General features: G+C 55.4%; 4 protein-coding genes across 4 annotated transcripts; all 4 read right to left on the minus strand.

Annotated features, from left to right (window-relative positions):
• Nucleotides 1-14580: 14580 nt before the first annotated feature.
• Nucleotides 14581-22094, minus strand: C1QTNF6 (C1q and TNF related 6). The gene is made up of 3 exons (XM_036864603.1): nt 21952-22094; nt 19387-19645; nt 14581-16907 (listed from the first exon to the last, which is right to left on the minus strand). The coding sequence occupies exons 2-3, from the start codon at nt 19637-19639 to the stop codon at nt 16360-16362; spliced, it is 801 nt and encodes a 266-aa protein (XP_036720498.1). The 5' UTR covers nt 19640-19645; nt 21952-22094; the 3' UTR covers nt 14581-16359.
• A 4787-nt stretch (nt 22095-26881) lies between these two features.
• Nucleotides 26882-27211, minus strand: LOC118902815 (ras-related protein Rab-6B-like). Its single transcript, XM_036867476.1, has one exon. The coding sequence runs from the start codon at nt 27209-27211 to the stop codon at nt 26882-26884; it is 330 nt and encodes a 109-aa protein (XP_036723371.1).
• A 2418-nt stretch (nt 27212-29629) lies between these two features.
• Nucleotides 29630-39365, minus strand: SSTR3 (somatostatin receptor 3). Its single transcript, XM_036864697.1, has 2 exons — nt 38793-39365; nt 29630-34171 (listed from the first exon to the last, which is right to left on the minus strand). Exon 2 carries the CDS (start codon nt 34134-34136, stop codon nt 32859-32861), a length of 1278 nt encoding a protein of 425 aa, XP_036720592.1. The 5' UTR covers nt 34137-34171; nt 38793-39365; the 3' UTR covers nt 29630-32858.
• Nucleotides 39366-51459: 12094 nt separating this feature from the next.
• On the minus strand, nt 51460-66815 carry RAC2 (Rac family small GTPase 2). The gene is made up of 7 exons (XM_036866060.1): nt 66641-66815; nt 64484-64555; nt 57518-57635; nt 56741-56803; nt 56246-56405; nt 52833-52965; nt 51460-52224 (listed from the first exon to the last, which is right to left on the minus strand). The coding sequence occupies exons 1-6, from the start codon at nt 66673-66675 to the stop codon at nt 52835-52837; spliced, it is 579 nt and encodes a 192-aa protein (XP_036721955.1). The 5' UTR covers nt 66676-66815; the 3' UTR covers nt 51460-52224; nt 52833-52834.
• Between the last annotated feature and the right edge of the window lie 2287 nt (nt 66816-69102).

A 69102-nucleotide genomic window follows, 5' to 3' on the forward strand; every position in this document is an offset into this window, starting at 1 on the left:
GGGCTCCATCTATATGGGAGATGGCAGATGGGAACGTTGGCTCAATACTGCCAGAAAATTCTCAATTTTCAAAAAAAGCAGAAAATTGTGATTTTTTTTTAAATATGAAATTCTCTCACTTAAAATAGTGGTCATTAATTCTAACTTCAACCCACAGCAAAACACCACCACCAGGCCTGCCGCAGACAACACACTGCTGACCACGAAGTATGAGGAAGGGGACTTCCAGAGGGAGGGGTGAGGCTGAGGGCTGACAAGGACCCTCTGTCGGGGAGGTTTCTTCTCAGGTGCTGGCCGGATATTTATTTTTCATCGTGGTCACACTGCAGCTTTGCAAACCTTTCCTGTATTTGTGGTGTTTACCTCTTTAGGAGCCCTGGGTCCCAAGCAACAAGTCCAAGCTTTACTTTCCCAGCCTCCCTTGCAGCGGGGCAGTGAGCACGTCACTGGGCTCGCCCAATCAGGAGTCTCCGCTGCAGACCTCGGGATGGGAGCCAGGGATACCGGCGAGGAGGCAGAGAACTCCAGGAAGCTGGTGAGGGTGACATCAGAGCATCCCATCTCGGATGCTGCACCCCCGCCAAGCCTGGTTTGTAGAGATCCCTGAGCTGCAGAAGGTCCTGAATCGAATGCTTTTCTAATGAAAGTGGCCAGCTTGGGCTCTACGGTTTGCAACTGAGATTCCCAACTGACACAGGTGCTTTAGCCAGGCAGGGAGGAACAGTCACTTAGCAAGCAGGTTAAGACTCGACATCGTCTTTAATTACCAGCCCCCCACCCCTCCCCACCTCACCCTTCAGCTAGGGCTGACCAGCCTGGATGATGGCGAGGTGGGAACAGAGCAAGAGGGCACAAGAGAGTGTGTCTGCCCGGGGTTTTCTCTCTGCTGGGGCCCTTGGAATAGGGTCTTCATTGTAACACAGGCCCGATGGCCAGGCGTGCGCACTGGGTCTCGGGAGCAACACAGGAGGGTCTAAAACAAAAACCTGCCTCGTGTTCTCAAGTGGTAGGCGATTCTAAAGGGGCGGTCGCAGCTGGATGTCTTCCCGGCCGGCTCGGTGATTGGACGCCTGACTCCCAAGGCCTGGGAGGCCCATGCGCACCCCAGCTGGCTGGCTGACTTTGAATCCCTCTCGCTGACTGGTTTCCACTTCGGGTGCCAGTTAATAAAGAGACAGCCTGCCGGAGCTTTCAGAACTAGCAGAGGCCCCTGTGTTTGGTGGGTGTCTGGTTTCACTTTCGGGGTGAGTTAGACGTGGCCCGTTGTGAGTCCTTCCCCTGCAGCGAGGCACAAACCCGCTCTGGCTTACCCGAACCAGGTCAGCGTTTGCTCTGCTTACCAGATCCTCCTTCCCTGGGGGGCCTGCGCCCCTCATCCCCACCCGGAGCAGAGTTTCTACCACGTGCCAGGGGCGCTGGGCGGGGACCAGGGCACGTGTGAGGGCGGCAGGGAGCCTCAAGCGCCAGCTGACCCCTTCCCGCCTCCACGCGCCTCCTCACATCCTGCCCGGCAGTCAAACCACAAACCCCCGCGCCCAACACCACCGGGCCAGAGCTGAGAACACACATATCTTCTCTTCGATTCCACTTCATTTCAGTCCTGCCGCTTCTCCCAGGCCAGGGGCTCCTCCCAGGGGACATGAACACTGGCTAGGAGTCTAGAGACCTGGGTCCCAGCAGCGCCCCCAGCTCCCGAGTCGCATGTCCTTCCCTGCGGTAATCGCTATTCTGGGGCTACAGCCCACAGGAACAGGCTGGGGCTAACTTGGGTGAAACAGAAATAGAAGGATCTGGAGGGAGTGGTTCACAGGTTCTGGAGGCAGCTGAAGACCCAGACCTCGGGGGAGCAGATTCCAGATCAGCTGCGGAGGCCTGGCAGCAAAGATGCCTCCAAGGCACCAACATCCAGCTGTTTCCTGGCCTCATTCCACTAGAATTCAAAGAGTATCATTGGGTGTGATGAGGTCAAATGCCCACCCCTTGTCTGGAGAGGCTGGATGGGGTACTTTGATTGACAGCTTGACCAAGGCCTTACCTAATGCAGGAGGGTAATCTCCAATGGGTGCTGCTACTAGAAACAGGGGCCCAGACAATGCTGAACAAGCAAGAACCAAAGGCGCCAGGCCTCCCCTCTTTGGACCCAGCTTCCTAGCCTCCCAGCCCTACAAGAATGGGATCAGGTCAGATGACCCTGAAAGTTCTTCCAGGAAAGGCATCCTCTGATTGGAGGAATCTGAACTGGGCATCTTCCTTCCCTGGCAGGGGCAGGGAGGGTGGGGGGAGGCGGGGGGTGGGAGAGACTCTTCTCAGCCCTCAGGAGGGGCTCCTGGCATGAGGATGCTTTGCACACCCACCCTGAAGCCCCCCATTTAGGAGAGAACTAGGCAGGGTCAGGGCTGCTGCCTGAGTGGAAAGGAGGGAAGTTTACCTCCTCCCCTACATGTGGCTTAAACCAGTGACCTTGATCTCATGGGCCCCAGGGAGCTCATGAGCCAACCTGAAAGCAGCAGAGGCTGAAGGCCCCCAGGCTGCGTCACCCTCTCTCGGGGCAAGGCTGGAGGAACGCTGTGACTAGCTCATTCCTCGGGGCCTGGAGCTGCTCTCCGGGAAATGACCTAAACTGGAACTCGGGCAGCAACCAACTGTACCCGCCAGGAAGCCCTCGCCCACTCCTGACTGATGAAGGTGACTTGTGCACCCACTTTTCATGGGTCACCACATGGGACCCCTGGAAACAACCCTGGGAGGTAGAAAACAAAGACTGGGGGATGAGGGTGCTCAGGGAGGGGCAGCTCTTAAAGGCAGAACCGAGTCAGACGCTCGGCCATCCAGGCCCCCAACACAGGATTCTCTCTCTACACCACCTGCCCCTGGCCTCTTCACTCCCCCATCTCCCAACCTCCACCTCTTCAGAAGCACCTAGGAACCCCAGCCTTACCCCTGCCTGAGCCAGGGCTCGAGGACCAACCAGGCCTGGCCAGTGCACCAGGGCCCGGAGGCAGGGGAGCAGGGCTAGGAAGGGGCCAGGGGACACTTCCTTCAGGAGGAAGTGGCTGAGGGCTTCAGGCTTGTGGTTCCAGCCCAGAAGTCCTGCTGGCCCCTGGCTGAAGCCACCTGTGCCCTTCCCGCAGGAAGCAGGGGGCGGCAGGAGCAGAGGGGGCAGGGGAAGCTGCAAGGTATGTGGTTTAGGCTGTGAAGTTCACACCAGGGTGAGCCCGGACACTCGAGTGAGTGGGCCTGCTGAGCCGCCCCTGCCGCCAGGCCCTCTTCCTGTCTCCTTCTCAGCTCTCTCCTGAAACCGCCCTTTGCCTGCCCTCCAACACCTGTCCCTTCTCAGTGCCCAGAGCACAGACCACCAAGAAGTTTCAGAACAGCCCACCTCAGACAGCAGGGGCTCCAGCATCACCAAGACTCCAGAAAGCAGAGCACCAAGAAGGTGAGCTGAAAGAGGGCAGAAAGTTCTAGAAGCCTTCCCTGAGAGGTACCAGGTAACAGTGCTGACAACACTTCCCCAGTCCTTACTATGCTCCAGGCCCTGTTCTTAGTTTACAGGTATTAATTCCCGAATATGCCAAGTGCGGTTTGAGGTCCAACAGCAACTGCATCCCCAGGTGCTTGGCAGAAATGCAGTATCTCAGGTCCCACCCCAGACTGAGTCCGAATCTGCATTTTACCCAGGTCCCCAGGTGATTTCTGTACACATGGAAGTTTGAGAAGCATCATATTAACTCATTTAATCCTGACAACAGCACTTTCAAGTAGGTACTCATATGATCCTGTTTTACAGATGAGGAAACTAAGGCACAGAGAGGTTAAATATTTTGCCCATGGCCACATAGATGGTAAGTGCCAGGGCTGGGACTTGAACCCAGGCCATCTGGCTCCAGAGGACACTCTCCTAACTGCTGGGCTGCCACTGCCTTTGGAATGGGAATTCCAGGCACTGCTGGCCATTCAGTGCCTGTCTTGTTTGTGCTGCTCTGGCCTTCCAGAACCCACTCCAGCCTTCCCACCATTTTACCTTGCCTCTCCAGGGAGAGTCTGAATCACGTCTGAGACTCATGTCTGAGTCTCCCAGGCACAGGAGGTAAGAACACCTAACAATCTGCATGGAGCATTCATCAAGCATCTGTATCGTCCCAGCTCTGGGCTGGGAGTTATGGCAGCTACAAAAGATGCTCGAGATTCAAGTCGGCCTCAGGGGGTCCAGGGCCTAGTTGAGACGGGAGACAGGAAATGGTCACATGGGTGAGTATAACTTTAACTGGAGGTGTTCAGACACTCCCTATGCAGCTGCCTCTTCAGGGCAGGCCTCGTGGTGGAGGCAGCTTTGAGCCAGACCTTGAAGGCTGAAATGTCTAACACAGGGCAAGGGTCAGAGACCAGCCTGAGCAAAGGGGCAGAGGGGGCAGTAGACACAGGTGTAAAGCGGCCCTTGTGGCTGAAGCAGATGCCTGGAGCTTTTTTTTTTTAATAAATATTTCTTTTTTTTGTTTTTGTTTTTGTTTGTTTGTTTGTTTGTTTGGGCCGCACCGCACGGCATGTGGGATCTTAGTTCCGCAACTAGGGATCGAACCTGCGCCCCATGGAGTGGAAGCTTGGAGTCCTAACCACTGGACCGCCAAGGAATTCCCTGCCCGGAGCTTTAAGCATCCTCCAGTCCAACCCTCATCTGATGCCAAACTCCCCTCCCTGCATCTCACCCAGAGTGCCCAAACTCCCCTGAATTCCCCCTGTGTTGAGGAGATCGTTCTTTCCCATAGGGGAAAAGCCAGGCCATCTCTGGTGTGCACACAGATGTATTTATTCAAGCCAGTACACCTGTGTACAGGTGGGTCTCCTTGAAGCACGCCTGAGCCATGCAGATCCAGCAGGCCCTGCCGCAACCTGGGGAGTGAGAGATGCCTCATACGCCCAAGGCATCAGCTGTACCAGACGGGTCCCCGCACCTTTAGGCCCTTGAAGTCCTGGCTCCTTGGAGATGCCGCCATTAATCAGGAGTGTATCTGCAGGGGACCTGCACAGCTGGGGGATCCGTTCCCACAGCAGCTGCCTGGGGGACCCTCCACCAGAGCACTGGCCGGCACTGGAAGGGGGCTCCTCAGCAGCTGAGCTCCACCCTGCCTGGAGGAACCCCGAGGCCAGCGTGTCCACGCACACAGCAGTGCACCCCTCTTGACGGCAGTCTCTCTTGAAGGCCCTGAGCATGCGTGTGTAATAAACACAGCCTGAGTGTCCTGGGCCGGGAGTGAGGCTGATACGCGCGCCACGCACGATGCCATTTAATGCCCACTTCAACCACAGGAGCGCCCTCTACCATGGCTCCCACGTAGAGATGAGGGCACGCAGGACTTCCTCGTAATCAGGATCTGAGCGCAGGTCGGCGACTCTAGAGCTGAGCTCTGAGCACCCACGCAGGATTCCTTCCCCTCCCCCTCACGGCCCACCTCCTCCACGCCTGCCTCAGTACCCTGCACACAAAGGGCGCTCAATAAATGCCTTAAGAACACTTGAGTTGGGACTTCCCTGGTGGCGCAGTGGTTAAGACTCCGTGCTCCCAATGTAGGGGGCCCAGGTTCCATCCCCAGTCAGGGAACTAGATCCCACATGCATACCGCAACTAAGGGTTTGCATGCTGCAACTAAGGAGCCCACATGCCGCAACTAAGGAGCCGGAAAGCCACAACTAAGGAGCCAGACTGCCACAACAAAGACCGGATGCAACCAAATAAATAAATAAATAAATATTTTCAAAAAAAACAAAAACAAAGAAACGCTTGAGTTAAAACACTGCAGGGCACGGTGACATGTGGGCCCAGAAGTTGCCACCAGAGGGCGATGCGTGCCTCTCCCCAGCCTCCACACCAGGCTTGTTCTGCAGGAGGGAGGTGGGGTGAAGGCAAGGAGAATGGCCCAAAGTAGACAGTGGCTGCTACCTCCCTGGGGGCTCCAGGTGCCCACAGGACAAGAGAGGGAAGAAAGCAGGGCCCCTCGATTCCAGGAAGGCAGCATGAGGGAAGCCCAAGGAAAGCCAAGAGCAGTGACCTGCAAGGGATCTTGGAGACTCTCAGGTCTATCCTCTCCCTGTAGAGATGATGAGTCTGAGCCCAGAGAGAGACAGCTATCAGCCTTAGGTCACACAGCACAGCGAGGTTTAAACCCTGGCCTCCAGCCTCCCAGATTCCTTCATCCCACTTAACCCTCAGATTCAGAGCAGGGAACTTAACCCAGGTGGTTCCTCACCTTCCTCTAGTCAGTACAGACCAGAAATGGGTTCCTGAGACAGCCCCAGGCCCCGGCCCTCTGCTCCTCCTGCATCTGCTTCCCTCAGCCCTGGGGAAGGCGAACACCTCCACCTCCAACCCTAACTACCCCTGAGTGCCGAGGACACACAGTCCTGCCCTTCCGGGCCCCATCCACGTTCTCGGCCCTCCATCTCCCTTGTCCTGCTCAGCCGGCCATCCCTCTGCCTCCCAAGTATCACTGCCATGCTTTTGGCCTCAGCTGCCGTCCTCTTAGAATGAAAATCAGATAATGTCCTGTCCCTGCTTAAAAGCCCCCAAAGGCTTCCCACTGCACTTGTGATGCAACCTCACCTCCTTGCCCTGAAAGACCCAGCCGCGCTGCCCCTGCCCCTGGCTGCCTGTCAACTCCTGGAGGGCTCAAAGCTCTTCCCTGCCTTGACCCTCACCCACACTCCCACTGAGCTCCCGCTGCAGCCTTCCCGGGCCAGCCCCACCCTGTCTAAAGCAGACACGGGCCTGTTCAGTCCCAGCACCTGCCCTTCTCCCCCAGGCATTTGCTGTCATTTATAATTGGTTGGGCATTGGTCAAGGATTTGTTTGGGGTCTGTCCTCCTGGCTGGATTATGACTCCTCAAGGTCACAGGTCAAGTCCATGGAGACCCATGGCTTCTCTGGCACCTAAAGTCATGTGTGGCTCAGGGTAGGTGCTCAAATTGTATTTGTTGAAAGAATGGGTGGATGGAGGGATGGATGGAGGGATAGATGGGTGGAGGGAGGGATGGATGGATGGAGGGAGGAATGGAAGGACAGATGAAGGGATGGATGGATAGAGGGAGGGATGGAGGGATGAATAGAGGCAAGGTTGGAAGGATGGAAGAAGGAAGGTCTTGGCATTGGGTTGAGAAGGTGTCTATTCATCCCTTCATTAACCTAACAGGGATTTACTGAGTACCTACTGGCAGCACCGTGCTGGGCACTGGGGGAGTCACAGGACGTGTGGGACCTGAAGTCTGTCTAACTCAAGGAAGTGTCTCTTAGTAAGGGAGTAGGACAAATATGCACATAATTATAACTAAGGGAGCATGTCAGTACAATGACTGTCAGGTTGAATTTTCAGGACAGTCCTAGTGTCAAATGATAAGAGTAAGTTCATGTGATTTGATTCTAAACCTTTCAAGGTTTTATCTAAATAAAGTAACAAGGCAAGAGAAATCATTTTTAAGACTATATAGGCAATTTTGTCTTTAGAAAATGTGTTCATAATGAGTATAAAAAGACATAGAGTAGGCCTAGTTTAAATAAAACACATGCCGGGGAAAAATAAAACAGATCCTTGCTTGACTGGGGCAAGCAGGGAAGACCTCCCCGCATACACCCTTAACCTCCCCAAATTCTAGGACTTGTATTTATCCAGTCAACGAATTTTTATTGAGTACCTACTATGTGGCAAGCTCTCTTCGAGGCTCATGGATTATAACAGTGTAGAGCTTACAGTCTGGTGGGGGTGGGGAGGTGGGGAGGCAGCGGCCATGGGCGGCCAGGAACCATAAACGCAACAGCCAAGCAACTTCCGTAGGGAGTTCGAAGAAGACAAGCGCCGGGGAAAGGAAAGAGCAGGATACTTGGGATCGGGAGCGCAGGTTTCAATGAGGCGGCTAGAGGGGACCTCACGAGCAGGTGATGTGAAAATCTGAAAGAAGGGCGGGGCCAGGCAGCACTGGAGAAGGGATAAAAAAATATAGAGTGTCTCCTAAGTTTGCACAGCAACTGATAGCTCCCTGAAATGTGCCCCAAGATCCCCAGTCCACACCTTTGCCCGTGCCAGCCTAGGAGTTCCACATGGGATGAGGTGGACTTGTTCTCAAAAAGTATTTGCGGGATTTGTGGATTGGATTGAACAAAATGGAACGCTACCTGCAACCTTCTTCTTCACCTTCCTCCTAGCAAACTCCTACTCATCCTTCAAGACCCAAATATATATGGGCAGAGTTGGTTGCTCTCTCTTCTGAGCTACCCACCTTTATACGAACTTTGCACCATATACAAGCTTCTTTTATAGTCCCCAGTGTACTGTACTTCCCTAGTTTGCCCGCAGGTCTAGGCTTTCCCATGAACTAGGAGCCCTTGAGAGGATCTGACTTGTCCCAGGTGTTTTTAGATGCCTAGAGCCTCCTGGAGACGCTTGATTAGTGGTGACAGGCTTGAAATGACCTATTGTCCTTCAGTGCTCCCTCTCAGGTAAGTGGTTTGCATTTCTGCGGACCTGGGGTACATTAGTTGAGGTCCTTTTAGAATTCAACTCCTGTTAGTAAACATTGAAAAAAGGTGACACTGGAAATGAAGGCAAGGAGCTTGAGCCCCAACCAAATCTCGGGAAGGGAAAGATCAGGGCAGCCCCAGGCTCCGTGGTCAGCTCCAGCAGTGGCTCTGCTGGGGTTGGGGACTCCCTTACAGCTACCAAGTACCCTGGCCACCAGGGGGCAGGGTAAAGTAGAGAGAACGGCCCTGGGTAGGGTAAAGTGGTGGTGAGGGGTCCCAGGGAAAGAGGAAATTGAGCCTGGGGACCACACCCAAAGTACCTCCCTCACAGGGCCCTGCCCCACCCAAGCCTGGCCACCCCTTCACCTTGTGTGAGAGGCCCAGGGACTCCAGCCCAGTTTGAATGGTCAGTGCGATGGAGGTACATGCCTGGCAAACCACCGGGGGCTGCATTTTTTTTTTTAATAAATTTATTTATTTTGTTTATTTATTTTTGGCTGTGTTGGGTCTTCGTTGCTGCGCGCGGGCTTTCTCTAGTTGCGGTGAGCGGGGGTTACTCTTCATTGCAGTGTGTGGGCTTCTCATTGCGGTGGCTTCTCTCGTTGTGGAGCACGGGCTCTAGGCACGCGGCTTCAGTAGTTGCGGCACGCGGGCTCAGTAGTTGTGGCTCACGGGCTCTAGAGCACAGGCTCAGTAGTTGTGGCACACGGGCTTAGTTGCTCCGCGGCATGTGGGATCTTCCCAGACCAGGGATCGAACCTGTGTCCCCTGCCTTGGCAGGCGGATTCTCAACCACTGCGCCACCAGGGAAGCCCCAGTGGGGGCTGCATTTTTAAAGAAGGCCTTCTTTTGAAAAAATTAAAATTGTAACTTTTGCCAATTTCTATGGTGTAAGTACTGCCACCACGGCCGATCTCAAGCTAACACTGTGATGTGCAATCTGGCTCCGGCACACCATTGGCTGTGGGTGTCGAGGTGCAAGGGCACGAGCTCCTCACAGACTCCTGTAAGGGAGTCCTGCCCTATCATGAGACTGACCAAAGAGCTTGGGGAGGTGTTACAGCCTCCGAGAAATAATAGCTCAGGATGTGGGTTTGAATCCGGCATCCACCTCTGACCCAATGACCTTAACCTCCTTCAGATGCCGCCCACCGGCTAGATCCAAAATCCCAGGTCCTGCACACCTGCTCCTTCCTGCCTCCCGGCCTTTCTTTCAGTTCCTGGGAAGTGCTGAGCAGTTTCCTATCTCCAGGCCTTTGCCCACGTGGGTCCCTCCACCTGCGGTTCTGTCTCCCCCTCTCACCCTCCGGGGCTCAGCTGCACCACCTCTTCCTCAGAGAGGCCGTCTCAGACCAACCCCCCAACCTTCCAAATTAGCTTCTTCCATTATTACTTTGAGAACACTTACCCTAATGTGAGGTCCTAGTGTGACGATCTGTATAAAGTTCATCTCCCCTACTAGACAGTAAGTCCCACGAGGGCAGGGACCGTATGGGTTTTTGTTCACTGTTTTGCCCCCTCTGCCCAGCACAGAGCAGGGCCAACCATGGGTAGTGAACCCCAAACTGTTGAATGAATGAACATATGACACAGGAAGGAAATTATCCAAATACAGTTTCTTCTTCTGAAAAATGAGTATAATAAAATGTCTACCTTCAGATAATATTTAAACCTATAAAGAGCCTACTCTGCGCCAGGATTTTCATAGACTTACTCCTTTAATCCTCACGACAGCTCTCTGGGGTAGATGCTGTTATTATTATCCCCATTTTCTAGGTGAGGAAACTGAGGCACAGAGAGGTCAGGAGGTGACCTGCTCTCCTTTATCCGGTTAGATCTGAACCCAGGCAGCATCTGTCTCCCGCAGCCTCGGTTAATCTCAGGGAAGCTCAACTCTTTGGGGGGAGGGTTGGGGAGGGCTCGCAGAGGTGATGACATTTGGTGCTGCTATAGCCCCCGTGCCCCGAGACCTCGAAGCCCAGTGGGCAAGGCTAATAACGGATAAGCGCTGTGATCAGGGATCACTCAGGGCCAAGGCTGTCCCCCAAGTCTGAGAAGTCTTCCTAGAACCAAGATACCCTGGCCGAGGAAGATAGCCGCATCTGATGATGTGTCTGGAGAGCTTTGATGAGAAGTGAACCAGCAGTGCTCTTGACCACTTCTCCCCGGCCACAACACTTCTGATCTCACTCGGGAGTTCAGCCTAGACCCTTGGGGCTCACAGGCAAATCTTGCTTTCCATCATCCCGTTCTCCTTCCCAGGGGTTGGGTTAGTTGTGGTCACATGATCAGTTCTGGCCAATGAAAAGCGAGCAGGGGCTGCTGGGTGAAAGAATCTCTAGCTCTTCTTTCACTCCCCCTCGTGATGCCTGATGTGACACCTGGACAGCCATCTTGTGGCCACCACCTTGTGGCTGCCATCCTGTGGCCCTGAGGGAAGGTGGCTTGAGAACAAAGCTGTTGCACTAAGTGGGCCGAGTGGAAATACGGGACAGATCAGGGTCCTTAGTGATTTTGCTGAGCTGCTGAATTAACCAGCCCCAGAGCTGCCCCACCCTGGGATTTAGGGTTATTTTTCCTTTTTTGAAGCTGTGTGTTCAATATGTGTTCCTTGCAAGATCAACCCAACAAACACAGCAAGGATATGTAACTAAAAGCAAAGAGAGGAAAGGAGTCTTGTCCAGGTACTTGCGTTTCAAAATAAGAAGGAAAGAGCTGCATTCCCAGCCAAGAGCTTTGGGAGAGGATGCTCTGAGTAGACACATGGTCCCCTCCACCCAAACACCCAAGATGCCCCGGGCGGAGGCAGGCAGAGGGGAGGAAAGGAGTGTCAGTGCTGGGGTTCCTGGTGAATGTGGATCCCGGCCCCTCCTTCCCAGCTGAGCCTGGCAAGGGCTCCAGGGAAGACCCCCAGCAGGTCTGGGGCATCTGAGACTCAGAGGGGCCGTTCCTCTCTTCCCAGGCAGAACCCCGGGGAGGTGGCTGAGACCCCAGGGAAGAAACGGCCAGATAGTGCATCCAGGCAGATAGCGCTGGGCTCAGACGGCCCTCTGAGGGATACAGAATTTGTGAGATAAGCACTCGTGCAGAGAGGACCCGGATGTCCCAAGAGGAATGAGGACCCAGGAGGCTCTGCAGGAATGGGCATAGTTCAGCAGGTATGTAGGCGGAACCGGGAGCCAGGAGCAGAGGAGATACTGACACACTCTGCAGATGTCCTTTGGACACGCACTGCCAGGTGACCCCTCCTGCTGCCAGGATGTGGCGCTCAGATGCAGACCCCAGGAAATGTGGTAAGAGAAGAACCCCAGCTGGCCAAAATCGCATGTCTTCAACTTCAGCCGAATGGAAATTAAGCTCAGTCATGGAGAAATAAAGCAAGTTCTATTCTGTGTACATCTGAGTTTGCGGCATCAGCTCATTCCGAGCAGTGGTGACGAGCAATCAGCCACCGGCGACCCCACCACCAACACTGCTGCTTCCCTGCAGAGGGTCCCCTGTTTCCTCCATGTGCCCGCGCCCCAATTACTACTTCCTCCTGTCCACGCCACCGCCTGCAGGCGACCTCACACCTCATCCGGACCCTGAGCTGCAACCCCAAGTCTTGTTGCTGGCCACCCAGCCTCCCGTCTTCCTGGGTTTGCAGACCAGCTGCTCCCAGCCACGCTGGCTTAGCTCCGTGCCCTCTTGACTCATGTCATGGAAATCCCTCCTTCCTTTCTGGCTCCTGCAGCCACCCGCTGGCCCCAGCCCTCCCCGGCTCAGCCCCACCCATGATGTTCTGGACATCTGTTTCTGATCTTGTTGAGTTTCTGCCCATGTTTTTCCCTTCCTCCAGATGTACACGTGGCAGCATGTGGCTACTGGGACAGGCCTGCGGAGCTGGCAGGAGGGGAGGGAGCAGGAGAGTCGCAGGATCTTATCCCCTGGCCCAGGATTCCTGGTTCTTGCTTCCCGCTGTTCCTCTCTCCCTATGCTCAGTAAAAGTCATTCATCCAACAAACGCTCTCCACTCCTCAAGGACCCACATGCCAGCTGCTGCTAATGCACAAACACCATTACAGTCGGTCCTCACTCAGGACAAGAAAGGGATGGTCCCCGGGGTGGGGAGGTGGCTACACGGGCATTTCGCTAGCTCTCTGGGGTCACCAGGACTACACACTGCAGATCCCCAGAGGGATGTTGTCCCCACAGACCCGGCAGCAGGCTGAGGGGGGCCTCCGGTTTCCCAGGGCCCTTGACGAAGGAGCTCCACCAAGAACTTACCTGTTGGGAGAGCCTCCATAACAAAGATCTAGTGGCTCTTACCCGCCCCCCCCCCCCATTGACGATATGCCTCCAACTCAGGAACTGGGATGCCATGGGAACAACTGGCCCAGACAGACCAGAGGCCGCCTCTGAAGCATGGATGGAGAAGTGTTTGTAGCAGGTCCAATTAGACAACGGAGGGCTGCCGGTCTTGGAGTCCTGAACTAATGTGGCCTGGAAATGTCTGGGGCCTTTCGCCTCAGCTTGCAAAGGGCAAGCTTCAGTCCTCCTGCAGGTGCTTGGCAAGTAGTGTCAAAAGCTTTTCTGCCTCAGTAATCAGCAAATCAAGTCCTCATGATGTCCATGACCAAAGGCTCCTGCCTGGTACTGGAGGTGACCTTTACCACCAGTGTCAGAGCAGGGGTGCTGGTGAGGTCGATGATACTTCAGCAGATCCTGGGCCAAAAGTGGGCGGTGGGACGGCTCCCTTGAGTAGCCTCTGACCTGTTAGGGCCTCTTGGGTGAGAGCTGCGAGGCCTTCAGGTGTGATGGGAAACCTCCTTCGGGGGCCAGATGGGCTCCAAGGAAACTAAGACTTATGTCTCCCCCTGCCTGGGTGCCTGCAGGCTCAGGTGAATCCTGGGGCAGTTATGGCGGATTTGTCTTTACAGCATCCTCTTCCACGTGGTACCCAGAGAGCCATCAAACACAGGCACGCAGGCAGGGCAGATGCCCCCATCAAGCCAATAAGGGGAGTCGCCACTGGTTACATTAGGTATTTTTATGTGAGTAGCTACTGTGCTAGCTTAGAAGTCAGAACCCACCAAGACGGCCCGTTGTAGGACATGGAGCACTTTCCACCAGAGACTATCTAGCTGTTCTCTGGCAAATATTACACACAAAACATGAGACAGGAGCCCCAAGTGAGGATCTGTGGTTTGTTCAGCACGTCCAAGTGCCTCACTAGAACATAAACTCCATGGGTGTTCTCCATGGGGAGGTGATGGATGGTGCCTCCAATTGCAGCCTCCAAGCCTAGCGGCGTACCCAGCACACAGTAGGTGCTCAGTAGTTGTGGTTCAAAGGATGAACGCAGGGACTTCCCTAGTGGCACCATGGTTAAGAATCCGTCTGCCAATGTAGGGGACACGGGTTCGAGCCCTGATCCGGGAAGATCCCACGTGCCGCGGAGCAACTAAGCCCATGCACCACAACTACTGAGCCTGCGCTCTAGAGCCCGCGAGCCACAACTACTGAGCCCGCGTGTCACAACTACTGAAGCCCACGCGCCCAGAGCCTGTGCTCCGCAACAAGAGAAGCCACCGCAACGAGAAGCTTGTGCACCGCAACGAAGAGTAGCCCCCGCTCGCCGCAACTAGAGAAAGTCTGCACACAGCAACGAAGACCCAATGCAGCCAAAAATTAATTAATTAATTAATTAATTTAAAATTTTTTTAAAAAGGATGAATGCAGTGCTCACCGGGCAACCTCTCTTCTAATCCTTATGGCCACCCCATGAGATAGATGATCATCATTCCCATTTTACAGACAAGGAGACTGAGGGTCCGAGATGTGAGGACTTTCCCGGGGCCACAGCCAGGGCACGGCACAACAGACCCTGGGCTGGTTTCACTGCCTCCAAGGCACACCAGCTGAGTGAGTGACCGAGGCGGGCTGGTTCTTTTGTGGGTGGCAAGCACGTGGAATGGAGCCCTGGGCTGCCTTGGTCCCTCTGGGGCCCTGAACCTGGGCCCAGCAGAACAGGATGGGCTGCCCTCCCAAGGTGGGCAAAGGAAACCGAGCAGAAAGAACCAGGCTGAATTGCCAAGAAGACGCACAACTTTTAATCATGCTGGACAAGCAGGGCAGGGGTGAAGTCGGGCTGGGGGTGGTTGTACAGGACCAGCCTTCACGGCACCGGGTCAGGCCCTGCTGCCAGCCCCCAGCCATGCAGCCATGGCTCCCCTGGCTATGAGGAAGCACCAGAGACCACCACCGGGGCCCCCTCTGCCCTGGAGTCCGCATAAGCACCAATGGGCGGAGGCCGTCTCCCTCTGGGGAGAGGTTCAGGCCACCTGGGGTTGCGGAAGGGGAAGGCTGGGGGCCACCAGGCTGTCCCACCCTGGGAGAGGGGGAAGGGACAGCAGTCCTGATGTCCCTCACTTGGCCTCAGCCTCGCCCAGCGCCTCCCTTGGCATCATGGCTCAGAGGAGGGTCCCCCCAATTGACCTGGAATGTTGCTCGCTTTGGTTCCCCAGACCTGCTGAGGGGTCCAAAGCCCGGTGCCCTCTGTCCTGGCTCATTGCCCGGCAGCATTTGTAAAGGCAGCAGCAGGCCAGAGGCGGCTCTGCTGGGCAGGAGCTGCCCACCCGGGGCCTCAGCACCTTAACAGAGCCTGGAGAGCCGGAGGCACTGGGCTGGCGAGAGACACCAAGGAGGTCAGAGCACCTGGGGACAGACGTCAGTGTCTGACAGTGGCTGGGAGCGTGGGAGAAATGAGGCCCAAGCACCTTTGGCAAAGCGGGCTGAGCACGGCCCTGACAGCCGCCCGGCAGTGGGGCAGGGAGGGCGTGTGCTGAGGAGGGTAGGAGCTCTCACAGGCTTCCATCCCAGCCGCGTGGGGAGCTATGGGTCTGGGCCCCCTTACCCCAAAATGCCCCCTAACCCCTGGGTCCTCTCCTCACAGCACCTTTCCCCTGACCAAGGCCCCCCTGGGTTTGCTTTAATGATGGGCATTGGGCAAAAAAGAAAGGACCAGGCAGAGGATTCCCCCCACCTGGGGTACCCTATCCTGCCAGCCTTGGGGAGTGGTGGGTAATGGGGGGCCACAGTGCCTGAATGCCCAGAACACAGACTTGTGTGATCAGAGACCCATGTGTTTCCCCGGGTCTGGTTTCAGAATCTGTGTCTCCCCACCCTGGCTGGACTGGGTGCTCACCGAGAGCAGGGCCTGTGTCTGGTTCACCTCAGCCTTCCCGGAGCCTGGCACAGAGCGGGCACTCAGTGAGTGTTTGATGACTGAATAAATGAACTGTGGCTGCACAAGTCGGGGCGCAGACAGGAGTTCAGAGAGAAGGGAGAAGGCGCAAGAGACAAGAGGAGGGGGTATCCTAGAAGGATGAGAGAATTTAAGGATGTTGGGAAGATTCTAGAATGTTTGGAAGATTCCAGAATGTTCAGAGAGTACCAGAATGTTGTGAAAGTTATAGGACCTGGCTACTCAAGTGGGGTCCATAGACTAGCAGCACCAGCATCACCCAGGAACGTCCTAGAAATGCAAAATCCTGGGCCCGTGCCGCACCTGCTGAATCAGAACCAGCATTTTAGCACAATCCCTGGGTGATACGGATGCACATTCAAGTTTGAAAAGTGCTGGTCTAAAAGGTTGGGAAAGTTCTAGAAGATTTAGGTTAGGAGGTTTCTGAAAATGTCCAAGAGAGGAGAGAGGCCCGAACAGACTGGGAGGGGTGATGGAGGGAAGGAAAGAGGAGGAAGCCTGCCCAGAATGCCAGGTCCCAGGGCCAACTTTACAGACAGGCAGACTGAGGCCCCGCAGGGGACAGACCTGCCCGTGGCCACCCCAGGCCAGAGCTGCCCCATGGGAGGCACTAATCGTCCTCGGGCTTGATGAGGTGGCCGCTGAAGGTGATGTAGGTGTCGATGTCGTCGCTGTAGACGGCGTTCTCACGCTCACGCTTGAAGAGCCGCGCCCAAACACGGTCGCCGGGTGCCAAGGCCAGCATCACGCTCTGGCTCTGCATGATGCTGCGGTCGCTGGGCTGCGCGTACAGGATGACGGCTGCCTCGTCGTTGTGCACGACGTGCACGTAGGTCTCCTTGAAGTTCCAGCTGTGCACGTTGAGGCTGAAGAAGTAGAGGCCGCGCAGGGGGGCGACGAAGTGGCCGGCAGCCAGGTTGAAGTGCCCGTCCGGGTTCACGAAGACTGTGTCGAAGAGCAGCGGCTGGAAACCCTCGCTGCTGTGCAGGGCCGTCTTGCGGCCCACCGAGAAGGCTGAGAAGCGCATCTGGCACGGGCTGCCGGGGCTGCCTGCTTGCCCCTTGGCACCCTTGGTGCCCTGGGGGCCGCGCTCCCCCCGGGGGCCCTCCCTGCCCAGCTTCCCGGGCGAGCCCAGCAGGCCTCGGTCCCCTTTGTCACCTGCGGAGACAAAAAGGAGAAAAGTCAGGGCAGGCACCCACGCCTGCACCCAGGGGGCTCCTAAGCGTTTGCAGAAGGCTCGCCCCTGCCCAGAGACGGCAGGCCAGAGAAGAGCCAGCACCTACTGAGCACCTACTGCATGCCAGGCATCGCCACCCCGAGCGCCTCTCTAAAGGAGACACCATGTCCACCTCCACTCACAGAGAGGTGAAGGGACTCGCCCGGGTGGCACGGCTTAGGAGCAGGGAAGCAGGACTCCAGCTGCGGTCTGTCTCCACGCCAGCCTGCTCCCTCCTCAGCAGCGAGGCTCTCACTGTGGTCTCTGCCAGACCAGGCCTGGACCCCAGCGGTCACTGCACCCGGCGGGACTCCAGGGGGATGTGGGCGTGGCATTTCTGCCCCAGAGAAGGGATCACCTGGACGGAAGTGTCCAGAGTCGGAGCCAGGCAGCCGTTGGTGGGCGTTACCGCCCCTCTGCACGACCTGGGGCCTTCATGTTGGTGTCTTGGGATTTTTTTGTCTGTATCTTGAAGAGGATCACGCGCACCTCACAGGGATGTTCCTGAGCCCTCTGGGAAAGCACCGGGTGAACTCTGCAGATACGAGGCAGGACGATTCACCCAACACTGCCCAGCCCGCCTCCCCCTGCCCTGGGCTCTGGCAGCATCTGCCCTGCTTCCCAGGCAGTCACGCCTCTGGCCAGCCCTTGTTCCAGGCTGGTCTTGAACGCAAGAAAAGCAGGTGACCACCTACTTTTTATTTTTTTACCACCTACTTCTTGAGGGACCAGATCCCAAATATTTCCCTGCTGCCTGTCACAGAGCCTGCAATCACACCCTTAGCCTCAGCCCTCTGAATGAACTAGACAGCCCTGTGTTGTCCCGGGGTCCCCTATGACCATGGCAATGCTGCTGGGAAGAGGGGAAGAAGGGGCAGAAAAGAGGGCACAGGCCCTCGGAGGAGGAGCCTGGAGAGAAGCAGGAAGGAGGGGGTCCATGGCTCTGTGGAGGTCTTCCTCACTGGCCTCGTTGGTGAACTACCTACCTCATCATGTGCCCTGCACTTTACAGTTTGCAGAGCACTTGTTTCGCCCCAGCCCCAAGGGAGGGCGTGAAGGGTAGTTATAAGAGGGGGTTACCTTCTCCTTTTTACAAATGAGGCAGCAAGCCCAGGGAGGGAGAGACAAGCCTGCCCCACGCAGCATGGGAGCTGCAGAGCTGGGGCTGGGACCCAGGACTCCTGACACCAGCCAGGCGCCTTCTGCCCAGCAGGCAGCTAGCCTGGCCCAGGAGAGGTGACACGGGGTCTTAAGGAGGATAGTGAGGGGGGAGTGCAGTCAGCACCCAAGCACCTCGTCAACCTCACACAGAGGGCTCTGTTGGCCTTGGGGAAGCAGTGATGTGTGAGGTGGTGGGCAAAGTAGGGAGAGGACAAGAGGGGTCCTCAACTACAAAATCTGAAGGCCCGAGGGTCTCAGGTGCCAGCTGACCCTCTGGAGTCCTCGGCGACAAATCCTAGCTCTGCCCCTAACAGCTGTGAGACCCCAGGAGAGCTCCTCCCCTCTCAGAGGCTCAGTTTCCCCATCTGCAAGGTGGGAGGAATGACAACATACTGAACTTGCGGGGTTGTCGTGAGCAAAGACAGAGGTTAAGGATGTCGAGGGCTAGCCCCAGAACTAGCCATTCACAGCCCCCAACAGCAGAAGTAGCTTCCCTGAGATTTGGTTTTAGAGGACAGGCAGCCAGCTCTCACCTGGGCGGCCCTAGTGGCCCCCACGGCTCTCCCTGATTCTACCCTTGTCTATTCTCCACAGAAATTAGAGTGATCCATTTGAAACCTAAGCTGGGCCAGGTCCCTCCTCTGCTCAAACCCTCCCCCACTCCCCATCTCACTCAGAGGAGGAGCCCACGTCTGATCTGTTTTGTCTCCAACCTTGCTCCTCCCCTTGCCCCCTGTTCCTTAAACACATGAGGTCCGCTCTGGCCCCAGGGCCTTTGCACCTGCTATGCACTCTGCCTGGAATGCTCTTCCCCAGAGATCCACGTGGCTTCTCCCCACCTTCTCAGTGAGACCTACACTGACCACCCCCATTTAATATGCAACCTGCCCCCCACAGCTGCACTCCAGACACCCCTTACCCTGCTCCACCTCATCACTTCCATAGCATTTATCACCATCCATCTCATTAACTTGGGTGATACGTTTATTGCTCACTGTCTGCCTCCCCCACTAGAACAGAAGCTCCACAGCAGTGGCAGCTCCGTCTGACGTGTACACGCTGCATCCCAGAATTCAGAATGGTCCTGGTATGCAGTAGGTACTTAATAAATGTGTGAATGAACGAAAAGGTCTGGGACAGTTTTCTGTCCTGGTTTCTTCTGCTCCTTCCACCTCACCTCCCTGAGTCCAGGAAGAGATCCCCACGCCCTCCCTGTCCCCGACCAGGCCAGTCCAGCCCAAGCCACATGTGGGTCCTCACCCTTCAGGATGGTGATGTTAATGTAGGGCCTGACCTCAGGCAGCATGTACGGGAGGGCGGACGGAGAGGCCAAGGACTCATGTGCAGCATCAGCAAGGACCAGGGGGTCCTCAGAGTCACAGCACCGTCGACAGAGCCCAGGGGAACTAGAGGCCACGGCTTCCCCAGAGGTGGGCTCCTCGGTGGGAATTCCAAACACAGAGAGAGGGTGCAGGAGCACTGCCCAGAGGAGGCCCAGGGCAGCTATCCCCATGGCGACCTGGAGCAGGGAAGGAGGGACAGAAATACATTACCTTGACATCTACACTCTGCTGATGCCCAGCGCGGATGCCACCACCCACAGCACGTGCGTTCCTGACATAACTCGGGGAGAGGGCATTACTGCCCCCATTTAACAGATGAGAAGACAGAGGCCTACACAGGGAAGCAAGTTCTCCAAGGTCACAAAGAGACTTGTGGTAGTGCAGGCCCTGGAGGCTGAGTCTCCTGGAACCCAGTCCCTGGGCATCTCTGGCACACGTGGGCCCACGAAGGAGGACCCCCTCTGAAGACGAGGGTCCTGGGGGGCGTTTGCTGGGGTGGGTGAGGAAGATGCCCTGCTGCCTATGTGTCATAGCCAATGAGACTGTAAAATGCTTTTCCCACCCTCCCAACCTCCCTCAGGCTTGTCTTCTTGCCCCAGACTCCACCGTCACTGGAGGGCGAGGTAGAAGAAGGTGCCCCTCGGACGGACAAATTAGAAACAAACAAACAAAAGAAGTCCCTGCAGAAATGCACGCTGAAGGTGTGTAGCTGGTGTCAGCCCACCTCCTCGCTCAGCATGTTTGTACAGTCAACAACCTACCAACTCAACCTCACACAAGAAGCCCTGCAGGGAAAGGAGCAGAAGAGAGTAAATTCATTGGAAGATGGTCGTGTCAATCATCATAGACCTGCCAATCAGCTTCCAAGGTGGTAAGTTGGAACTAAGGGGCAGGAACCAGGAGGTCTGGAAAATTCAAAAGGAACAGGGAAGTCCAAGGGTTTGTGAGGATCTGTCTTTGGCCTTGGCCAAGAAGGGATCCAGAGTTCACGGAGAGGGGCAGAAAGCAGCCTGGACAGCAGTGACTGGAGACAAGCCGGGGCTGGGTGGGCAGGAAGCCAGGCAAAGAGCCTTTGAGGTGGTGGCAGTCTTTGGGGGCTGGCACCGAGTTATCGCAGGATCAGAAACACTTTTGAAACCAGACTGGTTTTTACACTTCTGGTGTTCTTTGTTTATTTCCTTTTGTTCTCCTTTAACATTTAGTACAATTCAAAAATATTTTTCTGTGGTTAATATGTGTAGAGAAGATAAAATTATTATTTTTTTTAAATGCCATTCTAACCTAACCTGAACACCGAGGTAGGAGTTGGGTTTTAAAGGGGCAGGAGCCCTCCCCCCAACAACCCCCTCCCTGCTCCCTGCGGGCGGGGTAGTAGCAGGAGAAGAGAGGGGTGGGCAGGCAGTCTCCAGAGCCATCACCCCTCTCCTGAAGATGATAATTCCCAAGCCTCCCCTGCCTCCCCAGCCCCCATTCTGCTTTCCTGGTTCTGCTCAATAAGACACGTCAAATCTTCAGAGATCAACATCCCTTCTGTCCGAGATTATGACCCTTAGCTTTTATTTGTAAATTACACATCCCAGTGGTTTTGAGAAGAGCAAAATCCCCTCTTTTTCTTCCCATAGATGTGACCTCATGGGAAAAGATGAGGCTTTGGAGTCAGACTTGAGATCCCAGAATAGTTTACAAGCTGTGTGACCTAGGGCTAGTGGCTTAACGTCTCTGGGCTTCTTGCTCCTTGACATTTACAAGGAGGAGACAACACCACCTTCCTCCCCAGGTTATTTGGGAGGATTTAAATGCAGGGAAATTGCCTGACTTGTAAAAGACTCGTAATTAAACGTTTGTTCCTTTCTCTGCTGGCCAACACAACCTCTCCCCAGGGCCTGCATGGGATAGGAAGAGCAGAACTGTTCCCAGAGGATTAAAACTGTCTGGGGACATTTCTGTTGGCCTAGCCAGCTGAGAGTCAAAAAATCTGTGACACAGAACTGTGACCTGGTTGGGGGGTGGGGAGGGGGGATGCAGGAAGCAGGAAGCAAAGCAGCCTTTAACAAAAGTAATAATAACCACAGCCATGGTCACTGACTGTCCCTGGAGGAAGGTGTCACACAGGGATCAAATGTGAGGGACCACGCCATTGGGGGTGATTTGGGGGTCCCTGCTGCCTCCATGAGGGAACTGGGGCCTCTTTGGGGTGGGGGGAGGGCCAGGCCCTGCTGAGCTGATTTGGTGCCTGTCCAGACAGGGGTGGGCACAAGACAGGAGCATCGGAGGGCAGCCCTTCACCAGGGCTAAAGTCTCAGTCAAAGGAGGGAATGGGGAAGGGAGACCCTAGAGGGGCTGGCCGGGGTCAGAAGGAGAGAGCAGGGCCCCGAGATGTGAGATGTGTCCAGGAAGAGAGGAGAAAGGAGAGGAATACCAGGCTCTGACCCCAACCCCCTCTGCCCTGCTGGAGGAAGTTGCAGGACCTCCCATCACTCACCCAGTGTCCTGCAGCCTCAAACAGCAGCTCACGGACCCCGGGCCTCTGGGCCGCCTCTGGTTCCTTGGTCCATGTTTGCAATTATAACTTGTTGCTGGCCCAGAATCCCAGGCCCGGAGGGCTGGCCAAGGAGGGAGGGAGAAAGGGATGGAGGCAGAGCAGAGGGAGGGAGGGAGGGCGGAGGGAGCGGGCTGAGCTGGCTTCCCACTTCCCCTCCTCCCTGCTCCCTCCCCTCCAGCCTCTGGGTTCTTTGGAGATACAGGGAGCTGAGGATTTCCTTGGCTTAACTCTTTGGTGGTCCTAGAGGGTCTTGTTTAATTCAGAGATGCCATAAAGTTCCAGCAGGAAGGGGTCTGAGGCCCCTGATGGGAAATCGAGGCTGGGAAGGGGGAAGGGCAGGGAGCCCCAGAAGTTGCTCAGGAAGGGGAAGGCAGTGCTGGAATCCCCATGCCGGGGGCTCCAGCCTAGGCTGCAGAGCTCGTTAGTTCTGAGTCACTGAGGCAGGCGGTACAGAGGGGGCATGGGCACCAGCCCAGTAGCCTCAGGTTCAAATCCTGGCACTGACACCCACTGGCCAGTCCCTTCCCCTCTCAGATCCTAGCTGTCTGTAGAACTCCACTCCCCAGCCCCATCCGTGCCAGTCACAAGAGGAAGTTTAGTAAATGTTTGTTGAGTGAAGGTCTCACCTCCTCCGAGATCAGGTAAGAGTATCAGGGAAGGGTGGCAGCCAGGTCAATAGCCCCACCCCCAATGGACACCAAAGTCCTCCTCTGCCTGGAAATGCTGCCATGATTATCCATCTTCCTGGTCTTCTACAGCCAATCCACCCGTGGAAATGACCCCCAACAAGGTCACAGGAGCGCAGCCTGTACAGAATGCCCCTGGGCCTCTGCTTCCTTCTGGGTACACTGCAGGAGGCTTTGCAAAGGCTGCAGCCCTGGTTCCCTGGGGTCAGAGACCCCTGTGCACAGACTCTCTCAAACATCCCTCGCCCTCTAGCCCCCTCTCATTCTACATTTGTTGAGTACTTACTGCCTGGGCCAGGCTTCATCTTTGCAGGGGTTTTTGGAAGCCAAAGGGTATTTACATCCATTTTTTTACTCTTCTTGGGAAAGGGAGCTAGTGGTGGGAGCTGATGTGACTTACACAGGGTCACACAGTTAGTGAAGAGGAACCACAACCCTACAGAATGGAAGTGCTCTCCGTCCTACCAAAGTTCCCACGATGGCACAGCTGGGCACGGTTGTGGGCAAAGGCTGCAATTCAGGGCCTGCCCCCTGGGCAGAGAGAGGTGGTGACATTATCACTCTCAGGAGGCACAGGAATGCAGCGACCTCGGGGGATTTATTGAAGTCTGGGGCTTTGGGCACTAACCCCCAGGCCCCACTCACAGCTGGGCAAAGTGTGGAGGATGGAACAGCCCTGGCTGTGTGTCCTTGACCATCTCCCATCTCTCAGCTTCTGTTTTTTTATTACTTTGGGGGATAAACACACAACAGAATATCCAGGCCTGGAAGGACCCTTAGAGATGATCTAATCCAATTCCTTAATCTGTCCAGCAGGGACACTGTGACCAGGGAGGGCAAGTCTTTGGCTCAAGGTCAAACAGCAGACTGGAGTCCAAGTTGGGATGAGAGCCAGACTCTCCCAACTTCTAGTTTTGTGCTGCTTCCCCCGCCCGACCCACTTGGAGTACCCCACCCTCACCCCAGGCCTACTTAGGGGTTCAAGGGGCCCCAAAGGAAAGCAGATGGAAGGCCTAAGGACACTGGGAAAACTGCCAGGTCCACACTGACTGTGCCCTCTATGTGGCCCTGCCCCAGGCAGCATTCCCAGGGCACGGAGCCAGGGCTGCAGAGGGAGGGAGGGAGGCGCGGGAGCCCCCTGCCCACCCTCGCCTCACTGCTGCCACCAGAGGGAAAAGGGCTGAGTCAGCAGCACTGGAGCAGAACACAGCTCCTGGCTGTCTCACGGAGATCTGGCTTAGGAAGCCTAGCATCTGAGGAAAACGCGAAGAGAAGGGAAGACGGATGGGGGATGTGGAGAAGCAGGGTGGGGACACAGAAGTGGTTTAGTCCAGGGCCCATTGTGTGCTCCCTGCCTCGCTCAACAGCCCCTCTGCAGAGAAGGAGCCTCATCTCACTTGACAGGTGAGGAGGCTGAGGTCTGGAAAAGCACATGATTCTCATCAGGTTCTAGGACCAGCTCCTTTGACTCCCAGCCAATGTCAATGCCCCAGAAAAGGGTCCCTTACCCCCCTTGGTCCAAGGCAGCTGGCTGGGGGCAGGGCAGACAAGAGAGCAGGACTCAGGAATATTATACACTACTCTAATATTTTTCCTCCCTCTCTCTTTCACCATGTCACAAATTACCCCATTTGTGCATCAGCCCTTGGTCTCCCAGCCATTCTGAGGATCTCCCCAGCAGGCCAGCCAGGCAGCTTGGAGACAAAGAGCCCCAGCCCTGGGGCAGACAAAACTGGGTTACATCTCAGCTCCACCTCCTTCTAGCTTTGTGTCCTTGGGCATGTCTCCCTACCTCTGAGCCTTGGTGACCCGAGGCCAGAGGAACATGAGGAGGCCAAGACCATCTGAGCAGCCTGGTGGGATTACCCATGGGGGTACTCTACACCGGCCACCAAGCAGTGCTTCTCCGGGGTTAAACCCTGAATAGGGTGAGGGCATGAGCCCATTCTCCTCATGCACACAGATGAGGCACACACTCACCAACTCTCAGAACCAAGCTCCTAGCCACATCCACCTTCCAGCCCAAGGTTGGGAAGAAGATATAAAAATAGTGACATTTAGTCAGTGCTTACAAAGCACCAAGAACCCTTCATGCATTTTTGAAAAATGTGTGCCTGTCAAAAAGTGAGACAGAACCCAAAACATGATTCCTGGAGTCAGCTATGCAAGTCGTGTTTGGCAAGTCACAGATCTAATTGTTCTAGGACGGTAATAAAGAAACTAAACAAAGGAAATCGTGAGCGCCACCAACTGGGGAGAGGCTATGCGCCTGGCACCCACCCCATTCCACCCCGGGCTTGTGATGCTCCCCACCCGTCCCCTTCTTGGAAAGCTAAGGAGGGGAGAAGGGGGAAGATGAAGGGCCCACTAAAACGTGCTAGGGGCTGGCTGCGGCGCCCGTTCCCTCACTTCTTCCTCCAAACCCCACTTCGGGCAAAGTGGGCAGAGGGTCCAATGAGACCCTCTCTCTCCAAGGCAGCTCGTTCACTCGTCTTCCGGGTTCTGCATACCCCTCCTTCGACTAGCTGGGTGATCCCGGGTGAACTTCGCTCTCCGGACTCAGTTTCTCCGTCCTGGGCTTTTCAGCAACCCATTTCTGTTCCTACGGGTGTTAATCCGAGTTGGGCGAGTTTAATCCCATTTTACAGAAGGGGAAAGAGAATCCCCAAGGGGCCCAGAGAAGCAAAGAGCCAGCCCCATCCCAGTCCTCCTGGACCCTGACGAGGACCCTGTTGTTACAGAGTGGGAAACTGAGGCTCAGGGAAACAGGTGCAGCAACTGGCTCCCTCCCCACGGCTGACTAGCGGCAGAGCCGGATGATGGGGTTGCCAAGGCACGCGGGAGGCCAGCGCCATCCTCCCCGCTTCTCTCCGCAGAATTAAGGGGAGTGACTCCCACCCCCAAGCCGGGGAAGCCCCTCCATGCCCACCCGCTTCGGGCTCAAACCCTGGGAAAAGACTGCCGCCAGCTGCAGCCACTCTTGGCACCACCTAGCGCTCAGCCAGACCAGACCCCCGCCACGGAGAAACCCGCCGGCTTGTGGACGGAGGGAGCGGCTCTGCTCCGGCCACCGCGCCTCTACCCGGGAAGCAGACAGCGAGACGAGAGAAACGAGCCGCTGCGGCGCCGGGGAGGGGCCTTTGCGAGTCCCGCTCCCGGCGGAGTCGAACAGAACCGAGCAAAGCCGAACTTGGCCGAGCAGAGTCGAGTCCGGCCGAGCCCAGCGTGTCCGGCCGATTAACGCCGGGTCTGACCGAGTGGATCCGAGTGGTGCCGAATAGAGCCGAGTCCGGCAGAGCGGAGCGGCTGAGGACGCCAAGCGGAGAGGGGAAGGTTACGCGGCGCCCCCTGCCGGACACAGAGCACAGCGCTGGCGTCGGCCAGAGCCAACCGGCCGCCTCCTGGTCCTGCGACAGTTCTGTGAGATGGGACTACCGACCCCATTTTATGGATGAGGAAACTGAGGCTCCAAGAGGTTTTGAGTCTGGCCCAAAGGCACGCAGAGCTAAGAAGTGGTGGCTGTGAGGCTCGACATGGATTGTGTGGCCGTGAGCTCACCTGCCACACCACCCATGTCAGTGGTCATTGTGTGTTTGCTTTGTTCTCCCCATAATTGCTGCCATTTATCATGGTCAGCAAGGAGGAAGGACCCACCCTATCTGATGAGCGGGCGGAAGGCCTGCGCCGGAGCACAGAGACAACCCCTCCTCTTACAGATGGCGAAACCAAGCAGGCTCTGGGCACACTGACCAAGCACAGCAAGGCCAGCAGTTCCTGTGTGCAAATATTGACATGTTTCCTGGTCATTAACGCAGAGAGCAGGACCGAGAGGCCCCGTACTCCTGCAGGCCTCATTTTCCCTTCCTGTTAACAAGATGGCCAGAGGGCAGGAGCTCCTGGCTGTGTACAGGCTGTGTCCCTGGGCTGTGTGAGCCAGGACCTGGGGTGTCTGGGACCCTGGGGGAGGCCAAGTGTGGCCCCGGGCACTTTCTTTGAGCCTGTGAAAAAGTGAAGACTAGCCTTGCTCTCCGTGCACACATATGTGCATGAGTGTGTCACTGACATTCACTCCTGTGTACACACCACCTTAGCCTGCCAGGCAGGCCTATGCCGAGGCTGCAGGGCTCGCTGGAGGTTCTCACAACAAGTGAGTAGTGTCAGAGGAAGCCAGCGGTCAGGCTGCATTAGCGGGAGCAGCCGCCCTTGCTGGCCAGGGACTCCTGGGGTTGGTCCAGCTTGATGTCAATCATCCCTTCTTTGCTTTTCTCCTGGACATTCTCCATTCCAGGCAGAGCCGAGGCCACACGTCGGAAGAGCTGCTTCACGTTGTAGCCGGTCTTGGCACTGGTCTCGATGAACGTGGCGCTCAGTTCTTTGGCATGCTGCTCGCCCTCCTGGATGGTCGCCTGCCTCTTGTCGGCCAGGTCGGTCTTGTTGCCCACCAGCAGGATGATGACGTCACTGCCCCTGTCTGTCCCGGCATCATCGATCCGCTGGTCTGGGCTGCCCTTCATGCCTGTTGAGTCTTGCCCAAGGATATCATCTGTTACTGCCAGTGGCCGCCAAGGAGCTGGCACCACTGACCTCAGAGCTCTTTCCACCTCCAGCATCACTCCTGCCACCCTGGCCCTCAATTTCATAGTTTCTAAAAGCTATGGACACTGGACTGGGGGCTAGGAAAACGTGGTTCTTGGTCCTGCCTCTGGTGCTGTGACCCTGGGCAAATCACATGACCATCCCAGGCCTCACTATCTTCAGCTGTAAAATGGGTAGCAGAGCTGTTCTTAGTACCTTGAACATCTCGCATGCCTCCTCCTGGTGCACAAACGCCAGTTCCCTCTTGATGCTTGGCTGGGCTATAACCCTTCCGGGGAGACGTCCTCCCCAACCCATGGCTGGATTCTTGCTTTTGTTAAAGCACTTCTCATGTTTACTTAACACATAGCACCTACGATGCACTGTTCTAAGCTGTTTATAAATCTCTATTCATTTCATCTTCTTAACAATAGACATCTACTCTCATCTTCATCTCAAAGAGGAGGAAACTGAGGCACAGGAAAGTTAATTAACTGGCTCTAGGTCAAACAGCTAGTGAATGGATGAGCCGGGTTTTAAAACCAGACAGTTCCAGCTTCTGGGGGCTTAAGAACCACCTCTTTATCTCTTATGTTCAATACAACTTCCTTCACCCCAGAAGACAGGCCTTGTACTTCTCTGCCTTCAGCTTTTTGCAGTTGGTGGCTGTTCTGTAAACACTTGTTGAAGGAAAGAATGAATGAATTAGTTCAAGGTCCTCCAGAGACCCAGGAGAGGAGGGACTGTTGGCTCCGTTTTGCAGGTGGGAATTGTATTAGTTTGCTGCCAGAACAAAGTACCACAAACTAGGTGGTTTAAACAACAGAAATTTATTTTCTCATAGTTCTGCAGGCTAGAAGTCCAAGATCAAGGTGTCAGGCAGGGTTGCTTCCTTCTGAGGGCTGTGAGGAAGGACCTCTTCCAGGCCTCTCTCCCAGCTTCTGGTAGTTTGCTGGCAATCTTTGGCATTAACTTGTGGAAGCATCACTCCAGCATTTTCCCCATGCTCGTGTCTGTGTCCTAATCTTCCCTTTTCTTAAAAACACCAGTCATATTGGAATAGGACCCCACCTGACTCCAGGGTGACGTCATCTTAACTGCTTATAACTGCAAGGACCCTATTTCCAAATAAGGTCACATCCGGAGGTACTAGAGGTTAGAACTTCACATGAATTTGAGGGGGGAGTGGTACACAATTCAATGCACAACTGGAATTAACCTCCTAGGAGGTCCTGTCTGACACAGCTTCTGTCCCTGAATTGGGCCTCACCTCTGCTTTTCTCCCTTTCATTCACTGCCTTCCTTCAACCCCAGGGCCTTAGCACATACAGTCCCCCTGCCGGGCACACTCAGGTTCACCCTCTGCTCTCAGTGCAGCCCACAACACGGACCCCTCCCCCCAGCTGTGATCCCCCAGAGCACAGTGCACTGCCATCCCCACTGGATAGTGGTCCATTTACTTGTGTGGTTGCCTGTGAGCGCCACAAGGCACAGGAACTGTGTCTGTTTCCCCAGCCCGGTGTCAGGGCCTTGCACACAGTGGGTGCTCAGAAAAGTCTTTATTAACTTAATGAACTTTGCCCAGAGAGGTCAGTGAATGGCCAAGGCTGTGTGGTAGATTCATGGCAGAGTGGGCCTAGGTCCCAGGCCTCCTGACTTTGGGTCTCATGACATTTTGGGGATGTGTTTGCCCCATGGCCTTCCAGTAGGATCACCAAGAGTCTCACCAGGGCCTGCCAGTGACAGGGAAGCACCCTGAGGTTTCGGCGGGACCGTGGCCTTGCACAACTCCAGGGAGAGCTCCTCACGTTACAGCCTGGGGTTCTTGCCGCCTTTAGAGTGCTTCCTTCTGTGTCTGGAGTCCTGTGGCACCCAGGCTGTCGCCTCCCCATGGGACTGTGGCCTCCATCTCCCCCATCCCTTGGAGGTGAGGAGGGCCTGAAGCCCGGGGGCCTTGGCCTCCCCTATCCCAGGCCCTGCAGACTCCTAGCTCCTTTCTGCTGGTGCTGAGGCTGACATATGAAGTCCTGGTCCAGAGCCTGGTGGCCATGGGCTGTTGCCAGGCAACAGCCTCTGAGAGACAAGTTCAAGGTAAGGTCTTGGATCTGAGCAACTTGGATGTCTGGAGAGACGGAATCAGGCAGAGAGGGTCATTGCCACGCCTTCCTGCCGGCTCGGGCTCACAGCCCCAGAGCCTGCCCTCAGCCCACAGCCCTTGTGGTTCCCATAACCCATAGATCCCAGCCCCAAACCCCCATATAACTCCTTCCATTCCCCTGATGCCCCCCCCCCATTTATTCAGGGTCACCACATTGCACAGATCCAAAAGAGGCTAGGGTCACAGTGTGAAAATTCCCCCCTGGAATTGAGAAATGGAATTTCCCCCATTCAGTCATTTATTCCAAATAGTCATATGAGGGGCCCACAGCACTGCCAGGCCCTGGGAACACAGATGCATCACGCACAGCCCCTGCCTGGAGGGACAAAGCTATTGGGACCCCCCCCCCGACACACACACACACACACACGCACAAGAGTGTGCACAGGTAGTGACATATGGTGAGATGGGGAAGTTGGATAGCTGTGGGATCCAGAGAGGGGACCCTGGCCCAGGCCCACTCCCCACACAACCTGGGCTGCAAGCAGTTCCTCTGCTCCCACCCGGTGCACACCTGCCACACACACAGCAGGCCCTCGGTGTTACACCCCAATACACATTCACTCGTGGATATGGCTGAGATGCCCCGAGCACCTATTATGTGCCCTGCACTGTGTTTGCACACCCCTCCCCCATCCCGTTATTGTTGCTGCCTGGCTCTTCTCTCCCTGCCATTGATAGTCAGTCCCTGACCCAACTCCTACCCCAATGGTCAGGCCGAACTGTCCATCACAGTGTCCCACCTTCTCTCTAGCTGGAAAGATGGGCACATGACCCACATCTGGCCAATCATGGCATTCTATCACCTTGTCTCTTGGTGATTGGCCCAAGGGGCCATCATGTGACTCAGTTAGAGCCAATCAGCTCTCTTGCATGAGATCTGATATTTGGACACAGGAAGAGAGTATATCTACTGCCTTTGGATCAAGATCTGTAAAGGTGCAGGCTGAGACTTGTCAGGAACGTCTTCCATGACTCCTGGAGGACCAGGATTCTGGGAGGCTATACACAAAGAGGCCTGGGCACGCAGAGCTGAGAGGCAGGAGAGAAGGAGCACCCCGATAGAGATGGATGCCCGTACCCACCCCCACCCATGCACACCCGTCTAAAAACACAGCGCCCGCCAGAGGAATTGGCCCAGGCCAGTTGTCATGTGTCACTGACTTTATTGACAAGAGTTAGAGTCAGAATTTCCCTAAGGGGCCTCCCAGCCACCCTTGCAGAACAGGCTCCCTTGCCCCAGGAATCAGGAAAGTAGGGTTGGCCAGGAAAGCAGGAAATGCTGGAATGCCAGGGGCCCTCTTTCCTCAGACCCACAGATCCCCCTCAGGGGAACACCAGACTGAGGACTGGGCCTCCAACTGCCACACAAGCTCTAGTTTTGCAAACTTCTTTCCGCCTGATAGGGCCTCACTCTCCCCCAAGCCCTGCCTCCCTGATCCTTGGTCTCTGACCCCCAACTTCCCTTCCTCATGTCCTGTAGTGCACTCACCCCCAAGGGCTGGAGACAGAGAAGCCACTTGATGAAGGAGAAGGGGTTGAAGGCCACGCCTGGCAGGGGGGCTGCCTCCACTCTATAATCTGTTATGGCCCACCCCCAGCCATTGCAGTGTACATGGCAGTTTACCCCAAACGACTCCTTTTCTTCCCAAATCCCAGGAGGCAGGCAAGCTGGGACAACCACTTCCATTTTATGATGGGAAACTGAGGCCCAGAGAGGTCAAGGCTAGATAGGATCGAAGATGAGTTGAAGATCTAGGCCTCCCAACTTGTGGTTCCCATGCTTTCCCTGAGGACCCCCTACCCTCTGCGGGGTGGGGGGTTGGGAGATTTAACTGGAGGTACCACCCTCCCCAGGACCAGTCTCTCTGTGGCTCTAAGGGGTCATCTCTGGGAGGGAGTCCAGGCCAGCCCAGGCCCAGCCTTGGACAGTGGCCTCTCCCTGTGGCCTCCCTCCAGCCTCCTCTAGTCTTGTCTTCCTTGGGCCTTCCCGACCTGCTGCTCTGGGGCATGTAGAGGACCAGGAGGCCTGCTCCCCAGCCTGCAGCGCTGCACCACCCCTCCCAACCTCTCCCGGGAGCCAGGTCTTGCTTCTCAGCTCTGCCCCCAGGCTTCCACCAAGGCCTAGCCCTTCTTACCAGCACTGCAGGCCCTCAAGGGGGCTGGGCCTGTACCTTTCAGAGCATTTGTTTTTCCACCCTGATGGCATCCTTTCCTTGAGTTTGATCAGGCCAGGCACCGGCAACCATGTTTCATTGATGGTGCAACTGAGCTCAGCCCAGAGGGGCCAAGGTCGGCTCCAAGGTCATGGAACAGATCTGTCCTCCACCTCCTCCTCCTTGTCCTCCTCCTTCGCCTTTCTCTTCCTCCTTTCTCTTCCCCCTTCCTCTCCCTCCTCTTCTTCTTCCTTCTCCTCCCAGCTCTGTTTAGACACTCTGCCTTTCCATTCCAGGCTGCCTGGGCCAGGTCCCTGCCTTAGTCACCGAGGGGGGAGAAGCAGGGAGGATTTCTCCTATAAGGAGGTTCCTGAGCCCTCAAAGACCCTGAGACCCCCTCCAGCCACAGGACACAAAGTGAGCTGCTTTGAGGATTGATTAGCTGCCCCCAACAGGGCCTGAGCTAGCCTTTGGGTGGCCTAAGCTTATACAACATGGAGTCCGTCTTTAAGAAAAGGAATACAAAATTACAAGTACAAAATTAGACTCAGGGCCTCAGAAGGCCCCGAGCAGTCAGGGACCCTGAAGCTCGACTTAATTAGCTTCCTGGAAAATCACCTCTTCTCCTCTTGTCCGGGAATACAGGAGTCCTGGCATTGACTGTCTGGGCCAAGAGGGCCTGGAGGTTATTGGGTTGTTTAGCAGGTGAGGCCTGAGGCCCGGAGAGGAGAAGAGCTGCCCCACAGCCTTGCAGCAAGAGGGAGAGAGCTGATGGGGGCCTGGGCAATCTCACACCCCTTCTCCCTACCAGGTAAGACTTTATCCTATTTGCAGATGCAGTACCACTCCCTGTGAATGTGGGCCCCCACTCCCTCTTTTGTGAACCTGACTCTGAGCCCGGGAAATCCAGGCCTTGGTTTATCCCTCTGAGGGCCAAGATTCAGGATGCTCTGTTTCGGAAGGGGAAAGCCAGTCGGTACCTATCCCCTTAACCTGACCCCACCCAGCCCAGCAGTGGTGCCCCTCCAGACTTCTCATCTGATAGAGCTCGTCCAGGCCGTATCTCCCATCCCCGAGTCACAGAGGAGAACACAAGGCCCAGAGAGGGGAAGTGACCTATCTGAGGTCACACAGCAAGTCTCGGCAGCAATGGGATCAGAGCCCAGGCCTCTGAACTTCCCATCATGGGCCCCTGGCACCTCAGGTGGCATGCCCTAGGCGTACCCACAGTCTCTGCCCTGTCCTTGGGCTGCCCTGGCCCTCCGCAGGCCCTTACAGATAGCTGATGTGCAGGGTGCCTGACTTCTCCGCAGCTGAGGGTTCTTGGGGTAGGAACTGATGCTCCTTTCTGGTGGGGCCGCTGGGAGGCTGCTCCTGTCCGCTGGGACCCGGCTGTGTGATCCGGTTGACCCGGCCATTCATCTCCTTCAGCTCCTCAAGCTTCCCTGCTCCCTCCTGCCCATCCTCCCCACCTCCATCCTCTTCCTCATCCTCCTCTTCCTCTGTCTTCTCTGGAGGCCCCAGGGGAGGCTCCTGGTTGCGCACACGGCGGGAGGGCCGCAGCAGGACCCTGCGGAAGCCCTGCTTGAAGCGATAGGAGAGGAAGCCGTAAAGGATGGGGTTGGCACAGCTGTTGGCGTAGGGCAGTGCCACCACCAGGAAGTAGAGGCCGAAGAAGGCGGGTTCCTCGGGCAGCGGGCACACCACGTTGATGATGTTGAGCACATAAAAGGGCATCCAGCAGAGGACAAAGAGGGCCACCACGGCCACCACCATGCGCGTGACCCTGCGCTCAGAATGCCGCCGCCGCTGGCACGAGGGTGCCCACACCCGCCGCCCAGCTGAGCGCACCTTGACCACGATGAGCAGGTAGCAGAGGCAAATGACCAGCAGCGGCCCAAAGAAGCCCAGTGCGGCCGTGTAGATGATGAAGCCGGCCCGCCAGGCCGCCGCCGGCTCGGGCCACTGCATGTGGCAGGTGCTCATGCCACGGGGCACGCCCGAGAAGACCACCACGGGCAGCACCACCACGGCTGAGGCCACCCAGACGGCCGCGCTGACCGTGCGGGCCACGGGCGCCGTGCGCCAGCGGGCTGAGCGGGTGGGATGCGCTACCGCCAAGTAGCGGTCCACGCTCATGACAGTGAGACAGAAGATGCTGGTGAACTGGTTGATGCCGTCCACAGCCATGACCAGGCGGCACATGAGGGACCCGAAGGGCCAGTAGGACAGGGCGTTCTGGGCGGCCAGGAAGGGCAGCCCCAGCATGAAAAGCTCGTCAGCCAGCGCCAGGTTGAGGATGTAGATGTTGGTGACCGATGGGCTGGCCGTCTGTCGCAGGACCACGTAGATGACCAGTGAGTTGCCCAGCAGGCCCACCACGCACACCACCAGGTAGACCAGTGGGATCAGAATGCCGCTGACAGCCAGCCCTGCTGCACTCCGCGCTGAGGACGCGTTTCCAAGGATGGCATCCAGGGGCCAAGCCGAAGAGGCGTTCCAGGGTTCCGAGGGCGTGGGCACCAGTGAAGGATAGCCAGGGGTGTCCATGGCCAAGAGAGGGTGGTCAGCAGTCGGCTACTGGCCTGGAGGAGGGAGGACACGGTTTGGTCATGGCAGGGCATGGCTTTCTCTCTTCAGCCCCTCCCCCATCACACTGAACCTGGAGACTTCCTGGGCACCTGGCCAGAGTTTGACGTGTCACGGCTCATTCGCTCTGCACAGGCTAGCAAGGGAGGCGGGCAAGGTATCCTCACTTGTCACATGAGGAAACTGAGTCTCAAAGAGGTGAAGTGACCACTCTGTACCGCATAGCAGGGGGTGTGGCATGGGACTCTGGGGACCAGCACTGACCTGGACACCAGTGTCCGTTCACCTGTGCACAGGGCAGGTGCTCCACACGTGTTCAGTAAAGGGATCATTCGATAAGCTGATGACAACATAAGCCCTTTCCTCCATACCGGCATTTTCCAAACGTTTTTGACACCAGTGCCTTTTACATTGCAACCCGTCGACATCATATTGTTCCAGAAAACAATATTTGCCCTTTCTACATATGATTAGCCTGCTGGCAGAGCCCCAAGTGGATCACCCACTGTGATAGACTGAATGTGTCCTCCCCCACACCAAATTGATATGTTAAAATCCTAACCCCCAGTGTGATGGTATTAGATGGGAGGGCCTTTGGGGGTGATTTGGTCGCGAGGGTAGAGCCCTCATGAATGGGATTAGTGCCCTTCTAAAGGAGACCCCAGAGAGCTCCCATGTCCCTTCCGCCATGCAAGGAAACAGCAAGAAAACAGCCACCTATGAACCAGGAAGCAGGTCCTCACCAGACACCGAATCTGCCGGCACACTGATCTCGGACTTCCCAGCCTCCAGAACGGTGAGGAATGAATTTGTGTTGTTTTTAAGCCACCCAGTCTATGGTATTCTGTTACAACAATCTGGACAGACTAAGACACCCCCCAAACAGGTCTCAGCTCTCACACTAGAAAAACACTGCTGCATATCACAGGTCCTTAACCTTGAACCCAAGTCTCTTGATGAACTTCAGAGGATCCATAAACCCCCCAAACTCTGGTGAAAGTTAATACATCCTTGTTTTTTCTGGGCAGTGCCCAGCGCCTTCATCAGATTCCTCAGATTCTGAATGGAGTTAAGAACCACAGGCTCAGAGGTGTCCCTTCCCCTGGAAATCAAAGCCCTTGAGGACTCTCTCAGCCCTGCTCATCCCGCTGCACCCCGGCAAAGGCCCTGCTGTGAACAGGGCTTGTGAAGGATGATTGGCTGTGAACCTGGGGGGTGGGCGGCTGGGGCCCCTTCTGCCCCAAAGGCTGACCGATGGTGGAGAAATTCACAACACGCTGGAGGTAAGGACAAGAATAGCCAGCTCCCCCCTGCGCTGGTGGGGCGGGCTCCCCCAAGAAGAGGACACTTCAAGTGGGTCTTGAAACGTGAGTAAGAGCTTGCCCAGCGGCACAGTGGGAACAAGCGTCCCCATTCACTCTGTGAGCACTTCTTACTACACTTCTCATGTGTTATAAGGAGCTGGGACTCCTCCTGGCTACCCTGCTAGACTTGACTCTCAAGCGTGGAGATGCTAGTATTCGGCTCTGGTCCTTTCCCTCGTCCCTTTCATATAAGCGCAAGTTCTGCATCAGTGTTTGAGGCATCGAATGAATCAGAGGAACCCCGGTGGACAAATCTTAATGCAAAGGGAGGATGAATTGCTGATAGTGGGAATTCAGGCCCTGCTGGGAGAGACATCCTGCCCCAGGATTGGCTAGCCTCCCTCAGCAGGACTTTCTGGCAATCCGGAGACCCAGTCAGAGGCCAGGGCTGAAAGCTGGAGCCTCTCTGCGACTGGACCTCCTCCCCTCTTTCCAAATGACCCGCCCCCCTTCCCCAGTCCCTTGGCTGCTGGCTGCCCTGACTCTCCCTACAGAAACCCCGCGGGAGAAGGAAACTTCTCAGAGGAGCCTTCCTCCAGCGCTCTCCTGCCCGCCGAACCCTGGACCTGAAACGCCTCCAGTGAGACCTATGGTCCCCACTGCCCTGTCCGGACACCACTTTTCACATGCGAAGCTCCTGGAAAGGGGAGGCACCCCAACTCAGAGCAAACGCCTCTGGGTGGGTGAGCATGCCCGGTGCCCCTGCCCAATACCCGGGACTTCCAAGGGCTCTGAGCACCAGGCAGGGTGATGCCAAGAATGGCAAAGAACCCCTTGGCCCTGGCTCTTCCTGATGCTTCCCCAGGCTGGCCGGTCTCAGAGCACCCTCTCCCTGCTCCTCCGAGCCTGATGAGAGCCCTCAACCTGCCCTCACCCCAGGCACTAAGCAAGGGAGCATCTGGGCAGTGGGCGCATAGGATCCTAACCGTGCTGCCAGCCCTTTGTCACTGAGCTAAGGTTCCAGGCTAAGCAGTGACATGCAGCATCCTATAGGGTCTTATGAGGGAGGCACTAGGGTTGTCCCCACAGTACAGACAGGGAACAAAATTGAGGCCATGCACTCTGGTCACGCAGCTAGGAAGGGACAAAGCTGGGAGGATTCGTAAGACCATCTCCCGCCCACTCCATTTCACAGGCCGGCAGACTGAGGCCAGGCCTGGAGAAGGCACTTGTCTAAGGGTCATAGCTGGTCTGGGCAACCAGTTGGCATCCAGCTCTCCCACCAACCTATTCAGAGCCCTCCTCACTGCTCCTCAGACTCTTGAACTATTAAGATCATGGGCCCAAATCCCTAAACCCTTAGAGACCTAAAAATAGAATTTTAGAGTCTTAGAACTGAGTTGTAGAGTCATAGATTTTTAGACTCCGTATCTTTGAATCGGAGAAGGTCAGAATTCCAGAACGCTGGGATCAGCCCTTCTTAGACCTGGAATTGTGAATCTGGGACCTTAGAGTCCGGACTTCCTCGGCTGGGGAGCCCTACGTCACCCGTCCATCCACCTCGCCTCCTTGTGTGCGCATCGTCTTTATAACATCCCCGCCAGGTGACCAATCACAACCCGGGGCTGGAGGAGGGAGGGGAGCAGCAGACTCCCAAGAGAGGAGCAGTGAGCCAGGCAAACCTAATTTCCGGGCTGCAGGGACAGATGCCCCCGGGGAAGCCTGAGGGTGAGCTCTGAGGACGGCCCCTCCTGCCCAGACACACACATGTGTACCCACAGGCACACGTGCTAACACACATGGCCCTGGCGGGAACACAGTGTACCAGCCAGGCCCTGCCTTTGTACAGGAGGATGAAATAGCCCCTCCCCAAGCCCTTGGTCCCCCCAGAAGACTCCCTGCCTCCACCCTTATCTGGGCCCATCTTCCCTGTCAAAGTTTAACAGGCCAGAGTGCCAGAAGCAAGGAAATTATAGCTTTCCACTGGGGTAAGTCAGACCTGCAATTTACATGCCACCTTTTCTTTAAGGAGCTAGGGTGCTGTGCATGATCTAGTTCATCCTTTGGAGAGGAGGGCCTTTTTCTCCTTGTCTGGTTTATCTTTGGCACAAGCTTGCCTGAAAGCCGGGGGCGGACTCCTCAGAGGACTATTCCAGAGGGAACAGAAGTCCAGAGAGGGTGAGTGGTCGCCCTGAGCCCCACAGCAATTCAGAATCGCCCCTCAGGGATGCCAGACACCCCAGTCGTTCTCCATTTATCTATCTCCCTCCCCCTTCCCCTCTAGATTGCCGGCTCTTGGGCGCAGGACCCTGAGTTACTTATATCTGTAACCCTAGCACCCAGCACAGCACGCAGGACATGTGCAAACGTGAGCAGACCAAGCAGTTCAGCAAGTAGAACTAGGAGCCAAGTAAGAGGGTGTCCTGGGCAGAGCCCTCGAACTCACATCATGAGATCCTCACCAAGCCCAAGAGGGGGGGTTTTTAGAGAGGAGGAACTTGAGGGTCAGAGAGGTTCAGTAAGCTGTGCAAGGTCACTCCGCTGGTGAGTGGGAGGCCAGAAGTTGAGCCCAGTTCTGTTTTTTCCTAAACCATCCATACCTCCCAGGCCTGCGGGCTTCCCTGAAGGCCTCAGGCTGAGAGACGTCAAGGACTGAGACAGCCCTGGACAATGCAGGCTGATAGTCCCTGGCTGATTCTACATCCTTCTTTCTCTCTGCTCCTCTGGGCCTGTCCCCAGGGAAGAGACCCAGATCTTCAGTGCCCCCCCTCAGACCTGGGGTCCGACCCACAGGAACACACCCCACAAGCCCACAAACCCTAGGTTGGGGGCTTGGGCTCTGCCACAGAGGGAGGATGCCAAATTGCTGTGTGACCTTGGGCAACTCACTTCCCATCTCTGGACCTCAGTTTTTCCTATAAAATCGAAGACAAGCCTACCCACCTCCCAGGGTTGTTGTAAAGATTAAATGGGAGTGGGCAGAGCACAGTGCCCAGCCCAGAGGGGGAGCTCAGGAAAGCTGTCTTTTGAGCCAAGGAGGCTAAATGCCATGATGCATCTGGTTTTGTCCAGCTCCGACACTCTGCTGTTCCGTGACTCCAAGGTTCTGGAATCATGGTATGAGATTCCGAGATTAATGCCCACCCTCCAGCCCCCCCGCTGTCCACGAAGAGGTCGCAGGATGGCCTCCTGCCTCCCTGGACCTTCCACCCTCTCCCAGTCCCCAGCCCCAGCCTCCCAAGTTCATCCTGCGCAGAGGGTGAGCTCCAGCACCCCACCCTCTGGGACTCCATCCAGGCCCCATCCTCCTTACCTGCCCATGGGGTGAGGGCTCCCCTCCTTGCCGCCAAGCCGGTTATCATTCTGCTGCCCCCTCTCCCTGCCCAGTCCCCAGTGCCCCCGAGCACCCCTTAGCCGGGGTCTCCACACTGTGCCCACTTTTAGACGGCTCGCGAACGGAGCCCCCTCCTAGGCCTGCAGCGACCACGTCTGCCCACAGAGCCGCTCCCATCTGGTCTCCGGCCCTGACTTCCCACCAGCGCCTGGTGCATCACCCCCCATCTCCAGGACACGTCTTGGGTGGTGGCGGGGGGTAGGGGCACAGATGGGGGGTCTGCAAGCAGGAGCCTGGGGTGGGGGAGGAGGGAGAAGCCTCCCAAGAAAAAGAAGAGAAATGGGGAACAGGGGACCATAAAAAACCAATAGAAAGAGAGGGAAAAGGGGGGTCGGTCAGAGGTAGAGAGAGAGGGAGAGACAGAGAAGACGGCAGTGGGTGGAAAGCCAGAATGAGGGGGAGTGATGAGAAATGCGTGACAGGAGAAGAGAAAGAGGAGGAAAGAGCGAGAGAAGGGGCGAGAGGGAGGGATGCAGAGAGAGATGCAGGGAGAGAGAGCGGGGAAGGAGGGAGGAGAAGGAGGGGGTGGCAGGGAGAGTGACAGAGAAGGATTGTGCCACAGATGGTGACATGGAGAGCCAGGGAAGGAGGGAGCAGGAGTGGGGTGCGGGAGGGGCCGGGAGGAGGGGCCGGAGCGCAGGTGCGGGTGAGGGAGGAGGGGCGGCAGGTTAGGGGAGGAGGCTGGAAGGGGTCGCAGATCCTGTTACCGGGGAGATTTCAGCCACCCACGCTGGCCTTGGCTCCCGAAAGGGGTTGGAAAGGAGAGCGTGGTACTCAGGGGAGCTGGGGGCCGAGAGCCAGTGGTGGGACGCCGCCCAGGCCACCGTGCACACGTCCCCCAGGGTGACAGCTGGGTTCCAAGGCCAGTGCCGCAAGGAGGGCTGGGAGCACGGGGCGAGCACTGGGTGGGGAGTACGCAGTCCTACGGTCTGGGTCCCCCAGCCGCAGAGGAAGGCCGGGTGGGGGTTATCAGCCCTGAGACTGGTTGAGTCTGGAGAGCCCCGGGCAGGGTGAGGAACAGAAGGACAGGGTAAAGAAGAACTATTTCAGGCTTTGGGGGCCAAGAGGCAACATCAAAGCTAGTATACAGGAGAACACAAATTTCCACTCTTTGTAAATTGACAAAATTTCAAATGTAATGATAAATAATCGAGGACGTTTTTGTTGTTAATACAGATCTACTACCGACGAGGGTGGAATTCTTTTTTTTTTTTTGGAGGGGGTAACATTTTGCTTCATCGGAGTTCAAAGTTAGCATTTCCTTCATCAAATCGATTGCAAGTGGTTTATAAAAAACAGCCCTAGCCGGCAGGCTGTACAAAAACAGGCGGTGAGCCAGACTTGGCCCCTGGGCCAGATTTGCCAACCCCTAAGATCTCTGTCTGGAGCCTGAGCACAGGCCTGGCTGCCCCTGGACGCCGTACCCCAGCTTGTGCCAACCAGCCATGTGACCATGGGTAAGTTGTCCCCTCTCTGGGCCTCAGTTTCCTCATCTGGATCATGGGGAGATGGGACTAGATCATTCCTAAGTTCCTCTTTTGGTAGGAGCATCATAAGCGTATAAGGATCAGTGAGTAATGACCGCTGCTTTTATGAAGCCCTCATCCGAAGCGGGCTGCTTCACATACATCACCCAGCTTCATGGCCACCACACCGCCTATGGTGAGCAGTGTTAGCGTATCCGGTTTCCAGATGGGGAAGCCGGGGCTCAGAGAGGGCACGCAGTTTACTCAGATCATACAGCTAGTGAGTGGAGAGGCTGGATGGCTTCGTGCCAAAGGCGTGCTCTTAAGCACCTTGCCCACCTGAGCGGCCTGACCCATTTTGAGAAGACAATGGGGGATAACAGCCAGGAAGGGAGAGAAGAAGGAAAGGAGTGTTTATTGAGCACCTACTATGTGCCAGGCCCCTTTCCACACTGGGCCATTCCTCAGGACCAGGGCTGGACTGGCTTTGTCCCTAGGTCCCCAGGGCTGGTGTGTCATAGGCCCCCAGAGAGCCTTGCTCTTGCAGAGGTGGCGCTCTGGCTGCTGTAGCACACAGTAGGACAAAGGCGGGGGGACACCGCTTCCGCCTGGAGCACCCCCCACCCCCCAGCAAGGCCCTCTCTCCAGGCGTCAGTGATCTGTCTGTTCAAGTTCATGAGGAGTGGGTGGGCTCTGAGGCAGCTCCTGGGAGTGAGGGGGGCGGTGTCCACAGCTCTGTCCCTCCCCCACCCAAGGCCCTCCTGTGGCTTCTCAGCAGCTCAGAAAAAAGCCCACCCCTTGCAGCCCACCAGGCTTTACACCCTCCCTGCCTTGCCACCTGCCCAAGTCTCCTCCTCTGCTGATTTCCTTCACCTACCTGTGCTCCAGGCACACCCAGCCTCATTAGTTCATTCATTTGTTTGGTCTTTCATTCGTTCATTAGACGGGTGAGCTCAGAAGACCTCTCTGAAGAGGTGAGAGAGATGGGGTGGGACGGGCGGCGCTCAGCTCTGAGGTGAGGACAAGCGTGTGTGTTTGAGGGACCGGAAGGAGACCAGTGTGGCTGGAGAGGAGGGAGGCGGGAGGCCGCCGAGGCCAGACCGCGTAGGGCCTTGTCCTCTCAGGCTGACTGTGTTGGGAGCAGTGTGGGGCACGAGCAGAGGAGTTTTGTGACCTGGGTTATGTTTTTCAAAGGCTCACCAGTCAGGAACCGGTGAGAAAGTGTTGGTTCTCCTCAGGGCCTTTGCACAGGCGGTACCCTCCGCCCGGCCACTCTCCTCACCCTTTCCCACCCCCACATGTGAGAGGAAGTCCTCCTTCAAGGGGCCTCCTCCTGGATGCTTCCCTGCCCTGGACCAGCCAGGCCCCTCCCCTGGAGCTCCCAGAGCCCCCCACCCCGACCCTGGCCTCGCATGGCCTCTAATCCAAGTTCAACAAGATTCAGCTCAGGGGGCCGTGTCTTCTTTGCTCGGCTGTGAGCTCCAGAAGGGCAGACTCTGTGTGTGTCCCCACCATGTCCCCAGGCCTGGCACCAGCCTGGCTCCGCACGTTCAATGAGGAGAACAGGATGGGTGGATGGATGAATGGATACGGATGGATGGATGGATGGATGGTTGGGTGGATGGATGGATGGATGGATGGATGGATGAATGGATACGGATGGATGGATGGATGGATGGATGGATGGATGGATGGATGGATTGATGGATGGTTGGGTGGATGGATGGATGGATGGATGAATGCATGGGTAGCTTCAGGGTAGGGGAGGAGGGGAGACTGATCTGCTGAATGTCGGCTGGAGGCTGGAGAAGTGGAGGGGGTTCCTGGGCACCAGGCTAGGGGAGCTGTGACCTGAGTTAGACCCTGACCCCCACCCAGGATCCTTCCCCAAGCAAAAGTGACCCTGGCGCCCCGATCAGCCCCTCCTCCTGGGGATGGCAGGGCAGAAAGAGAAAGTGCAACTCCACACCTGTGCGCTCTGGGGAACTGGGACACTGGGTGTCTGGGAGCTGTGAGGTGGCCCTGCCCTGCCTGGCATTGAGGTCGTGGAGCCTGAGCGCCTCTAACCTCAGGCCTGGACCTGGCACCTCAGTCTGTCCCTGGTGTCCTGGAGGGGCTGCCGGGCCTGCCTCCCCAAGACAGAATAATGTTATGTCTCCCCCAACACATCCTGGCCTCCTCAAAACTAGGGCCATGTCTCCACCCTCAGACTGGAAGGCTCCCCAAGACCAATGACTGTGCCTCTGCCGTCGGACAGGCGGTTTTCCAGGAGCTGGTGCCCAGGCTTCTCCCATCCCTGAGAGCCAGGACAGAGCCTCTTCTTCCTCCTTCTCCTCCACAATGCCCAGGCCAGAGCCGGCCACAGGGCAGGGTGGGGGGATCAGCTACCGATGCTGAGGTCTGTCCTCTCAACTAAGACAAGATGAGCCAAAACGCCTTCCCAGCCCAGCCCCCGGGGCTTCGTCACTGGAGTCCCTATTAAGGGCGTCCTCTGGTTCATCAGCCCCAGCTGTCTCCTGTTGGGGTTGAATCTCAGCTTTGCCACTTACTGGCTGTGTGACCTTGGATATGTGACTTAACCTCTCTGAGCCTCAGTCCCTCTTCTTCAAGACCTACTGCATAGGACTGCTGGGAATTAGAATTAGTTAACCTCTTTACCCAGCAGCCATTCCCAGAGACACCTCCTGCCGTCGGGAGAGATGGGCTAGCAGACTGGGCAGGTGAGTTTGAGCCCCAGATCTGCTTCAGTCAAGCAGCATAACTTTGAAAAACTCCTCTGCACACCTTCTTCAGTATAATGTGCCCCCTTTCCCACCCAGCCCCAAAATTTCACGTGAAGGTCAAATGAAGGAAATGCCTGTCAGCTTGTCCCCACCACTCCCCACACCAAGCCTTATTGCTTTTACTTCGAACTCTCATCTTTCTAACCTGTCCACTGCTCTCCATCCCCGGAGCCTCCCTTCTGGGCCAAACCACCACCACCTCTTGTTGGTCCCCCTGCTTCTGCCCTCACCCCCTCCTCAGCAAGGAGAAAGAGTCTGTTAAAAACAAATCATGCCAGTTGCTTCCTCCTTGAGACCATCCTAGGGCCACCTGTTGCTGTAGAACGAAATCTGCAATGCCTACCATGGCTGGGTGCCCATGTAAGCTGCCTCTGCCTGCTTCTCTTCCCACTCACCCTTCCTCTCTTTCTAAGAGCCATGGCCTTCAGGCTGAACACACATGCCCCAGGCCCTTTGCACAGGCTGTTCCCTGGCCCTCTCTTCATCCTTCAACAGGTTTAGGGCAACAGCCGCTCAGGGGAGCCCTCTCTGAAGCCTTTTCATTCTCTGACGCTCCCTCCTCTGGGCTTCCTTTTCATCTGTAACGCAATTATTTTTAATATGTTTTTATCAAAGTACTGTTTGCAAGTAAATTTTAAAAGCCAATAGTGCTGGGGCTTCCCTGGTGGCGCAGTGGTTGAGAGTCTGCCTACTAATGCAGGGGACACGGGTTCGAGCCCTGGTCTGGGAAGATCCCACATGCCGTGGAGCAACTAGGCCCGTGAGCCACAACTACTGAGCCTGCGACTACTGAGCCTGCGCGTCTGGAGCCTGTGCTCCGCAACAAGAGAGGCTGCGATAGCGAAGAGGCCCACGCACCGCGATGAAGAGTGGCCCCCACTTGCTGCAACTAGAGAGAGCCCTCGCACAGAAACGAAGACCCATCACAGCCAAAAATAAATAAATAAATAAATAATTAAATAATTTAAAAAAAAGAAAACAATAGTGCTAAAAAAGACTTATAACAGCAAAAAATAGTTCTCCCATGGCCCTGACCCATCCTCTGTCCCAGAGGCAATTCCACCCTCTTAGCTATTTTATTTTTCTACCACTTGAATCCCCAACTTTACCTATTATCTACTGACTTCATATTAAGAAAAATGAAGATTTTAGATTTCTTGCACACTCTGGTCCCTTTTCCCTGTCCTCTCAACATAACGTATTTTCTGTTAAATGCATATTCAGTGTTTCCATGATTAATGCAATGTAAATATTATTTCCTGTTCAGCCAGGAGTTAATAATTGTCTCATTTTTTCATTTGCTCAGGGTTTTTTAAAAAAAAATCTTAGTTTTCTTGGACTAAGTATTTCCATACATGCCTGTAGCTTCATAAAAACCTCACAGTGGAATTTCCAGGGTCTAATCTCAGTGATAATTTTTTCTTGGAGACTCCTAACTCCTCTTCTCTGCCCCAGCTGTCCTCCAGGCCTGTGCACAGCTGACACCCTGGGATTCTTTCTCCACCATCGGATCAGGGATTCCCTTCATCTTCTTCTATGTTCTGTCCTGTTTCTGGAATCCCACGTTTTCCTCTTTAATGGTTTACTCCCTTATTTGTTGGTCTACATCCTCCAGTAACTTCCTGAGAAAGGATGCAGGTTTGAAAATTGTTAATTCTTCTCTCACACTTGTTGATAGCCCGTCTGGGTTTAGAATTCTAGGTTGAGAATCTAGACTTTGACTCAGATGGTAGAAGGCATCTGTTCATGTCTCTAGCTTCCAGCACTATTCTTATTTTCAATATTTTGTGTGTAACTTTAGGTAGCTTTTTGCATTATTCTGGAAGCCTCTAGGGTCTTTGCTATATCCCTAAATTTCTGAAATTTTATAACGCTTGGGTCATGTCCCCCGCAACAGCCAAGTGTTTGGGGCATGCAGCAAATTACTTTAATCTGAAGATTTGTGTTCTTCAGTTCTAGGGAAGATTTTTTATTATTTCCTTCTGGAACTTTCGTTATTTTACTACTGGCCTCCTAGATTAATCCTTTAATTTTCTTTTTTTTTAATTTTTATTGAAATACAGTTGACTTACAATGTTGTATTAGTTTCAGGTGTACAGCAAAGTGATTCAGTTATATATATATATATAGTTCCCTGTGCTACACAGTAGGTCCTTGTTGGTTATCTATTTTTTTTTTGTAGAATTTTATTTTTTTTAACATTTTTATTGGAGTATAATTGCTTTACTATGTCGTGTTAATTTCTGCTGTATAACAAAATGAATCAGCTGTACGTATACATTTATCCCCAAATCCCTTCCCTCTTGCGTCTCCCTCCCACCCTCCCTATCTCACCCCTCTAGGTGGTCACAAAGCACAGAGCTGATCTCCCTGTGCTATGCAGCTGCTTCCCACTAGCTATCTGTTTTACATTTGGTAATGTATATATGTCAACGCTACTCTCTCACTTCATCCCAGCTTACCCTCCCCCCTCCCCGTGTCCTCAAGTCCATTCTCTACGGCTGCGTCTTTATTCCTTTCCTGTCCCTAGGTTCTTCAGAACCATTTTTTTTTGGTTAGATTCCATATCTGTGTGTTAGCATACGGTATTTGTTTTTCTCTTTCTGACTTACTTCACTCTGTATGACAGACTCTAGGTCCATCCACCTCACTACAAATAACTCAATTTCGTTTCTTTTTATGGCTGAGTAATATTCCATTGTGTATATGGGCCACATCTTCTCTATCCATTCATCTGTCGATGGACACTTAGGTTGCTTCCATGTTCCATTGTGGTACACGTCTCTTTTTGAATCATGGTTTTCTCAGGGTATATGCCCAGTAGTGGGATTGCTGGGTCATATGGTAGTTCTATTTTTAGTTTTTTAAGGAACCTCCATACTGTTCTCCATAGTGGCTGTATCAATTTACATTCCCACCAACAGTGCAGGAGGGTTCCCTTTTCTCCACACCTTCTCCAGCATTTATTGTTTATAGATTTTTTTGATGATGGCCCTTCTGACCGGTGTGAAGTGATACCTCATTGTGGTTTTGATTTGCATTTCTCTAATGATTAGTGATGTTGATGTTGAGCATCCTTCCATGTGTTTGTTCGCCATCTGTATATCTTCTTTGGAGAAAGGTCTATTTAGGTCTTCCGCCCATTTTTGTAATCCTTTAATTTTCTTATTGTTTACTTTTACCATCTTATTCTATCTTCTGAGAGGTGGTTTGTTTTTTTTTTTTTTTTTTACTCTATTTTATCTTCCACCTCCTCTATTTTTTAAAAAAATTTAATCAACATATTTTTAATTTCTAAGAGCTCTTCTCTGTTTCCTGATTATTCATTTGTTATGGCATTCTGTATTTATTTGTGGACATAATATGTTTCCTTTTCTCTCTAAGGATAGCAATGATGGTTTCTTTAAAGTTTTCTTCTGATCACTGCATTGTCTCTATTTCTTGCTAGTTCCTTTTTTTCTATTTGTTTGATTGGATCTCTTTCATGTTAGAACTTTCCTCAATTAACTAGTCATCTTTGGTTATCCATTCATTTTGCAGAATAAAGCATTAAAAATTGGACTGGAAGCTCTATGTAAAATAGTGAACAGGGCTTGCAAAATAGTGAACACCTCTGTAGGAACAGCTGAACGTTTTGTCAAGAACATCAGATGTCACCAGCTGTCAGCATCTGTAAGACTTTTCACTGGGGTGGTCAGATCCCATCCACAGTTTCCTGTCTGGGATGAATGTATGCATGGGTGCTTGCATTCCTAAATTGGGTGAGGGAAGGGGGCTGGGATCACCCTGTTAAATCTTCAGACTTTCAGTGAATCCTCCCATATCAGTCAGCTACTACTGTGAAACAAATAACCGCAAAAATCTCTGTGGTACACAACAATAAGCATTTATTTCACTACACACCTTCAGGTCAGCTGGGATTTGTTGATGTAGGCTGGGCTCAGCCAGGCTGATCTGCTTTGAGCTGCAGGTCTGCAGGTCATCTGGACACCCCTGCTCCCTATTTCTTTTATACTCTTAGAACCAGCAGGCTTGCCAGGGCCTGTTCTTTTGTCAGCACAAGAGAACAGGGTGCAAGCACATCAAATCTCTCCTTGTGAGGCATGTGCTAATATCCCACTGGCCAAAAGCAAGTCACATGGCCAAGGCAGCATCAGTGGAGTGGGGAAGTACACTCCTCCCCCAGAGGTAGAGGATGGAGGGAGTGATTATCTGCTAAGTGTACTCAAATCTACCACATCTCCAGTAATCAGTCTGGAGCCTCACCCCCACCTGCTCTGCGGCTGGTGTCCTTGGGTCCAGAACTCTCTAGTTGGATTTCCCTGCCCGCGTTAGGGAGGGGTTGTTGCCCTGCTGGCTGCCTAGTGCAGGGGAGAGGACCAGGGGGTCTAACCGCTCCTGATACAGACTTCCAAACAACCCACCTGTTTTCAGGCTCCTGCCTCGCCATCTGTGGTATCTGGGTCCCCTAATTTGGAGCCCCCTTGCGGTTCTGTAAGGCCAGTTGGTTGCATCTTCGCCATCTCCAAGCTTCCCACCCCATCCTGCCATGGAACAGCAGGCACTTAGGTTTGTCTTTCCTGGGCCCTGTTAAATCATTTACCACCCCTCCATCTGCTCTTCGTGCTTGCGTGCTGCGGTTTGGGGTCACAGGTGTCTCCTGGTTTCTTTGAAGATGAGAGTTTGTGTTTCTGCTTTGTGTTCTCCTTATTGTCAGGCTGCTTTTCAGCCGGGGTGAGGGGGCGGAAACATCTCTACCTGGCACCTTGAAACCAGGGTCTCTTTCGTTTGCTGTTGAGTACACTTTTGTGGTATGTTGATCAAACCCCGTGGCAGGTGTTGATTTACACGTCTGTCTCTCCCACTGGCTTCTGGGCCCCTGGGGAGCAGACGGCTGGGTCTCACCCCTCTCTGCACCTCCAGCTCCCAGCGCCACTTGGCACAGAGCATAGTCTTAGCACATGGGAACTGAATTGATCTGAACCTCAGATTATATGGATGACTGTTCATCATCTCACTTTCTCAAAGCCTTCAGAAGTCTTCTAGAACTATCCTAGATCTCTGTCTCACTCCCCAGAGCTTACTCTGCCCTGCCTTGCACATCCCATGAGGCCTAGGTGGAATCAGATGTCCCCAGAGGTGAATATTTCTTGGGCAGTGGAGGAGTTAAGAGGGTAGGGAGGAGAAGTAAGAGATCAAAGGAAGAGACAGCAAGGACTTTGGCCCCAGAACAGGCATTGTTTCAGTATACTGTTGTGTCATCTCTCATGATTGCGTGAGTTGGTTGCACTCAGTGGAGTGGCTCGTCTGCTCCACACGGTGCTGGCTGGGGCTGCAGTCATCTGGGGACTCGACTGGGCTGGCACATCCAAGATGGCTCATGCACATGACTGGTGCCATGGTGAGGATGCTGGAAGGCTGGGCTCAGCTGGGTCACTAGAAGGGTTGGGTCTCTCTCTCTCTCCTTTAAAGTCCGTTCTTTCACCTGCTTATTCATTTATATAAACAACAGACATTTATCAGCATCTACTAGGTGCCAGGTACTTGCTAGGATCATGGTGACGCTACATCGAGGCATCTGAGTGGCATAATTATGTTTGTAAATGAGGAAGATTCCGCCAGGCTTCCTGATGAAGGTTGGAGAAGGCAGGGAGAGTGGAGGCAGGGAGGCCAGTGAGGAGGCCATAGCTACTGTCCAGGGGATGGTTGCAAGACCTATAGCAGGGAGTGGCAGTGGGCCAGATGAAGGGTGGGTTTAACAGATATTGGGAAGCTGAATTTTCCAGGCTTGGTGTCCAGTGAATGCCGGGGGGACAGAATGGGAGAAGCCAGAGGGACCCCCCAGGCCTCTGCTTTGGAAGAAGACACAAGGAGAAGCCAGGCTCCAAGACAGAGAGCCCCAAATGAAGTAGGCTTATCTGGCAGGTGCTTTCCTTGCCCACCAGATGATGATTTTATTGCAAGAGGCCAAATATAATGCACCCAAGCCCTGATACCCAGCCTGGGCCTGGCACCAAGCGGGTCCATGGAAGTGGCTGCTGTCAAATGAGTGAGCATCACCATGTTGTCAGCTCCTGCCCACAACTAACAGTTCTTCCTGTTTCAAAACTCCTCACCGACTTCCCTCGAGGTTTCTCTTTCCTATCTGAAGGGGTTCTGGTCCTCAGCCAATTTGCAAAGCAGAAACGAGTGACTCACCCCATACCCAGTGAGTTCTGGACACAATGATACAGCGGAAGGAGCACAGAGCTGGGAGTCCTAAGTCCTCAGTTACAAATGCTGTCAACTAACAGTAACAGAAGGCCTAACAGTGACATAAACAAATAAGTGATTTCATTTTTGCTCTGTTCCCTTAACGAGGCAGCCACTGGCATTTGTTCAGCTGCTGACCAAAGTTGTGAAGAATCCAGGCTCTTTTTATCTTTCTGCTACTCCGTTCTTCGTATGTTAGGTTGTATTTTCATGTTTGTGGCTTCAGGTTCATAAAATGGCTGCTGCAGCTCCAGACATCTCATCAGTATTCATCAGGGAAGGGGCCAGGGCAATGGTCAGTGTCGGCTGGGTCCCTTATTTTTTTATGGAAGAAAACAGAAACTTTCACAGAAGCTACCTTTCCAGCTGACTTTCACTTATGTCTTGTTGGCCAGAACTGTGAGAACTTGGAACTCCAGCTGCAAAGCAGGCTGGGAACAAGTATTTTTGTCTGGGGCTAATTACACTGCTGCTTTGCACAAAACTAGAATCCCGTTAGCAAAGAGGATGGAAGTAGTGGTATCAGGTGGAAAAGTACAGTGTCTGCCTTAGTGAATTGAGCTCTAACTCCTGTGCCTCTATTTCCTTCTTTGCAAAACAGAGCTGTTAGTACTACATTGGAAGGCTGCTAGGAGAATTAAATGAGATCATATGTGCTGGGTGAAACCACACAATGGTGAGAGAATTTATTTCCTGACTTTATTATTGGTATAAAACAAGGACTGTATCCACTGGGGTAGGCTCAGGGGAAGAGGCACATGGCAGAGGAGGTGTAAGCGCAGGAGGAACGAGGGAGGTGGGGTGCAGCCAGGCCTTGGGGCCACGAGGATGGTCCTGAAGTTTATCTCGAGGCCCCGGAAGAGCAGGAAACAGAAAGAGGCTCTCCTCGACTCTGGCCCACTGGAAGGGGCTTCTCAGGACTTTTAAACATTGGATGTTTTAGGGTGTGAGTTCTGACCGATACACATCTGTGTTTGTGTCGTGTGTTGGGGGGTGGGGCAGGGGTGTTAATGGTTTTTTGGTTTGTTTCAGAGAAGTAACTTTAAAAGCATAACGACCTTGTCTGAGCTGAAATTAAGAAAGGCCATGGGATTTCCCCCCTGCACCCCTTCCCTTTCAAGAGGGTTGGGCTCTCAGGAGGCCAGTGAGCTGAGATCTTGCATCAGAACTTCAGGACTTAACGAGGGGCAGTAGAAGTGGCCGGGAGCCTGGAAGAGCAGAAAATGAAACCCAAATCATTTCACTGGCTGGGAATTGGGGGAACTTCTGTGTTGTCAGGGACGGGATCTTATATCTCTTTTTTTTAATCCTTTATTTAGCTTCTCTAGAGCGTCAGCCCCTGAGGACAAGAACTTGGGTGTACCGCTGGACCACAGAACAATGCCTGGCACAGAGTAGGTGTTCAGTGAATTTGTGTTGAATGGATGGATGACATTTAGATAGAGAAGCACAGTCGTCCGGAGGATTGGAAAGTCTGGCATTCGTGAACTAGCAAACACTGAGGTGGGACTGGCTCCATGCCTGTACCGCGACACTTTAGGGATGAGCTTCGTAAATCCTACAGCAGCCCCATCTCTCTTTTAAAGAAACTTGCCTGTGTTTTGTGCCTGCTGGGACCGGCATTGCTTCCTTACACTGTTGGGACACTTTCCTGGGACCTCCAATAGTGGAGACTAGGGGTTTCTGGCTGCTCAACACCCATATTCCCAAATTCTGGCAAAGCTCTCAGTCTCCCTTTGAGAACCAACCCCTCCCTCCACTCTAGTGGGTATGGTTTTGAAAGGGCTGCCTCCGCTCCATGCTCTAGTGTGGCATGTAGTCCAGGCTTGACCAATCAGAACACAGCATTCTCCTGACAAATGTGATTGGTTGAAAAGACCTGAGCTGGTCCAATCAGAGTAAACCTTAATTAGAACTTTGCCTGGGGCAGACACTTGCTCTTTTTTGCTGAACTTGAAACTGGAAGGATGAAGCCCTTGAGAGTCACCTGCCTAAGAATGAACCAGACATCAGAAGGTACAGGAAAGTGAGTTCTGATGACATCATTTGAGCCCCCTTGATCAAGCTGCACCTGAAGTCATGATATTTCCAAACTTGAATCAGTAAATTTATTTTCTGCTTAAGCAGGTTGAATTGGGTTTCTATTTGCAATGACAGAAATCCTGACTGGCAGGGTCTGAAAGTTTTAAGACTGGCACAGGTAAATGTAGCTCAGGATCCTGTGAGTGGAGCAGAAAGACTTGAGAGGTGGCAGAAGTCAGCAGGACCCAGACTTTTGATTGGCTGGGCAGGTGCCCACAGAGATTTAGAAAATCTGAATGTTTTATGTTGTCCCCAAAAGGAGGACTAAGACCAGAAGAACAAACTTCTCAGGCACTTAATTTAGCTCAGTAGGAGAACTCTCAGACAAGCAGGACCATCAATATTGGAGTAGACGGCCTCATGGGAGAGTGAGAGACCCATCCCTGAAGGTATATAAGTGGTGGCCGGCAACCATCTGTCCCGAAGTTTCCAGAGGGGATTCAGGTTTTGGGAGGGAGGAGTAAACAGGTAGATGATGCCATGTGTGGCATCTGACCACAGCAACACGGGGGTGGCTTATCGGTCCTGGGGCTCCCCCCTGGCTCCTGGGAAGGCAGTAGCATGAGGGAATGGGGACGCAGCACCTACAAATTCACACTCTTCCCCAGGGGGAACTCCAGCACAGAGAAGATGATGAACCAAGCTCTGCAGCCATCTTGCTAAGAAACGCCACAGGAAGGGGACAGCATGGCCAGCGGGGGTGCCATGGGGCTTTGGGTGGGGGCCCTGGAGGGTCAGAACCATCTGGCTGGGAGGGCTGGGTGTGTCCTGGAAGGAAGACAGACAGTGGGTGAGAATTTGGGGCCAAGCAGAACCCACAGCCCACTCCCGGCTCTCCTGGCTCACGGCTCATTCCAGCTCCCAGCTTTTGCTCAAGGTTGGCCAAGTCCTCTCCGTCCTTCTTGTCCCACCCATCCTGGAAGCCTTGTGGGTGCCTCCAACCCCTACCCATCCCTCCTCTGCCCCAGTAGCCTCATAACTCAGTCTGCCCTACCTCTACCCCTATATGTGGGTGTCAGGTCTCCCTGGCTCAACCGGCCTCTTCCAAGGGGTAGGGGCTGAGGTATCTTTCTGCCGTGATCCTCCCCGCCCTGCTGCAGGGACGGCAGAGGGGGAGCTCAGTGACACCACGCCTTGCCTCAGGTTACCTGGCATTTTCTGACACTTTGAACCTTCCTTCTGGGAATTGGGCTCACAGAGCAGGACCGGCTCAGGCAAATGGGCAACCTGAAGCCCCTTTGATGGTCCCTCTTCTGTCCCAACCTAAATGCCACTCCCGATGAAACCTAGGGCCACCGAACAGTGGCTGGACGCCTCCCTCCCAGCCAGAGCCTGCTGTGTGTGGGGAGTGGGGGAGGGGAGGGAGGGGCTCTTACCCCTAGAGGATGCTGCAGGGCCGCTTCTGTGGCCGCGTGGGCTGGGGGCACAGGACAGCCCGGATCGCCTCGTCAAAGACGGTTTTCAGGCCTCTCTGCGTGAGGGCTGAGCACTCCAGGTATTTCACTGAGTCTGGGTTAGGGCAGCAAGAGGGTAGAGGCCTAGGTCAGGGCTGGGCAAAACCCCCTCCCACGCCATACAACTGCACCGGCTGTGGTGGCCACCTGCGCTGTGTCACTCAGAGCAGGGTATTTACCCCTCTGTGCCTCAGTCTCCTCATGTCGGAAAGGGAGAGTTTTATTCAGAGGGAGAGGTTAAGACACCCCCACGAGAGCAGGTCTGTGTCTTTCTTGGACACAAAAGTCCTTAATTTGAGGAAGGATACCTTCCTGGTAAGAAAGGGGCTCAAGCTACGGTGACCAAATTTCTCAGCGCCTCACTTTCTTCCAGAAAATTGCCACATGCCTGCCTCCATCTTCCCCCAGGAGGCCTGAGGAACCCGTGGCCCGCTCACTAGGACCTTCCAAATGTCATCTAACCAGTCCTTCGCATCTCCCCACTTTACAGATGAGAAAACTGAGGCTCAGAAAAGTCACTTATCCAAAGTCACACACTAGACATTTCCCCTCCCCCAGGGGCAGCTGGGGGCCCTCAGCAAGAGGAATGGGAACTGGGGAGCACCCATTCCCCCATGAGGGGACCAGCCTTCTCCCACGTGACCACTCAGGGCTGGAGCATGGGGCACAGACAGAGAGGAAGGCAGGCTGAGCCCCACTCCCAGGGGCAGTGTTCTGTGACCTTCTGGAAGGAACCTGTGCGAGTTCCTGTGTCCATTACAACCCAAGCAGTCTCCCTGAAGTGAGCAACTGAAAAACCCCCTCTGCGAGAGGCCTGGGGGCCGATTTCAGGAAACAGAGAAGGAGAGGGGCAGGAAGGGGGAACTTTGCTGTTCTGTGGGGGGAAGGAAGCAGACCAACACTGATCAGCACCTGCTCCCTGCCAGGCGCTGAGCTGGGCGCTTCCGACAACCCTGTGAAGAAATTCTGTGATTCCCCGCTTCCCAGGTGAGGAATCAGGCCCAGAGAGGGGATGCCCCGGGGCCAGAGACACACAGCTGGGAGAGGGGAGCCAGGATCTCAGGAGGGGCAGCCCAGGGACGAGGGAAAGAAAGTGTGGGGCAAGGACAAGGAAACCAAGGCTCAGAGAGGATGTCACTTGTCCCGAGTGGCACGCTGGATGTCTCCCTTGCACGTGGGAGCGTTGTCCCGCCAGGGAGCACAGGCAGTGGTCCCAGGGCTCAGCTGGCAGGTACGGAGCACCCCGAGTTGGGTCTGGGAGTCTCGTCACCATAACCCTCTGTGCCCAGAAGGGTGTCACTGGGCATTTGGCCACTGTCTCCCTGCAAGGGACCGTAGCCAGTGTCCACTTCTTTCTTCCACACCCTCCAGCTGCGTCCTCCCTGGTACCTGCCACCCTCCTACTTCCTGGATCAGTAGTGTCTAGGGAAAGGGTCCTGACTGGGGGCCTGGCCACTCCAGGACTTCAGCCTGTCCCCCCTCTCTGCGCCCCAGTCTCCCACCTGTGGGGGCAGCAGACCACCCTGATCGTGACTGAGGGAGCCACGCAGCCCGGATTCGAGTCTCGGCTCTGGCGCATCCCGGCTGGGTGGCCTTGAGCCAGTGACTTCTCTGTGAGCCTCAGTTTCCTCCTCTGTAAAGTGGGGTGATGAGAGTCCCTCCTTCATAGTTGCTATGACGATGAAGCAGGAGAATGCACAGGCCCAGCACCCAGGAAGCGCTCAATCCTGTGATTAGCAGCTGGGATCAGAGCTGCCCCACAGCTCGTCACTCTGGGCTGGTGGGCAGAGGCAGCTGCTGTCCTCATTAGCCTGCAGGCCCCCCAGCTCTCCCCCTTGGCCTGGGCTGGTCCAAGGCAAGTTCAAAGTCATTAGTCACTGCCCCTGGCCACCCCCAGCTGGTACTGGCTCCAAGATGGATTGGCTAGAGGCCAAGGCAGGAACCCCAAGTCCTCTCCTCATGAAGGAGAAAGGAACTTTAGGAAGTGTGTAGGCTGGCTAGCACGGATGGGGAAACTGAGGTCCAGAGAGGGGGAGCCACTGGCCCAAGGTCACGCAGACAGTCAGTGCCAGGACCAGAATCCAGGCTTCCAGGTCCCATCTTATCCCAAAGCTTGTGCTTTAAGAAGGATGGGGTTGGACACAGCCTGGAGAGTCACTGTCTTGGGTGGAAGGAGCCCGGGGGGACAGGCTGTTCAGAAAGAAGGGAAGGCAGGGGTGCAATCCGCAATATTTGTGAGGAAAGACCAGAGGGCCTGAGAGCCAGAGCCCCTAGGATGGGGCATAGGACCCAGGGTTTAAGTGGCAGCTGGGGCCCCTGGGAAAGACGGCCATGTCACTGGGCTAGTCACATGAAGCAGGGGGTGACGGCTGTGGTTTCTCTTCCTGTGAAGAGATGTGAGTCCCCAGGGCCCTCCCAGTTCCGGCGGAAGGAAGAGTGGTAGGGCTGAGGGAGGGATGGGTTGCAGCAGGGCCCACCAATTCAGGGGCCAAACCCTGGGTCTGCAGGACCCTGCGGTGACGCAGAGCACCCTGGGCAGCTGGGTCACTGCTCATAGTGGCCAAACCCCACTGGTGGTCCCAGGCTCTTGGGCAAGTACCCTGTCCCCAGGCAGGTCAGGGCCTGACAAAGGACAGCAGACCTGGACGCCACAGAAGAGGCCAGACCCATCGGTCATCACCTCCCTGGTGCAGGCAGCCCTGAGCCACCATGAGGAGGCCCCCAAGCCAGCGGTTTGTGGTCCTGTGTTCAAATCCTGCTTCTGCCACCTACCAGCTGCGTGACCCTGAGCAGTCACTTCTCTGGCCCAGTGGCCGGGAGGCAAAGAGGAGTTGGGCTGAGAAGCCAGGAAGGTGAGGAATGGGGGGTGAGAAAGATGCAGAGGGAAAGCCGTCACCCTTCAAACCCAAGCAGAAGCACCACCTCCAGGAAGCCTTCCCAGAAAACCCAAGCTTGACTTGGCTGCTCGTCCTCTGAGAAACCACAGCACACCCTGCTCCATCCCTGCTTCTCTCTGTCCAAGTGCACTTATTTCAATATCTGTTTATGGATTACACTAATACTATAATAATAATTAACAGAGTGCTTCCCATGTGCAGTGTTGCTTTAGGAGCTCATGGGTGTGAATTCATTTAATTCTCCCAACCACCCAGAGCTACTGCTGTTGCCATGGTTCACTGATGAGGAAACATAGGCCCAGAGAGGCTAAGTGACTCGTCCAGGGTCACACAGCTAGTACACGGCACACCCAGGGTGGAACCGTACAGCCTGGCCCTGGAAGCTATGTTTGCAATCACCCTGCACCCAGCTCCCCTGTCTGAGCCCGAGCCCCGTACCGATCTCCTTGGCCAGTGCCAGGCCCTGCGGGTAAGTAATAGGCGCCAGCTTCTTCTCCTTCAGCTTCTCGATGGTGTCCTTGTCGTCCCGCAAGTCCAGCTTGGTGCCCACCAGGATGATGGGCGTGCTGGGGCAGTGATGCCGCACCTCCGGGAACCACTGGGCCGGTGGGTGGGGGCAGGAGGTCGTGCAGGGGGTAGGGGGAGAAGAGGGGCACCAAGTTGGGAGGAGATAATAGGGGGGCATGAGGGTGTGTGGGGAGGAGAGAGGACAGGTTAGAGAGTAAAGCTAACTATCACAGCCCCCTCTGAGACCCCCTCTGAGTCTCACCCCCAGTCCCCCCCGCCAGCCCTGGGTGGCACTAGGGACTCTCTCTGCCCACATCCTCTGCTGCCCCAGAGGCAGGCCAAAGTCAGCGGTCCCACCCTCCCGTGCTCCCCTCCCTCAGGGTCACCTGCCCCATCCCCCCAAGACCCCCGCTCCATCCTGCTCACCTTGGCCCGGACATTCTCATAGGAGGCTGGGCTGACAAGAGAGAAGCAGATGAGGAAGACGTCCTGGGGGGTCAGACAAGGGTTACTCATGAGGGGAGGCCTGGGGGCACCCCACCTGGGCCCTCCCACACCTGGGCAGCCACTGAGGGCTGGAGCAGCCCAGGGGATGCGGGGCGCTTAGGATCCGGCAGAGCAGGGATTCCCTTCCCACCTCTACACCAGGCTGCTGCTGGTTTATCCAACACTTCCTAAAGGCCAGAGCCTGTTCTAAGTGGTTAATCTTCACACAACACTGTAGCGGTGCTGCTGCTACCCCATTCCACAGATGGGGAAAGTGAGGCTTACAAGGATTAAAGCATTTGCCATCTGGAACTCCAGAATCCATGCTCCTCACCGGGCACTCACTACCCACCCCCCACCCCCTGTCTGGTCACCAGCCCCAGCGCTTTCCTTGCCACCCTGGAGAGAGAGCCCAGCAGCCACAGAACCACCTGCAGATGTGCCCCCATCACTCCTCCCCTCCCCTAGCAGCCCGAGAGCTGGCCATCCTGAACTCCCATTGGTCCAGAGTCTGCCTGCCCCACCCACTGAGAACCAGGTGGTGCCAGAGCCCAAGAGGCAGAGGGGCTGGGAAGACAGAGGGCACAGTAATGACAGGGGACTGATGGAGGGCGGGGACTCCTTGCGCTGGGCCTTAAGGGGAGGGTCAGGGTTCACCAGGCAGAGGCAACAGGGACGCCAAGCCCAGGACCACGAGGAGGGGGTGGGGCAGCATACCGTCTGCGGGTAGGAGAGCGGCCGGAGGCGGTCGTAGTCCTCCTGCCCCGCCGTGTCCCACAGCCCCAGGTTCACGGGCTTGCTGTCCACCATCACATTGGCTGAATAGTTGTCAAACCTGTGGGAACAGGTAAGATAGAAGGGTCAGTCTCCAGCCCCAGAGTCTGGGGACTTGCAGTCCATGGTTCCATGGCAGAGGCCAAGACCCAGAGAGGGGCTACAACAGGACCAAAGTCACAAAGCACTATGCAGTTGGGTTTTATTTTTTATTTTTTTAAAATACTGATCTATGACATAAGAAATTTTAAACGCAGGTAAGCATAAAGAGGAAAACATTGTCTCTACTGTTTTTCTGCCCTTACCTACCCTTTGGAGAGATGATTTTTCAAGGCTGCATAACATTCTCTCCAAGGCATGATCAGGATAAACTTTACCCACCTCCTAGGCTGGACGCTGCGGCTGGTCACCCAATATTTGTTGAATGAGTGTTCATTCCCATCTTAGGTTGGGTCCCCCCAGAAGCAAACCCTGAGATGAGGGAGTGGCACCAGTGGTTTATTTGGGAAGTGACTCCAGGCAGCCTAGGGGAAGGGACAGCAGCTATTGAGCTGCTACTGTGTGGGAACTGGGGCTCCGTCTTGCTGGGGCCACTGAGCTCAGGGCATCCCCCAGAGGAGGCAGGGAGCTGGGGTATTTCTCCACCTTCTCCATCTCCCACTGGCAGAGGGAAGTCCTTGAGTGTTAATTCCCTGGCCTTCCAGCCCACCCCTAGTGCACACCAAAAACTGTCAGTTACTGGAGATTTCAGGAAATGCCACTGGCACACACTGGAAAGGCACATGTTGAAGGAATAGGGTGGGGCAGAGGCTAAAATCTCCCTGCCAACACCAGAGAGGCCTCCAGGGCAATCACACAAGCTCCCACTGTGGGGAAACATCCCAGACGCCTCCCTCCCTGTCCCCAACCTGGAAAGAGCTTGTCGTCCCCTCTCTCAGGCAACTGCTTTGCCTTGACTATGAACTGGTTTTAGTGTGTCTCTGTCCCGCCATGGGCTGTGGGCCGCGTGAGGGTGGGGCCCATGTCTGTTTCATCTCTGAAGACTCAGGACTGGCACCTAGTGAGTGTAGGTGGAACAGAGTTAAACCAAACTGAACTGAAGCCCTTGGGATGCCACCTCCTCCACGAAGCCCTCCCAGAACACTGCTCAGTGACAGGCTGCAGAAGCCGTAATGCTTCAGAGAAACTCCAAAGACATCTATCCTGTGACAGGCAATCCCCCCCCCCAAAAAAAAGTGGGCAACCTGACATGTTTAACACCCCACGCTTGTCCAGCCTTAAGTTCCGCAGATGGCCCTGCTCCCTCCTGCCTGGAAAGTTCCTGCAAACGCCCACCAGCTCCCCACTCTTCTTCTTTCCTGGTGCTGGGCTGACTCTTACTCATCCTCCCTCCAGTCCCATTTCAAGGTCACCTCCAGGAAGCCTTTCCCGAGCCCCAGCCAGGTCGGGGCCCCCACCCCGTCCCAACTCAGTAATCTGTGGTGAACTCAGCACCCAAACAGCAGACATCAAGCCTGGCTTGTTCCTCACTGCACCAAGACCAGCCTCACACCTGGCACGTAGTAGGTGTTCTGTGGACCTACTCTTCGTACCACCCATACCATAGTGGGATTTCAGGCGGAAGGCACTGTTCAGGGAGACATCGCTGGGCATGATGGGGAAAGAAGTGCCCATGCTTTCTTTGGCTTCTGCCAGAAACACTCCTTTGGGATGAGCTTAGGATGCAGGGACACTCTTTCCTTTAATGTCCAGTCTGAAATTCTGACACCAAAAAGCCCCCCAAGATTCCTTGAGCCAAAGGCATCTGTCTTCTCTGAACCAACTCCAGGGTCTCAGGGGCCGTGGCAATGGGGAAAGAGCTGGTTCCTGGGACTTGTAGCAGCACCAAGCACCTGCTCTGGGGCTGGTCAGAGGGCTAGGGACCTTCATACATTAGGTCTTGAAGTCCCATGTGACCCAAGACAAAAGAACCTCAAGTTATTGCCATTAGACAGTTGAGGAAACCGAGGCCCCAGGAGGTCAAATAACTTTTCCAAGGCCAGCCAGCTCACAAGCATAGGAGCTAGGATTTGGCTTCCTCTGCATACGCATTTGTGAGCGAGAGGGTGGACAAATGCACTGCAGGAGGGTTGATTCGCCTGCGGATAGCCACCCAGAGGTGGGAGAGAACAGTAAGTTCCTTGTGAAGCCTTGTGCTGGTTGTGTGACCCTGGGTGAGTAACCCAGCTTCTCTGAGCCTCACTTTCTTCATTGTGAAAAAAGCCCTATCTCTTGGGGCCATTAGGAGGATCCAGGGACAGAGGACGTTCAAGCCACCTCATGGGGAGATGCTGAGAGGCTGAACAATCTCATCCTTAAGCATCACCGGCCCCCTACAGAGGACCAGCTGCCAGAGCCTGAGGGATTACTGCAGGGACAATGATCTACGACTTCCGGGGTCCCCTACTTCAGAGACCCACAGGCAGCCAGGACCAGAGGAACCTTACACCACCACTGCGGCCAACCCTCACTCCCATTTTCCAGATGAGGAAACTGAGGCTCACAGACAGGAAGGGACTTGCCCAAGATCTCACAGTCAGTTGGTGGCAGAGCCAGGACTAGATCCTGTTACCCAATTCAGAAAAGCTCATGGTGTAAGCATCACTGCGACTTCATGGCTGGAGACTCAGCGGAGTTTGAGCTGGGGTGTGGGGGCTGACCAGGAGCTGTGGAGAGGGCAGGGAGCTCACGCTGGCTGAGCACCCAGGGGTGCCAAGTGCTGTTCCAGGCCCTTCATACTTAGATCGTTTCAGTGAGCTCAGGAAGTGGATTCTACCGTGGTGCCCATTTTACACACCAGGAAACTGAGAGTCAAAGCCCGAGAGTGACCTGCCCACGGTCACACGGCTGGAGTGCTTTCACCCAGAGTCTGTGTGGCTTCTTTCTGCACCCCCAGGGCTGCAGGCCCGGCCCTGACCCCAGCATGGAGTGGAGGAGGGGTATGGAGGGCAGGTGAAAGGGGGCTCAGCGCCGGGCATCACCTGACCACCACCCAAGCCTCCAGGGAAAAGAAGGTGGATTCACAGAACACAGAGACCACAGGGCATGTATAGCTGTGAGTTGGGGACCAGGGAGGATTGATAGGTCAGGTGGGGCATGGACCACTGCTGGATTCGGGGCGTGATCCTCCAGGCAATGGGGAACCACCGAGGGGCTTCACCAGGCAGGGGTTACATGGTCAGCTTTGCATTTGGAAAAGGCCCTCTTGGCCACTGGGTGGAAAAGTCTTGGAGAAGGGTCAGAGGGGAAGCTGGGAGACAGAGCCACTGGTGAGAGAGGCGGGTGGTTGGAGGAGATGGGGGAGCGGAGAGGTGTCCCAGGTGGGAGGCGAGGGGACAGAGGGCGTGTATGAGCAGTGGGGAGGCTTGAGCCAGCAGGACACAGCGAGGGAATAACTCGCCCGGTGGCAGGAGTATGGGGCGAGGGGAGGAGCGAGGCCCGGCAGGAAAGCTCAGCAGGGCCTCCGGTACGTCCACTAGGGAGGCTGCACGCCATCCTGTCTATGGGAATCTGGGCTGGATTTGCCAGTTTACAAAGGAAGGTGAAAACCAAGTACTGGCCCATCCGACCTAAATTAACCACCTGTGTTCTTCCTTCCCAGAGAGAAGCCCCCACAGAGCCGAGCCCCCTGCTGGCGGCTGAGCTCCAGCACCTTCTCAGGACAGGCTGGAGCATGCCCTCCCCGCCTGCCAGGCTGGCCCTGTCACTACAGAGCACCAGCGATGTGCTCATCTCTGTTCTAGAAGCTGGTCTAGTGCAGCGGTCCCCAACCTTTTTGGCACCATGTCTTCTTTCATGGAAGACAATTCTTCCACGGAATGCGGGGGGCGGGTGGGGGGTGCTGGTTCAGGCGGTAATGCGAGCGATGGGGAGCAATGGGAGCTGCAGATGAAGCTTCGCTCACTCACCCGCTGCTCACCTCCTACTGTGCTGCCAGGTTCCTAACAGGCCGTGGCCCGGGGGTTGGGGACCCCTGGTCTAGTGAACTAGACAGACCAGGGCCCTGTCCTCATGGAGCTTCCATCCCAGCAGGAGAAGTCAGATCGGGAAGGGCTACGAAGAATGTCAAGCAGGGTGGAGAGATGGAGGGGGCCTGGGCGGAGGGAGGGGCTGCTTTAGACAGTGGGTCAGGGAGGGGATACCTCAGCCGGGAACCGAGTGATGGAAGTGGCGAGTGCAGAAGCCTGGGGGAGGCTGGCGTGTCTGGTCCCCAAGGACCAGAATGGAGTAAGTAAGAGGTGGGTTTTAAGGGAGGAATTTAGGCCAAGGTGTGGCTCCACCTAATTTTCGGTTTTGAAAGCTCACCTGGGTTTCCGTTTGAGAATGGTCATAAGGAGAGGGGAAAGGGGAGAACACCTAGGTCACAGGTACCCGAGAGCAGGGTCTTCCTGCCTTGTCTTTGTATCCCCCAACACCCAGCACAGGGCCATCCACAGAGCAGGCTTCGGTCTCCGCATCTGTGAGACGGGGCTTTGACCCTGAGCTCTTATCCCCCAACCCGCAGGCAGCAAGCTCAGCTCAGCTCTCTCGCTTATCTGATCTGGTCCACTGGCACATGCCTCCGGCCCCAGCAAACCCTACCACCCCCAGCCCCAGAGCTCTCTTGACCTTTATCTCTGTGCCAGAGATCTCAGGCTGCCTGTTCTCCCCAACTCCGCTCTCCCCGGCTGTCCCCACCCTCCACTGTCAAGGGCTCAGGGTGGCTTATTTTCCCCTCCCTGTCACAGGGGTGCAAGCACTGTAGCAGGAGCCCCTCTGGGGGCTTGTCCAGAGCCAAGTAGCTCCGTATAGAAGACAAAGAGGGTGGGGTGCAGGCCTGGCCACATACCTGGCAGGGTCCAACACAAAATGAAAATGCAGGGACCCCTGTTCAAACATTAAGAATTTCAGGATGGGGGCATCCGAGCATTAAACCAAGTGCAGGACCCACTTGAGTGTGTGCCTGCCTAGACGGCTCACCCAGGAGCCGGCCCTGCTCTCTGACCCAACCCCTCAGGGTCCTGGGAAGGTAAACCTTGTCTGGTCCATTCTGTCTGTCCTTCCACAACGTTGTCCAGGACAACCGAATCCACTCAGGGCCACCAGGGGCCAGTCTCTCCGGGCTGCTGAGCGCAACTGGCCCTACCTTGGCCTCTGCTGGTCCCGCCATCTTGCACCAGCGAACTCGCCTCCCATCTCCCTGCACGGGGAAGGCGCCCGGGCAATGAGCTTGGCATCTCCCAGCCCTGCCCCTCCTCTTAAAGAAAGGGAAACTGAGGCTCACAGAGGGGAAGCCATTGGTCTAATATCTTTGAGCAAGTGGGCCCTCCAGCCCAGCTGCAACAGGCAGAGACAGGACACAGGTAGCGCCAGCACAGTCCTGGTGATAGTGGCCTTCTGCAGGAGCTGCCTTCCCCGATTCTACACCTGCCTTCCCGCTCAGGTCTAGGGCCAGCCCACCCTCAGCACCAGGAGGCATTTGGTGATTGATGGTGAGCATGCAGGTAAGGACCAATGCGGAGAGGGGCACTGGCGCCATAGGGGGAGTTGGGAAATGAACCGGGGCAGAAATCAATTTTCCAGGCTTCCTACCCAGGTTTCTCTGCCCTCTCCTGGCTGCCGTCCTCCTGCCCGGGCTGGGGTCCCTGAGGCAACTGGAGCCTGGGCCGGTGTCCCAGGGAGAGATATCAGTAGAGGGAGCCCAGCCCACCTGGTGACCCTGGGGGACAGGCCCCTTAGCAGCCGTGAGCCTCAGCTTCCCCCGCGGGCGCCCTGGGGCTAGAATAATAGTCACCTCCTCCCGTGAGCATCAAATGAAGTCACACATGTGTGACATTTCGTCCAGGGACCAGCACACGGTAGGCCCTTGATAGATGGTAGCGGTGATCCATCCTGCTAGGGCCTCTCCATGAAGTTCAATTCAGGTCGGCTCAAAACAGATACATCGTGTCTAAGGCAATGTGTAGACTGCGCTGTGCATAAGACACTCTCCTAAGACAACGGGGAGACCCGATAAGAACTGGACGTGGTCGCCTGCCCTCCGTAGGCTCATGATCATGGGAAAGATCAGATAAAGTCTCTCTGGGGAGTGAAAGACACTTTCAGGCTAGATCAGAAAGGCTTCCTGGGGGAGCAGGCACTGGAGCTGGCCTGGAGGTCTTAGACACGTGGACATGGGAAGGAAAAGCAGTCCAGGCAGAGGGAAGAGCTGGAGCAAAGGCCCTGAGGTGGAAATGCCCAGGGAGTGTTTGGTGACCAGGGGCGGGAAGCAGACGGGACAAGAAGCAAAGTACTGGGCTATGAAGCCAGAAAGGAAGGTGCGAGAAGGCCATACAGAGCCCTGGATGCTGTGCTATGGAGTTGGGGGGGCTGTCCTGAGAGGCATGGGGCCACCGAGCATCGGTGAGAGGGGGCTGGTGCTTCCCATTCACCCCACATACTCCTACGTACCCGTGTGTCAGGTGACAGCCCTGCCACCACATCCAACACGAGGGCAGGCCTCCAGGTGGCACTGCCCTCTCCCCCGACACACACGTGGGCCCTGATGTCTCTGATCTCCCGGTGTCAAGGCCCTCCACTACTCGCCCCCGCCCCTCTTCCACCCCGCTTTCGCTCACGCCAGCCCTCCGCATCTCCCTGCTTGAAGGCCACCCGCTCCCTGGCACGCCTTCTGCACCTCCCCACCCCGCGGCGGCCTCTCTCCCCTCTGGGAGCCCTCGGCACTCATCCCGGCGCTGGTTGCTGCCTCCCCGGCTGAATCAGTGGGCAGCTCTGCCAGGCAGAGACCGGCTGGAGCACGGCCTGGCTCACAGGATGTGCCTGAAAAGGGGGTGGGCTTGGTGATGCGTGTCTCCCCAGCCTCCGAGCGCCCCGCCCACGCACAGAACTCACACGGTGGGGATGTACTCTCCCGGGAAGGCGTTGGTGGTGTAGCTGATGAGCAGGCAGGTCTTGCCCACGGCTCTGAAAGACAGAAAGTTCGAGAGGACAGTGGTCATGGACCCTGCCCGAGACTCAGGGAGGTTTCTCAGCACCTGCCCAGTCCCCTAGCCCAGCCCTCAGAGAAGACACAGGCCCACCCCTCTGGGCCTCAGTGTCCCCGGCTGAGAATCCCTGTATGAGCGTTCTCACACCTGAGAGTCCTAAGAGTCATCTGGGGTGTTTGTTAAAGGACAGACTTCAGGGTCCTACCCCAGAGATTCTCAATCAGGGGTGTGGGGGTGGATCTGGGAATTTGTATTGTAAGAGGCTTCCCCGGGGGGACAGTGATGTGAGACAGAGGGTTAAGAGCAGGGGGTCCCCAGGAGGCCCCTGGTACCTGTCCAGGGCTCTGCCATCACGCCCCTGGGATCCAGATCCCAGCTTCATCACCTACCCAGTGGTAGCACGATCTTAGGCAAGTCACTTAACCTCCCTATGCCTCAGTTTCCCCATCCAGAAAATAGGGATAAGGTGAGTTCATCTCATAGGATGGACCGAGAGGTAAATTAGACGAAGCCGGTAAAAGAACTGAGCACTGTCCTGGCATACTGTAGCAGCCAGCAAATGCTGGGGAAAGCCTGACCCTCCTCTTTCCCTCCCACCTCACCATGGCAGCTAAGAGCATGGAGTTTAGGAATCAGGGAGACCAGGATTCAAATCCCATGAGGTCTTGGGCAAATGACAACTTCTTTGAGCTTCAGTTTTCCCACCTGTAAAATGGGCCTAATATTAGGGTTGGTGGGAGGATAAAATAGAGGAGTGTGACTAAGCCCAGGGCCTGCACATAGTAAGTACTAAGTTAGTAGTGATCGCCATTACTCGCACAGTCTTCGCCCTCAGTCTGCTGGGCTGGGAGGGGGCAGGGGGCACAGGTAGCCCTGGGCCTTCCCCTGCCCCACTTGGTTTCGTCACTTCCTGCTCCGAGGGGACCGGCTGCCCTCTTCTCCCCACCCACTCCCCCGGGCCTGCCAACAAGGTAACTCTAAGTGACTGGAACATTGCCCTTGGCTTCCGCCCTCCCCTCCTCAGATCAGATATAAAGCAGAAGTGAGCAGGGCTGGACAGGCGGGCAGATAACGTGCATCAGAATCAGCCCACCCTAGGCCAGGAAAATCAAGTCTCTTAAGGCCTCAGGCTGCCCCTCAGTAGGATGGGAGGGTTGGATAAGAGGCCCGCCCAGCCAGACCATGTGGGAATGTGTCGGGGTTGGACCTACAGAAAACCCCAGACGGTACCTGCGGGCTGGACCCTAAGACAGTGCTGCTGGCAGCCACGAGAGATGGGCATATCAAAGCTGTCATTTTACAGATGAGGAAACTGAGGCCCGTAGTGGAGGACATGACAACCTGAGGTCGCTGAGATCTAACAGCTGAGAAGGCGCCTCAGCTCAGCCTGGCCCACACTGACCCCCCCAGTCACCCTCCCACCCCTTCCTCCTCCTTCCCCAGCTCTGTCTCTCACGCCCCTCCCCCTTCTGCTCCTCACCACAGCCTCCACACAACCTCCCCAGCCACGCAGGCTGAGGCTCAGGAGGCCGGCTTCACTGAACACACTTACGTGCAGGACAACCAGTCAAAATATCTCAAGGGACCCCACATCAACCCTGAGGGCATGGGCCTCTTTCCAGATGGCCAAGCTGAGGTTCAGAGAGGCGCTGTGACTTGCCCAAGGCCACACAGCAGCGCAAGCCAGTGACTAGAGCCCAGGTCAGCCTGGGGACCCACCCCTGCCCCCAGCCGGCATCCACAGAATCGAAGCCTGAGGGCCCGTGGGAGACCAGCCCCAGCTCTCAGGGTGCAGGCGAGGGGCCCCAGGCACCCCCAACCCTAGTCCTGTACTCTCCACCCAGGCAGCTTCCGGGGTGAGGTGGGCAGAGAGAGTGGAGCTGTCCTCAGCCCACCCCTGGGGTTCCCTCTGGGCCCTGGGAGAAAAAGGGAGCCGTTCCTCCGGCGGCCTCCGAGGGACCCCTCCATCTGCAGGGCAGGGGGCTTCCCCAGGGGCACCAGGGCGGGAGGGTCCAGGGCTACCCCGGGACGGAGCTGTCAGCAAGTCCAGCCGGGTACCTACCCATCTCCCACCACCACACACTTTATGGCCTGCATCGTGTCCGAGGCCTGGGGGGCGGTGGTGCTGACAGCTCAGGGCCCGGAGCGCTTCTGCAGACACGGGGGTATGGAGAGCTGGAGAGGCACCCTGAGCAAGGAGCAGCCGCAGCGGGACAGGAGGCGGGAGGAAGCGGAAGGGGAACTTACCCAAGCGGCTGCCCCCACGGCCGTTTGCAGAAGGCGGAGCCTGCGGTCTGGCAGAACGGCTCAAGGGGGCGATGGCCCTCAGGGGCTGGGCTGGGCCCTGGCCATCCCCGCAGGCATCCCTGCTCCGGGACACCAGCAGGAGAGCTGGGGACCCTCTGGGCTGGAGACTCACTTCCATGGGCAGGGCCAGAGCTGTTCTCCAAGAACCTGAGGCTCCTAAGAATGTAGTTCACCTCGGTTCTGGTCAATAAGCATTTAATGAGCACCTACTGAGTGCCAGGCACAGCATCGGGTACTGGTGAGTCTAGGATGTGAGCGGGAAGATACGGCTTCATCACAGGTGTCCATAAAACAAGGCAGGAAGTGACGGGGCCACGGAAGATTGACAGGGAGGGGACCTCAGAGTTACACAGTTACACAGAGGGCGAGCTAGGGCCTTCAAGGTGGCCTTCAAGCTGGCACTTGAAAGCTAGTGTCAGAGACAGGGCTCTCCAGAGGGGAAGACATGGATGCTACCCAAGCAGGGGCCAGTGTGGGACCCCCTGCGTGTGGAACGATGGGAGAGATATGGGGGGGGATATGATGGGGCAGGAAGGGAGGTGGGGATCAGCTGACAGAGAAGAGGAAACGTCAAGGGAAGTGATGGGCAGTGCCCCACGCCAGCCAAGCCCTGTGCTGGAGGCAGCCCTGGGGGACCGGGCACCCTGGCTCAGGAGCCGTGGCCCGTTTGAACGATGCTGAAACAGAAGGCCTTAGAAGCCAGTTGATTCACTAGGATCGCCCAGCCTGAAATCAAACCCAGGGCCAGGTGACTCCAAACTCTTCTGTCACCCCGGCTGCTGTCTGGGGACAAAGCCTGAGTGCTGCAGTGGGTGGGGAGGGCGAGTGCGCCCCCTCAGCCTCGAGGGGCCTCGGGATCTGAGCAGCACTGGATCTCCACAGCGGACTCCAAGTTCACTCTTCTTTGCCACCGCTCCCCATGCCCAGCACCCCTCCGGCTGCAGGGACAAGGGGCAGGAGGGTATGGGCAAAGCCACTCGTCACCCACCCCGGGTGGGTCACTCAGGTCAAACCAGGAAACCAGCCAGAGAATTTGGAGCTCCGGGTGCTGGGCAGCCAGCGCCACTCCCACTCTATCCCCCCACCTCCACCCCACCCCACCCCCATCACTCCAGCACCTGGATCTGAACCTTCCCAGACCTTCCACACAAGTTACAGGGTTCCCAAAGACAGCTTCTGCCGAAAGGGAAATGCTACCTCCCCAAGGACCTGCTCCAAAAACTTGGCCAGCCAATGAGTAAAACCTGCCAACAAACTCTGACGTCGTCGCTCTGTGCTTTACATGGGCTGAGCTGAGACAGTGGAAAGCGCTTCACGGAGCCCAGCCGGGGTCAGGAAGGCCAAGCATCCCCGCGTGACCCACCCTGGGCACCTCACAGGCCACCTAAGGACTTTGTTCTGGCTACTCTCCCCCAAATCCACATTCTCTTCCCAACCACTGCAGTCCCAATCCCACAGGAAAACCTCTGTGTTAAGCTAACAAAAACAGTGCACTAAGTGCAATGTGGGATCCTGGATTGGATCCTGGAACAAGAAAAAACAAATTAATGGAAAAAGTAATAAAATACAAGACAAATCTGAAATCAGATAATACTATTGTACCACGGTTAATTTCTTAGTTTCGACAAATGCACTGTGGTTATGTAAATGCTGTGAACCTAAGGGGAAACTGGGTGAAGGATATGGTGAATTCTCTTACTGTCCTTGCAATTTTTCTGTAAATCTAAAATTATTCCAAAATAAAATGTTTATTTAAAAAAGAAGAAAAGAAAATAAAAAGGAATAATGCACCTCTTTGGGAAGACACAGCCAATGAGTATGGTCACGTGACTTGGAAAGAGCTATATGTACTGGGTTTTATCCCCCATTTGTCCCCTGCGGTGGAGCTTCCTTGTGCAGTAAACAACCTACTCAACCATACATGGTCATGACAGCACTAAAATTGCACCTGCCCTCCATCCTGAGAAAGCCGCTTCCCCAGGACAACCCAAGCAAAATTCTCCTGGAATTAGGTCCACTCGACTCCCTCCTTCATTCCACGTGCACCCATTATACACCACTTGAATACCTGGCTCTGGGCTTGGTACTGCTGTGGATACAAAACAAGGAAGACAAGAAGTTGCCCCTGAAGAACTTGTGACCTGTAATGAGAGTGACTCAGGGACCTTGAGATGGCCCCAATCTGCCAGTGGCTCTGGGGCTGTGAGGATAGGCCAG

This window comes from Balaenoptera musculus, chromosome 10 (assembly GCF_009873245.2).
Source record: "Balaenoptera musculus isolate JJ_BM4_2016_0621 chromosome 10, mBalMus1.pri.v3, whole genome shotgun sequence".
NCBI classification, from domain to species: Eukaryota; Metazoa; Chordata; class Mammalia; order Artiodactyla; family Balaenopteridae; genus Balaenoptera; species Balaenoptera musculus.

Coding starts and splice junctions, on each gene's coding strand:
- C1QTNF6 (XM_036864603.1), bottom strand. CDS start 19,639: ATGGGGATAGCTGCCCTGGGCCTCCTCTGGGCAGTGCTCCTGCACCCT. Junction 16,908..19,386: donor TAACATCACCATCCTGAAGG/GTGAGGACCCAC, acceptor TTGTCTCCGCAG/GTGACAAAGGGGACCGAGGC.
- RAC2 (XM_036866060.1), bottom strand. CDS start 66,675: ATGCAGGCCATAAAGTGTGTGGTGGTGGGAGATGG. Junction 64,556..66,640: donor TGTGTGGTGGTGGGAGATGG/GTAGGTACCCGG, acceptor TCTGTCTTTCAG/AGCCGTGGGCAAGACCTGCC. Junction 57,636..64,483: donor GGAGAGTACATCCCCACCGT/GTGAGTTCTGTG, acceptor CTGTTCCCACAG/GTTTGACAACTATTCAGCCA.
- SSTR3 (XM_036864697.1), bottom strand. CDS start 34,136: ATGGACACCCCTGGCTATCCTTCACTGGTGCCCACGCCCTCGGAACCC.
- LOC118902815 (XM_036867476.1), bottom strand. CDS start 27,211: ATGAAGGGCAGCCCAGACCAGCGGATCGATGATGCCGGGACAGACAGG.